The sequence below is a fragment of the Cavia porcellus genome, unplaced genomic scaffold (genome assembly GCF_034190915.1).
Source record: "Cavia porcellus strain 051 isolate PalLab524CR breed Dunkin Hartley unplaced genomic scaffold, mCavPor4.1 scaffold_11, whole genome shotgun sequence".
NCBI lineage: Eukaryota > Metazoa > Chordata > Mammalia > Rodentia > Caviidae > Cavia > Cavia porcellus.
In genome coordinates this window covers 1,773,755-1,845,342 of record NW_026947494.1, presented here as the reverse complement: position 1 = coordinate 1,845,342, position 71,588 = coordinate 1,773,755, and the positions used below count along the sequence as shown (strand labels likewise).

Sequence of the window (71,588 nt, the reverse complement as noted above, 5' to 3'; positions counted from 1 at the left end):
GTGGAGACGTCCAGTGAGCAAAATGAATTTTTAGTTTATCACCAGACTTTCTAAGGATCTGATTAATAAAAGGGATGAATGAGGAAGTGACCAGTGCAGAGTTTATTGGCCAGTTTCCAGACGGCAGCAGTCACCTGAGCACAGAGAGGTACTACATGCGAGTACCACCCTGGCAGGAGTCGGCACACACTGACGCCCCTGGTGTCTGTAGGGAAGAGTGGGGCGCCCACCAGACAGGAAGGAGGCAGGAGGACAAGGAGTCCACCTCTCAGCTGTGAGGTCAGCTCAGTCGGCCGATGCTGGGGTCACAGCTGGCCCGTCCATCCTGGAGGAGCAGGGGGAGGACGCCCTACTGCTCTTCACTGGCTCGAAGAGAAAGGAAGACCAGAGAGGCCTCGTGGCCAGGGCAGCCCAGCAGAGGAGAAGCCTGTGGCATGAAGAGGACACAGGGGAGCAGGGAGGCTCCAGGGACCCCAGGTTTGAGCATAACTTTGTCACTGGAATCAGTGGTTCCATCAAAACATGTCTGGGCTCATCCAGTGAATTTTCTCTTTGTTCTTCTTTGACACAGGGTCTCCATAGGCTTCCCTGCTGCCCTAGGATTCCTGGGCTCAAGTCTTCCCGACTCAGCCTCCCAAACAACTAGGAGTAGAAACTGGAGCCCTGCACCAGGGCCTCACCTAGTGCTGACTGCAGAGGGCTGTGGGTGGCGCCAGGGAGGCTCGGAGAGAAAGCCACACAGGTTCAGATCCTGGACCCTCGGGGTCAATATCCTGTCGCAGCCACGCAGGAATCTACTCGTGTCAGCCACCAGCACCCACCCGGAGCTGCCGCGCTGACATCCACGTGAAATCACGCACTCCCTAAAGCTCAGTGGAAAGGGTTTCCAGGGCTCCTGCTGGGGTTCGCACAGCTGAGTCCTGCCCTGGCCCACATCCCTGTGCTGGTGACTCCATCTCACCTTCCGTCTGCTCAGCCTTGGCCTGGGGAGTCCCCACCTCCTCCCCAGCACCGTCCAGAGCTGGACCCTGCAACCCCCTCGAGGAACCCAAGCACTCTTGATTTTAGACTTCGGTCAAGGCTTCACCTGGACCTACAGCTCGAGGACCCTGGGATGTGGACAGTGTCTGAATTTGGAGTGGAGATGAATGGGGGCAGCTGGGGAGGTAACTGTGGACGGTGATAGCAGAAGTGCTAGGACTGGCCCCCAGACTTCTGCCCACCTAGGGCACACACATTCATGTTGGTCCCAGATTGTCCACGTAGGGGCCGGGGTCCCTGGACGAGTGTGTATGCTTGGGGTGGGCACCTGGTCAGGCCTCATCTGGCCTCATGAGCCTTTTCAGAACCTCATTCCCTCTGCAGGGCAGAAGAAGAAGCTGCTGAGGGCCTCAGGGAAGGATGTTTGCCCTTGTTGGGTTTGAGGGGAGACTTGGGGACACCCAGCTGCTCTAGCAGTGTCTGTGGGACATGCCGACCTCAGCCTGCAGCCATGGGGTGCCAGAGTGGGTGAGGAGCATCTCCCAGCTGACTTCTCATGTCACCTGCCTGTGACGCTGCACTGAGGACTCAGACCGCAGCGTCCCTCCCTCCACTGCTCCGGCTGAGCGGGCAGTGCCTTGCAGAGCATCCCAAGAAAACAAGCAGGAAGCTCACGTCTGTTACTCAGCCTCAGCAGCAACCACCAAAGCCACGCAGAACTCCTTATAAAGATATGTGTGGTTTGTTACTGACATTGTCACACTGTGCATGGTGATAACAAAGTTTATTCAGCTCGATTACCTTTTAAAATTCCCTGCAGATGCTGTGCTTTACCGCCTGACTCCATGGCCCATTTGTGGGGAACCCCAGGCATGCAACCAGGGTTCAAGCCCCTGTTCAGGCACCTGTTATATCAGGGACCTGGCCTAGATCCCCAATCTCCCAAATGACTGTATGGCGAAGACTTAAACAAATGAGGCAAGAGGTGTGATTTTAGGGCTCCAGGAGGATCAAAACCCTCCAGCAGAGTTTGAGACTGGGGCTGAGACAAGGAATGTGACTGGGGGCCCGGATTTATTTAAAATTCAAAAGTGAGGGAGGGGTTAAAGTGGAAAATGGAGGAAATTGAGCAGGACCTTGGGAGTGGCTCAAGGACTTCCCCAAGTAATAAGAGAAGAATTTTATGTTAATTCAGGAGAACTGCCCGAGGAGAAAGTCTGCAGGCTGACTTTCACTGCAGGAGTGAGACGCCTGCCGCTATCTTGTTCACTGGGGTTGCAGCCAGGTTCCTCAGCTGCGGCCGTGTCTTGCCTTTTGAGCATCTCTTTGCTCTTGGGTTGGCCATGCCCTGGCCATGCCACAGTCCTGCACGTGTGTTCAGTTTCCAGCTTCAATGGCTCCCAACATCAAGGCCCAGACAAGAGCTGTCCTCTGAGTCCTGCACATCCCTGCAGCATAACCAAAGCATCTGACTGGAGCCCTGACGTGGCTTCTTTTGAGGCAACGGCTGGATGGAGCATGTGGACTCAGCTCCAGTCTGAGAGAGCCCATTTACTCCTGCCCTGGCTACTGTGTGCCCCTTGGTCTAGGGGACCCAAAACCCCAAACAAGGAAGCACTTTCCACCTCCCCACTCTATCTGACCCTTAGATTTCCGCTCCTTGTGTGTGCAGAAGTTCGACCCTTCTCTGATCACTACTGCCCCCGCAGCACAGAGTAGGTCCAGGCATCCCCAGCTCTAAGGACTCCACCTGTCATTCCAACAGTGGCCCCGGAATAGCCAAGTCTCACAATAAATACCAAGGGAGAAGGCCTCAGCAACAAGTAAGACTAGACGGACACTCCAGATGGTAGAGTTGATGCCCCCAGCTCTCAAAGGAAAGGACTCAGGATGTACAGCATGTCTCTTAAGAGTCCAGGGATTCTTGGTCTCCAGCGGTCAGGTGGAGGCTGCTGCCAGCATGGTCCACTGTCGTGCTCTGGGGCAGAGACGCTGTGCCCAGCCTGCTTGTATGTCCGAGCCATGATCTGCTTTTTCCCAACCTGACTTCCACAAACTCTACGTGATAAAGAACTCCTGGCCTCAGGTCCCACTGTGTCACTGTGTTGTGACCAGGAGCACAGACAGAAGATTGTCTCCTGGTTCATGTGTTTATGCCCAACCTGTCACTGAAAAGCAAAAGCTAAGGATCAACATCAACTGGAAAGAAACCCAGTGCTGTGCGTGAGCCCTGTCAGGCCGGGCCTGGGTGGCTCCTTCTCCCAGAGCACCCCTGCTGGGTACAGAGCCAGACACTCATCAGCAGAAGCAGCCATATCTCAGAGGCACAGGGGGTCTACCTAGTGGACAGTCCTACATTTGTCACACTCAGCAAACTTGTTCCTCTGCAGCCCATGTCATCCACAGACAATCATGCTCTGGTTTTAGAGCTGCAATAAAACCCAAAGGACACACAGGTGTGGGGAGGAGGTCACTGAGCCCCGAGCACTGTGATGGAAGGGGTGGGTACAAGCTGGAGGGACACCAACAACAGAAGCCTAAGGACCCGCTCCCCTTCCCTGGCCTGTGAAGCCAGGCTGACATACAGCTGCCCAGCAGGGCAGAGTCTTGGGCGGATGCCCGCAGCACTGCTGAGGTCCTGGCAGGAGAGCAGACCTTCTCATCACAGGAGCCTCAGGCTCCAGTAATCAGCCAGGGACTAGGGGACCAGGACTTCCCATCAGAGATGGGCAGGGTGCTTAGGACCCTGCTTACGTGGGCCCTGGGATGTGTGTCTGCGTGTGGATGGAGCAGGACTCATGGTGGCTTCAAGAGTTTCCCAGTTGTGCCTCACAGAACATCAGAAAGCCTAAAAGACTCATTAAAATTAATTCTATATAAAATAACCGTGTATGTGTGTATATGCATATGAACATGTATAAGTGTATGTGTATACATGTGTGTGGCTCTTTTCTACCCAACCGGTCTGATTCCTACATGAAGAGAGTAGACACGGTCACCTGAAACAAATCTTTGTAGAACAGGAACGGGCTTCCCCAATTCTTCTGGAGCCTGCATTGGATGTGGTTGTTCAGGTTTGGACCTGGAATCTCCACAAGTAGCTCCTGGGGTGAAAGCTTGGCCCGGGGCAGCAGTGCTCAGGGCCTTTAGAAACCGGGCTTTTGGGGAGCGACTCAGGCAAGAGGGTCTGAGCTCACTGGTACACTGGCCAGGGCTGGATTCTTTTAGTGGGCATTGAGAGCTGGTGGCACTCTGGGAGGGGGCAGGATAGAGGAAGCAGCTCAGTGGGGTATCCTGGGGGGGTAAGGGGTCCTCAAAGGACCCCTCTTACCCCAGTCCCTTCCCTCCCACCACCGCTCTTTGAAATCATACCTACTCCCACCGCAGTGTGATGCCACTCACCATCTTTACCAGGGACTGAACCCATGTGGCCACCCAGTCTTGAGTGCTGAACAACCAAAACTATGGGCTAAATGCTGTCTTCTTCCAAAGCGTGTGTCCCAGACCCTCACAGTAATGAAAAGGGGACTGAAACACAACGGGGAACTCCCTGGAGGCTGCCCGTCCTCACCCAGGTAGGGAAGACCAGACCATGAGCAACTTTAGGGTCATTTTTCTGTGCTGCTCACACACAGGCCCAGTGGACACCATCTCAGGAAGAGGATGGACACTCAGATGTGAGCACCCAGCCCCGCTGTGTACCAGTCAGCAGAGGTGGTTAGGGATGCCCATGCATTAGCCCTTGACAGATAGCCAAGGGGACAGAGTCCTAAGCTTGTAATTTGAGAAAGTGTCCACATATATTGGGTCACATGGGCTACCTGGAATTGAACGTCCAAATGGCACTTGTTAGGTTAATCTGGTCCTCCTGATGTCTAGTGGGCCCAGAGGTGAACATGCCTGTTATCATAATGGCCATCACACGCCCACAAGAAGCAAGCAGGCAGGACAGGGTAGTCAGGGGCCCAGCCTAACCACAGCCCTGGGGCTGTCTGCATGTTTGGGCACCAGTACAGAGGTCTGGGCTCATCCCCTGAATTCACAGGTGGAAAGAGCCAGGATGAGCAGGTTAGCAAGGGCAGCCCCACTGCCCCCACATAGGGGTACCGCGCTCTCACTGCTTCTACATCCTACAAGGCCCATGGAAACCAAAGAACCTAGAGGGAAGGTGCGACCCAGAGCACTCAGGGCCCATCTGAGGTGGGGTCTCTGTCCAGTGTGGCCGGACCTCTAGCATTTCCTTTGGAGTGTTTCTCTAGGCGCTTTCCCTGTGGGTTAAGTGTGAACCTTCACCTGCAGCCGTGGGTGGCAGGGCTGAGGTGGCTGTCACTCCCTGGGAAGAGGGGGTCCTCCCAGGTCCTGCCCTGAGCAGAGAAGGAAGTTTCTGTTCTGTATGCAGAGCACTGGCCGGTGGAGGGCCTCGTGGACGGGGATGCAGGTTCGGTGTCCATCTGTCAGTCCGTGACTTTTACTGGCCTGGGGAGACATCGGGACTAAATCAAGGCAGAGGAGTGTGCAGCTGTCTGCAGGCCCCGGCGAGTGGCTCATCGTTTTAGGAGCCTGTCAGGAACCGCTGTGGCCCCAGGCCCAGGGCGACTTCTCATTCCGCAGCCTGGTATTGATTTTGGTATGAAGAAGATAATTTGCTATTGTTGCTGACGGTGTTGCAGGAAGAAAGGACCCTCACCAAGTTTCGTGTGTGAGCGCATCTCGGGCCACATCCACCTGGTGACCACGGGAGGGGCCTGCCCGGCGCGGGAGCCCGCCCTGATGAGACACGGCACGCTAATCGAAAACACACGTAAACTGAAAATTAAATTTAAAGCTGATAATTTAGTATCTTCCTCGCCAGGAATGATGGCTTTCATTTGCGCACGGGATCCGAGCTGTTTGGGGTCAGCGTGGCACAGCCCACTCCGGGCCTCTCCCGGCGCCGGTGGAGTTGATTAATTTCTTGGGACCGAGCTTTGTCTTCCCCAGCTCAGTGAGCAACTTCATTTCGGCTGATGAGTTCAAACAGGGGTCAGAACAATCCTCATTTCTGACAATCCCACGAAATGGGAATTAATTTTATGAGTTAGTGCCGCTGTGCGCAGAACGAGGTGGAAATAGGGAAGTTAACGCAGGCAGCCGGGAGGGCTGTGCGCAAACGCTGGGCCTGATCCAGGCAGGGCCAGGAGCAGCTGGGTCTCGGGCCAGAGGACCAGAGGCTGCAGGGCCGCTGCCCGCGATCAACACGGACGGACGCATTTTATCCGATTTTTATTCTTAGGGTTTGACAAGGAAAAAATGCTGCAAGCAGGAGGATAATAAGGGTGATGTGGAAGGATTTAAGGACTGCAAATACTGCACAGTAAAAAAATGTTAAAAAAGCAAGGGCAAACAAATCCCATCCGAAACTGGTCAGATACCATGGGCGCTGGCTGTGTCTTCCATGGACTCATCCGAGCACTGGCACTGGGCACTGTGTGGAAGCCAGGGGCACGTGGTCTGGGCACAGGGGCCCGGGCCTGGGCTGAGCTGAGGCCTGTAAACCACGTGTTGGTGTGCGACCCCTGTCCCCGATTCCCACAGGCCTTGGAAACGGGGCCTTTGGGGGGTCCCTGAGTTAAAACGAGGCCATTGAAGTGCGCCCCAATGCAGTCTGACCGCATCCAACAAAAAGAAATCAGGCCACGGCTTGGCTGGCACAAGGAGGGCTGTGAGGATGCAGGGGAAAGCGGTGACCACGTGACTTGGGCAGGGGTGCCCTGCTGCAAGGAAAGCCCTCCCTGCTGCGGGGAGAGCCGGCTTCCGGCCTGCACACACCTCAGGATACAGCAGGCCGCGCTGACCCTCTCTGCTCCCTTGTTTACGAAGCCATCATAAACTCCTCATCCCGACACTCGTCCCTGGGTGAACCCGAGGTACATTCTGGGAACACCGGGGCTCTTGTTTTGCCTGGGATCCCGCTGTGTGGTGCTGGCTAAGACCCCAGCACCCTAAAGGACGGCACAGAGAGCTCAGGCCCTGGAGAGTTTTGAGTGGAGCAGCTCTGCTCGCGTGCTCCCCAACCCAGACCTCCGCCTAGTGCCAGCTTGGGTCCGTGTAAGCTTAGGACCCGGCCCTTCATCTCTGGCACCCACCACAAGCCCTGGCCTGGCTGCCAAGAGAGGTCACGGAGGTCCTGAGCTGACCTTGCCCTGGAGATGGAACCAGAGGCTATAGTGGGCTAGGGAAAGCTGGACCCTTCCTGGGTCCTTCACCTTCATCGGCGAGGAAGGGAGCTGCCCTTCCCCCCTGCTCTCTGGCTTGAGGAAGGCATGGGTGGGAGCCCAGCCCTGAGGAGGTGGACTCCAGGTTGGGCTCTAGTGTGCATACCTCTTCCCTCTCCCCTCCCCGAGGCAATGCCATGCAGGGGAGGGCTCCCTTTTCCAAGGCCCAGATGTGACATCTGGGATGAGACGGAGCCAGCACTTTCCTTGTCCAGAGGACGGCAGGCCCTGGGCGCTCCAGCGCGCTTAATGGCATTCAAGTGTAGCCCCGCCTCATCTGCAGCACCCGCAGAGTCCTGCAGCCAGGCCTCTGTGAAGCAGCCCAATGGCCTCTCTGGGCCAGAAGTGCTTGAGCTTGGGACCTTGGAAGGCGGCTTCCCCAGAGCACACAGCTGTGCTGCCCTCCATGTAACTCAGGGAGAGGTGATACATGGCTCTAAGGCTCTCCAAACTAAAAAAAGGGAGTAATAGAAAGGTGAGGTGACTGTCTGTCAATGGGAAACTGAGGAATTAGTCGGCATCCATGCACTCAAGCTCAAGACACACTCTGGGTGTGGAGGGAATGGTGTTGAGGGACGGAGGAAGGGTTGTGACCGTGATGATGCTTCTCAGGGGCCCTCACCACCCTCAGCCCCCACGTGATGAGACACAGCCCCCGGCATTCAGTCAGTCAGAGCCTTCACCTCGGCCCCTCAGGACCCAGGAGCCAGGGAGCACAGGGGAGCACTCGCTGCTCCTACGGGGTTGCCTTCTCGTGGGCCCTGCTTAGCCGGTTGTCCCTGGCACGTGCCATGGTCGAAGGGAAGAGAATAACACCAACCTCAGACACTGGGCAGGACACAGTGCTCTGAGTTCCAAGCACATCCTTTGCAGAAGGGAAACTGAGCCCCAGTGACTCAGAACTGCGAGGACTGGGGTCTCGCTCCCCACTTTGGAGCACAGGTCCTCCACCGCTACACCATGGTCTCTTCCCCCAAGCAGCACTGAGTGTCCTCAGTGGAAATGGTCACCAGTATACTGCGATACCCTCCCTTCGAGCCTTCTGGTTTCAAGTCTGACCTGAGCACTAGCCTGGCATTTGTATTCTTCAATATCCCTGCAGTGTGAGGCCAGGACATTTCAGGACACACACACATCTGGTACCAGGAGGTACAGAGCCACACGGATGCTTTCCACAAGGTTTAGACACGGGTCATCCCCCCAGGACCCAGCCCGCTGCCCAACTCCTCCTGGAAGGAAGACCCAGCACCATCGAAGTGGAGCTTTTGGACCACAGCCCAGCTGGGTTTGGCCTGTGCAAGCGCCCACATGGTGCTGACCCCTTTAGTGTGGGGGTCAACCAGGGCTACGCCTTCATGATTCTTCATCACCCTCACCAGCCGAGGGGAGCTCTGTGGGGCTCAGGAAGCAAGATCAGTTTCCTCCCTTCTGTATGCTCAGAAATCAGAAGCATCTGGACACAGCTTTCCTAATCAGTGACTGTCACTCTCCAGCTTCTCCCTCCAGGTGTTAATTAGGGGTCTTCTCTACCCATTCAGGGGCAGAAGACACAGGAGAGGCTGGCACTTCCTTCTCTGTGGCTGCATCCCCACTCTGCAGGGCAGAGGGTAAGGCCCGTACTCCCCCGATTCCAGGTCTCTGGTGTCCTCCACCCACCTGTGGACCCAGGGCGCCAGCCACAAAGCACCCCGCCCAGGCCTGAGAGGAAACTATTTCTCTCTTCTGCCTCAGGCTTGCCCATCATCTTCAGGCAGGAAATGTCCCGAAAGCAGGGGCCCAGGGCTTGCACATCCTCTACCCCAGGGTCCAGGGGAGCATGGGAGGAGTGGCCACATGGGGGTAGAAGTGGTGGAAACTCCAGCTATGTCCCTGACATAGCCAAGGACTCCAGGCAGCCAAGGCTTAGGTACAAGCTGGCTCCATCTTTAGCCCCTGATCACTGGTCTGCCTCCTGGGGACAGTGCTGTAGGGGACCCCAAGAATCCATCTACCCAGTACACTGCGGCCCTGAGGCCTCAGAAGGGCTGGGAATAGCCTGCAGGGAGCTCAGGAGCAGGGATGGCCGTGCCCGCCTGTGTCCAGGAGAAGGCTTGGTGGGCAGGGCCATGTGGTGGGAGGACCTCTGGGGGGATGAGAGGTGTCCTTCCAGCCGAGGCAAGCAGCAAGATCACCTGAATCCAGGAAGGACCTCAGCTTGGAGACCCTCTTACTCTAGTGCTAAAGGCTCAGGGATTTGATTGCTTCTAGGCAGAGCACTGGGTTCCACTGATCCCCCGAGCATAGACTGTGGACCATTTCTCCTGCTGTGTCCAACCTAGGGGGATACTAGGAGAAACCTCGTCTTTCTGCACACTGGAGATAGCACAGATAACCTTGAACACTATGTGAGACCTTAGCAAGGCAGGCACAGGGGACCCTACCCTGAACAGCTGCTCTGGGAACACAACAGTCACCACACCAGCACCCAGACCTTAGCCAACTACTCCACCTATTGCTGCCTCAGTTTCCTCATCTGTAAGCCAGGGACAATGACAGCCCTGCCCCTGGGAGGGCTGTGCACACACTAGAGTGCACTCAGAAAGGCACAGGGCCGTGGGAAGACTGAGAAGCCCCCGCTCCTGGTGTCTCCACTCCCAGGCGTGGCTGGGTAGAACACACTATGTCTGGAGTTTGCAGCTTACCCCAGGCAGGACCAGCTGCATGCCTGGGTACCTCCTGTCTCTGGACCTATCTGGGGTTCCAGGGGACCCCTGGGTCCTGGGTTCACCTGTGCTTCCAGACATCAGGAGGGGGAGAGTCTGTTCCCTGGACTGGAGTTTATGTCTGTGGCTGACCTCGCTGTCCTAACCTCAAGGTGATGGTATCAAGAGCAGGGGCCATGAGAACTACGACATAAAGGCGACACCCTTGGTGACACTGGGGCTACAAAAGAAGTGCAGAGTTCGGAGAGTTCTTTGCGCCTCCTAACTTGCAGAGACAGAGCAAGCAGGTGCTTCTGTCAGTCAGGAGCCAGCCATCGCCAGACACAGAGCTCACCAGCACTGTGACCCTGGGCTTCAGCCTCCAGGGCTAGGAACAGTAAGCTGCACTCGCACCCAGTTGATGGAATTCTGTTAGACCAGCCTGGAAGACCGAGTCAAGCCCTGCATCCTTGCAGGTGTGAGGGGTTTGGTGACCTAGAGTGCCTCCCTCTGCACCAGTCCATGCTGGGTAGGACCAACTCTCACCCTTGAAACCTCAGGTCTTTGTAAGAAGATAATCTGAGGCGCCTCTGCTTCCTGGGGTACACGTGTGGCTCTATTTCATCACTGGGACAAAATCACCCCACAATTTAGAGGAGGAGAGGTTCATTTTGGTCATGGTCTCAGGCTGTGGTTGCTGGACTAAAGGCAAAAATGCCATGTCAGAAGGGCATGGGGGAAGAAAAGCCACTCATGTCAGGGTGGGAAGAAGAAGGGAGTAGGTGGAGAGGGACACAGACCATTCCAGGCCCAGCTCCAGGGACAGCCTCTGACCAGGCCCCACCTCGTAACAGCAAGCCCAGCTGTGACTGGATTGTGCAGTGGCCCCATGGTCTACTCCCTCCCACATGCCTGTGAATTTGGAGGTATATTTCCGATCCAAAACCTAGCATTTTGCTCCTAGCCTCCAAAAATTCATGTCCACTTCTGTACAAAATGCATTTAGTCCATCTCTAAAAGTTACCAAAGTCTTAATGGTTCCAACATTGCTGAAAACTACAAAATCTGAGATTCAAATTTTTATTTGTACCTATAAAAGTTAAAAAGAAAATCAACTATTTCCAATATACAATCCCACACACTACATATTCCTATTCCAAAGCGGGGAAATTAGGGAATAGAAAGACGTCAGACAAAAGTAAGACCAAAGCAGACCAAAGCAAGACAAAACCCAGCAGGGCAAACATTGCATCCTTGCAGTTTCATGCCCAGCGTTTGGGGCAGGCTGTGGGTAGCCGTGAGCTCCAAAAGGCCCGGGCAGTCCTACTCCTACACAGCTGCAAGCCCTCACTGCCTTCCTCTGGGCTGCTTCCACCCACTGCCTGCAGCTTTCCACAGCAGAGGTGCCATATTCTGGATCACCAGATTCCTGTGGTCTCCACTGTACTTCTGGCTTCACTCTCGAGCTTCACACACTGCCCTCTCCAGGGCACACTGCCTGGCCTCTTCTGTTTCCCTTTGAAATTAGGGAGGAAGCCTTTCAGACCCCATAACCCTTGCATTCTGCATATTTGTAAAGTCAGCACCACGTGGATAACGCCCAGGCGGCCTCCAGATCCAGCAGCAGCCAGGTGCAGTAGCAGTAGCTCAGCTGGCTGTAGTGCCTCTGAGCACCTGGAGGGCTGAACTCAGGGCAGTGCATCTTTGCGTGTGTGAAGGTCAGGTCTTGCTGATTCTTGAGAAGCTTTCAAGCCATTTTCCTATTGTCCTGATGCAAATTATTTGGTTTCTTTTTAATGCTTGTCTTTCAGCAGCCATGTTCTACTTTGCTCCAACATGGTAGGTGCTTTCTGCAAACTTCCAAATTATTTTGTTCTTCTATTTGTACCTAATTCTCACGATAAATCTGGTTGAAGACAACCAGAAGTACCCATGCCAAAGCCTAAAAGTTGAAATTTCCTCCCCCTGGATACATTAGTTGGCTGACCTTAATGTCAGACTCCTGCAAAGCTCAGGACATGAGGAAAATGTAGATAAATTTTCTGTCAAAGCATAGTCGAGTCCAGCTGTCAGTGAAATCCTTGTTTCCGGCTAGAACCTTGGAGCCTGGCCTTTACTGTCTGTATTTCTACCAGCGTTCTGGTCTTGTGAGCTTTGAAGCTCTCATCCAGCTTGGTTTGCAGTACTGCAGGGCCTTATTGTCTGGCATGTCTAAACCTTCCCAAATTGCTTTGGTGAACAGTTCTGAAGGCTTCTGAGTCACATGGTCAGGTACAGTCACAGCAGTGACCTCATCCCTGGTACTGAAATTTGTCGTGTCATACTTCTGTCACTGGAACAAAACACAGGACACACAACATAAAGGAGCAGAGACTAGTTTGATCATGGTCTCAGCCCATGGTTAGCTAGCTCCGTGGCAGAAATGACACAGCAAAGGTTTGTGACAGATGAAAAGCTGCTCGTGTCAAGGCAGACAGGACACAGACAGACAGACAGAGAGAGATGGCAGCAACCAGGGAGGCAGATCCGCCCTACTGGCTCCTGCTTTCCGGAAGCCAGCTTTGACTAGGCCCCAGTTCCCAACAGGAAGTCAGCCACACCACTGCTGTGATTTAATCACTTTCCCTAACACAGGGGGACTTCAGGGACATTCCAGATCCAGCCGTAAGGGCCCTGTGTGCCTGTGGACCCACCAGCCAACTCCAGGGCTGGAGTGTGGTGCCCCAGTCGGATGACTCACTGATAGTCCGAGCTGAGAGGCACTGTCAGGGACTCTGACCTGACATAGCAGTTATAGACAGAGAGCAGCAGAGGGCAGCTGGGCAGGTGCTGTGACACCACAGAAGAAAAGGGAGATGTCAGAGTCAGGAAGCGTCTCTGCAGACCCCAGGGCCTTGGGGATGGTAGGAGAGACCCAGAGGCAACTTGAGGGCCAGTAACCCTTGTATTTTTTTGAAAAGGGAGTTGAAAAGCAAAACCAGGCAGACAGTGGTGCAGCTCAGCGTAGAGTACTTGCCTAGCATGTGCAACACCCAAGGTCCATTCTCAGTGCCGCAAAAGAAAAGTGAACAGATAAAGCAAAACTAGTTGGCTTTTAGAGGGCCTAAAGCCCTGGAAGGATGACATCTACAGGGAAAGCCCTGGAGAGATGATAATGCACTGGGGCTGCCTGTGTGGAAAGCAATGCTCCCTTAAACCCTCCGCCCCTTTACCTCCTTAGAAAGCAGAGACCCATTTAAGAAGCTGGGAAAGCCCATAGGTCACCTATCTAGTAGATTACAATTGTCCACAGGCCACCTAATCAGAGCAGGCTCAATGCCACATTGTGCCACGCAGTTTCACAGCTTTAGGAGGTCAGAGCTGGGGGTGGGGAGATCTGGTCATGGTGAGTACTGACTACAGGTGCCTGGTGCCCAGGTGAGCTCTCTGCTGGAGAGATAGCCAGGAGGAGCCAAAGGTCTGGATAGAGCACAGGAGCAGCCAGGGTGGTGGTCAGGCAGGACTCACTCTGCACCCACAGCAGGCCAGGGCCATGCACAGGCAGAAAGAGGGACAGAGGGCTGCCTCACTGTCAGGGAGATAGGCAGAGCCTCCAGAAAGGGGTGCTCACAAATTTCCCAGAAAGCTGAGCGCTGTCAAAGACCAACTCCTTACAGTGTTCAGAGCCGGTCAGTGGGTTCTTTCTTCCTTAAAGCTGTCCATTGCAAAGCTTCCAATAATGTCTGCTTCATGAAGAGATGCCGTCCGCATTTGGACATCCAGCTCATCCTAGGTAATGTTGTATATGGGGAAAGCCAAAGGTTTCCCCTCATGGAGCCTGTCATCTCAGGTCCCTTGAGAGCTAAAGCAAGAAGTCCAGAGTGCCAAGCCGGGGTCTGTGGTGTCGGCTGGACCTTGGTGTCCTGCTGAAGGGCCTGCTGGGAGCACAGAGAGGAGAAGGGGGAAGAATTGAGGAAGTGCTTCTTTCTAGAACAGTCCTCAGCTTCTCCTTGCTCATCAGCACACAGAGAAGACCCACCTTCAATGTTGCATAATCGGGAGCAAAATAAATTAAAACCCTGCTCCCCTCCCCAGCCCCACTGAATCCAGCCCGCAGAGAGTAGTTATGCACCTGAGCCCCAGGCCATTCCCATCAGTGGGTGACAGTCAAATTATTCTAGCCCAGGGCACATTTTATTTACATAATTGCTCTTTGGGCAAATTCTTCCACTTTTCTGCAGAAACCCTAGCTTTTTATTGACATCATTCTCAAACTCCCACTTTCCCCTCCACGGTTCATATCCCTGAAAAATAATTATCAGCTTTGATATATAAGAAATCGTTACCCACTGATTTAGATAATGAAATAATATAAACTACAGCAAGACGTTCTATGATTCTTACATACTTCCTGCTGTCTCTAACATCATTTAATGATTTTTTGATTTTCATTGTAAAGCTAAAAAAATACTTCAGATTTGAAACACAGCAGAGACATCAATGATCAGAACCAAAGCAGGCATTTTATCTTATTTTCAGTATGTCAGCTAGGCAGATTTTGAAAGCAAAAATCTTCAAAGGCCGCCCGCACTCACTGCTGATTCTAATGAGACAGGGGCGGCGCGGTCAGAACGCGCATTCTGTCTGCCGAATGGTCTACCACCTCCGCTTCGTGGAGCCAATCGGATCGTCTTTGGAGAGACCCATCTCATTCATCAACTCAGCTTTTCATCACCCTTCTGTCATCAGCATATATGTAAATAATAATTGGGAATGAGCCACCAGGAAGAGAAAAAAGGAACTATTAAATACCCAGGTGTAAGGAGGTATTGTGTATCTGACGGAGAGCATTACTTACGTCTTTAACACGTTTTCTTCTAACGATAAAAACAATGGAGGTTTACTGTAAAACTCACAAGTACACAATGTACAGAAAGCAAAAGATACCTGTTAAGCTGCCAGACAGAGAAAACTTTCCCCTCTTGGTTTCAGTGACTGGACTATGGATTTAACTGACTAAAAACAGGTTAATAGGAGACAATGAAAATGATTTTTTAAAAATATTTTGCAAGCAAAAGAGTTCACAGAAGGCAAAGAAGCAATCAGAGTCCAAGGCTTATCTACCATTTTAACAAAATGTCATGGGATCCTCGTGAGGAGTGCCCCAGAGATGCTCATGGAGTTCACACGTGCACACTCATCTCCGTGGGCACCCGTCTCCAGGGAGGAGTCCATCTCCCAGAGGCCTGGGAGAGGAGGGTACTTCCACAAAGGGAGATTCAGCCCCAGCTCTCAGCTGACAGGGTCAGTGGAGCATCTGCAGATTGTCAGTATTCAGCAGTTCAAAAGGACCCTCTTGCCAGCGCTCCCTATTCAGTGGCTTCGAATCCTGTTCGATGCTATTCCAAGTCCAACAGACAAGGACTTCCATAGTCTGTGCCCAAAAGAAAAGGAACAAGCAGCATAACTGCAGAGACGGCCTCCAGGGATCCAAGAACACACTTCTTGTTGTTTATGTTTCTATCTGGATGTTTCCAAGGCCTCAGGTGTTCGTAGGTGGAGCTTTGGGGAAGTCATTGCGATACAGGGGAAGGAAACTCCCCACCAACCGAGTGACCAGTACGCTCCTGTTCTCTAAAATCGAAGAATGAATTTTACGAACAACAGAGGTTAGGAGCAGAATATATTTATGGAGAGAGAGAAACCTTCCGTCCGAGAGACAGAAGGGGTCCAGAGTGGGTTGCCAAGGACCTGCCTTTTCTAAAAATTTTATAGAGCAAATTCACAAGGTGAGTTGAGTCCAAGGGGGGGGGAGGGAATGGGAACTCACCAGGTGAGCATGAAGTGGGACAGAACTATGTATAACTGCCCAGATAAAACTGATTAAACCGGGGACAAATGGGGACGTGAGTCTATAAGCAAGCAAGCATGGGTACAGCGAGCAGGCCTTGGCGGCAGGGTCTGGGTGAGTGACTCCTGGCTTTCGCAGCGAGACAGAGGCCTGTTCATAGTATCAATTGTTAGGATGTGGGTGTATGTGTTTGATCTTTTGTCTTGAGGTCTGGCCCACAATGGAAAGGGTCTGTCCCCCTGCAGTTACAGGGTATCTGGCCTGCGCTGGTTTGCTGGTTTCTTTGAGGACCCAACCCTGTCTGGATGCCTATAATATTTCTATCTCACTCAGCTGCCTGTAACAATTGGATCATGGAGGTATGAAACTGGATTCATCCAATAATGAGTTTACAGCTAAATGTGACCTTGGCAGTGAAGCCTTGTGGAGGAGGTGGCCACTGGGTGCCTGGCCTGGAGGGATCCATCTCCCTCCCTGCTCTCTTGAGTTGTCACTGCTTCACACCAGCACCCCATGAGCTCTTCCTGTCCTTGGTGCCCCTCTGTCACGTGCCCTGCCTTGGAGCTAGCCAGCTATGGGCTGAAACCTCTACAAACTGTAAGCCAAAGGAAACTCTTCTTTAACCTTGTCCCTGGCTGAGAAAGTAACTGAGACAATGCTCATCCTTGTTCTTGATCAGTAGTGTAAGTTACTTGTTACTGTGCAGCAAATGGCCATAAAAAGTTAGTGGCCAAGAGCAGACAGACAACTCCAGCAAGGTGTTGTTTCTCTTTGGATCACTCGGGCAGTCTTTCTTCTGCTTGCCTGGCTGGTCTCACTGGCCAGTAGGCTGCCTGGTCGGCCACCAAGGATGATCTAAAATGACCCAACTTGTCCATATGGCTGGTCCTGTGTGCCAAGGCTGCAGCCCCCTGCTCTGTTCCACCCACCTAACTCCTCCAATGGACTGTCCTGGGCTTCCTAGCTTCAGGCCTTCGGGCTCAAGGAAACTGAGGGAGCTTGAAGACGCCTTCAGGTCCACCTGGTCACTGCGGGAGGGTGTGTCCTGAGCCGAGGGATCAGAGAGCAGAAATCATGGAGGCCTCCATACAACAATGTGCTGCCGCACAGCGCTTGCCTCCCACATGTCAGGGTCCTGGCTGTATCCCTATGCAAACAACAGAGCAACCAGTCTGCCTTGACCCCCATTTGCATTTTCCTCAAACTGAGCAGTCAAACTGAGCAGCGATAGCTTCCGGGTCACATTTCTCAGTGAGGTTATCTTCCCTTTGCAATCCCTCTCTGAGGTCTCGCACCTCCCTCACCCCCACTTCCATGTCCTGCTGCTAGGGAATAATGTCTTCTAAATCTACACCCTGTGCATGGATCCCTACTCTGCAGGCTCCAGCTTTGGGGTCCTCTTCTTCTAGTGCCCCACATCCTCGTTCCTATGTGAGTTATGACCTCGATTATTCTGCAATGTGTCTCTGTTCTTGCGTTCTGGATCCCATCCATCCTGGTGACTTACTTTCTATCCCTATTAACTGGTGACTTCACTTCTGTCATCCCACCTCCATCCTCATCTTCTGGCATTCTCCTTCCAGAGCAAGGAGCGTCTGCAGTGCCTTCCTGCCCGTGCCGTCTCCTTCCTCTGCTGGCCCTGAAAGCCCTCTTGCTGGCTTTGGACCCTGCATGGTCTCTTCCAGGCTCCTCATCTTCCTACAGTTTTGGGGCCCCTTCCTCCTTGTTCCCTGGTGTGCATCTGGCGTTTTCCACCCCACCACTCCTGCCTTCAAAACCTCTCAGGTGTTTTACCTTAGAAACAGCGACACCAAAATCAAACGTATTTCCTTCAGCTTCAACTCTCTTAGAGCCAATGTTCTTAAAATAGCCTCCTCTTGTCTTCATTCTCTCTCTTTTTGTTTTTGTCTTTTTTATTACATATGTTTGCTGTACATGATGCTCCCGGTCATCCGAGCGAGGAGGCCCTTTCTCTTCACACAGCCCTTCCCTCCTGCCCCATCTCTGGGTCTCCTTCCTGATCTCATGAAGTTCTCTGTGACATGCAATAGCTGTGTTCACGGTGGGCCGCTGTACAAGTACACAGCACATCTGAAACCTTTGTATGTCCCCTTCTGCAGCTGGGCTCTGGGTTGACTTTTCATTTGCATAAGATCTATTTCCTTGTTTCTTTATCAGTCTCATTTCACTGCTTTATTTATACTTTGGATTAGTCAAATCAGTGAAACCATAGAGTAGGTAAGCTTGTGTGTCTGATTTATTTCACTCGACATTATGTTTCCATGGTGCACTAATTTTCCCACAAATGTCTAAAACGTATCATCCTTAATACCTAAGCAGTACCCATTTTGTAGAGATACCACATTTTCTTTATCCATTCCTCTGCTGATCGACATGCGGGCTGCTTCCAAGAATTAGCTGGTAGGAATTGTGTTGCTATGAATATTGGTATGCACGTGTTGCTATAATCTGGTATGTTTAACTCTTTAGGAAGACACAAAGAGGGGGAATATGTCAAGCAGAATTTTTATTGCTAGTTTTTTGAGAAAAATCTATACTGATCTCCTTCATCACTGTGCTCTGGAGTTTCCCTTCCCATCGCCAGTGCTGGAATGTTCCTTTCTTGCTGGAGCTGTGAAAGGATTTGTTATCACTTGACTTCTTGATGACTGACATTCTTTCTAAACTATCATGAGGTGGTGTTGATTTGCATTTCTCTAGTAGCCAGTTAAATTGAACATTTTTCGTGTATTTATTGGCCATTTATATTACTACTTCTGAGAAGTGTCTATTCATTTCAGTTGCCCATTTTTTGATTGGGATTTTTACTTTGAGCATCTAATTCTTTTTAATTCTTTTGTATTCTAGATAGTAGTCCTCTATCTGAGGTTTAGCTGTCAAAAATTTTTCATTCTGTTGGCTTTGTCTTTTGGTGTAAAAAAGCTTTTAAATTTGATATATTATTTGTGGATCGTTGCTGTTATTTCTTATACAATTAGATTCTGTTCAGAAAGGCCTTGCCTGTGCCTATAAGTTTATAAAAGTTTTACCTGTTTCATCCTCTAGCAGATTAAGTGTTTCTATTTTAATGCATTTTGATTTTAGCTTGGTACTTGGTAAGAAATACTAGTACACCTTCAGTCTTTGGCATTTTTTCTAGCACCATTTGCTAAAAGGCTGTCTTCTTCCAGCACATAACTTTGGCACCTACATCAAACAGTTGAATGTGTCTGGGGTTATTTCTGCATCCTTTCTTTGGTTCCACTGGTCCATGTCTGCCTTCGTGCCAATACCATGCTGTTTTTATCATTGTAGCTTTGCATTATGACTTGAAGTCAAGTGCTGTGATTCCTCCAGCTTTGCCATTGTTCCCCGGGATTGCTTTTCTAGTCTGAGTTCTCCTGGCTCCACATGAACTTTAGGGTTATTTTCTCTAGTTCTGTGAAGAATGATGCAGGTATTCTGGGACTGCATTAATCTATATCTCAATTTTGGCAGCACGATCATTTTGACAATATTGGTTCTGTCTCTCCAGAGATAGGGAATCTTTCCATTTTCTGATGTCCACCTGATTCTCCTTTTTCAGAGTGCTATAGTTTTTGCTGCAGAGGTTTTTCACTTCCTTGGTTAGTTAACACATTCATGATGGGGTCGTGATTCACATGTCTTGCTGCTGGGTGGCTCAGATTTGGATTCCACTGTCCCGCTGGCTTGACCCACCAGCAGAACCTGTGCAACCATCAAAAACGGCTGCGCCTTGGCTGCACAAACAGCCTCATGCTTTATGACATTTTGTACACTCCACACAAATAAGCCACTTTCCTGTTTATAGTGTTTTAAGTAAATTCATAAATATAAATGAATTTTTAATGTGATGAAATTAATAAATTTTTTTATTATTGTAATGATTTTATAATGTATATTAATAGTATTTATAATTGGGCAGTAATTATTCAAATTACAGCAACTACATTGATTCCACCTATAGAATTTTTGTTAACTTCAGAAAGACTAATAATAGTGAGATCTGCTTATACCACCAGTGGTAAAAGTCACCCAAGGGACAGTCGCATATGTGCCACATGAGACTGGTGGCTCAGGTCTCCTGATGGGGCAGGCAGGTACGCGGCACCAGCGGTAAAGCCAGAAGGAAGGTGTTAATTCCTAAGTATCTGATTTATCTTCATGCTATTATTGGTATTGTTTCCCTAATTTTTTTCTTAACAAATTCATTATTGATGTATAGGAAAGGTATTGATTTTGGTGTAATGACACTATATCCTTCCACATAGTTGAATTTGGTTGTTAATTCTAGAAGCCCTTTGGTAAAACTTTTTGGATCTTCTCTGTAGAGGACTGCGTCATCTCCAACTAATGATAATTTGACTGCTTCATTTCTCATTGATGTGAGTAGGAAGGAAGCCACCCTGTGCTTCTGTTTGGTTCTAAAGTTACTTTCTGATTCTAAAGTAGTCTGTGCTAATCACAGGACCTGTGGGCCTGTGTGGTAACCGTGGGGTGGGACAGCCACATGGCCTGCGTGCCAAAAAACTTACCTTGTGAACCACTTCAAGAAAAATTCATTTTCTAAAAAATGTGTTTTTTACGACCACAGCATCAGCACGTTGCATCAAACTCTCCACGGCGTAGAAGATGAGGCCGCCAGCTGCTCTAGGCCGTTTCCTGCTCATGCTGGAGCTCTGCCCTGCGTACTGCCCTTCACAGAGCTGCAGCTGTCAGTGACCATCCCTTGCCTGTGCAGAATGCCCAGCCCGGCTCCCTGGCTGCCCTGAGTCGCAGCACTCATTCTGCAGGCCCGGACTACTGCGGGTTCCAGCACTCAGTCTGCAGACCGCTGTGAGCTCCAGGCCCACGGCGTGTTAACCGCCGGCACTACCTCCCACCTCAGCCTAGGCCATGGTGAGCTCTACTTTGCCTTGCTGTGAATGTGATAAATGCTCAAGAACCCGCTGATAAATGCTCAAGAACCAGCATAATCTGAGAGATGGTTCAAGTCTTGGGGGAGGTCCTCAGCTCTGGGGAGTCTGGCAGACGCTCTAACTCCCTTGGCTTCCCTGAGCTCCAGGCTGGTCAGACTCAGGGGGCCCTTTGGCCTCGAGTAACCTCCATGTCTGCTCGTGACACTCATGCATGTCCCTTTTATTTCCTTCTTCTGTCTGATTGCTTTGGCCAATGTTTTAAGTATTGAGTTGAACAGGAATAGTTATGGTGCACATCCTTGCTTTAGTCCTGATTTGAGAGAGGAAAATCTCAGTTCAGCCAATCAACTAAAAAATCAAAGAAATATCAGTGCTGACCCACTCCTTTGAACAAATGATGGATATCTACAGAATGTTCTACTCCACGTCAAGTGAGCGCATATTTTTCTCAGCTACACATGGAACTTTCTCCAAAACAGGCCATGTACTTCACATGCTGTTTACGTTTTGAACACTTCATTATCTCTTCATATCCACGATGGTCAGCATGATGGATCCATGAACTTTTGCGTCCTATCCTCTTTAACCTGCCAACTTTCATTACCTCATCTTTAATCAATTCATAACCCTGTGCTATTTGGTATCTGCTTTCCTCTCCATCATGCCCCCTGGATCTGCCTTAGGAGTGCTGGGAGACTTTGTCTTCGCACATGCGTTTGTGTGTGTGTGTGTGTGTGTGTGTGTGTGTGTGTGTGTGTTGGTGCTGGGGCCTGAGGCTAAGCAATGTGAGGAGAGATTGCAGTAGATAAGAAGATCCTTTTAGGTATATTCTGCCTTCCAGTGATGTGTTCATGGCTTTATTTGTCAGGAGATAGCATTCACCCCTACGGCTATTTAAGTGGTTCCGACCCTGTCATTGTGCTGTGCGGAGGGAATTCTCACTGGTTACAACAGCATCAGTAGACCTGAGCATCACTCCCCTATGCCTTAAACCTTACATTTTCAATTGCATCCTTCTACTGTTTACAACATGAACTACATTGTTATTAGCATTTAGTCTGTGATGTAGAAAAAGAAAAGAAGAAAAGAGATAGAGGGATGGTAGGTCAGCAGAGGGGGAGGAATACAAAAAACTAATAAGTAAAAAATTAGATAGGGCTCAGACTTTGTTGGGGATCACTTTTACTCAAAGTAAAGGTTCCTTTTGAGAGTTTTAAGGACATATTTGTGAGGTAGAAACAGGACGTAGGAGGAGGGAAGTGGAACTAAAGACTGGGAAAGGCTGTCAGGTTATCAGAGCCTGTTGCTAAATTTGTGTACCAGTAAAGCTGAGAAAAATCAGGGAAAGGCAAGAGGCCAGGTACAGTAAGGGAGAGCAAAACCCAACAGAGAGGACAGAAATTTAAATCAAGAGATAACAGGAAACAGAAAGAGCTGAATAGATGAAAAAAAAACTTGAAAAGTTTAAACAGTGGAGATATTCATAAAAAGTAAGAATATACTGAAGTTACAACTGAGGAAGATGAAACGAAAGTAGGCAAAGGAGAGAAAAATAACACCTTCATAAAATCAAAAAGAAAAAAGAAAACACACAGAGAGAAGATGGCTGGCCCCCAGGCCAGCGCTCTGTTGGGTGATGACGGAGTGGCTGAAGGAAGAGGTTGACCACTGTCCACAGGATGGGTCTTCCTAGCCACTTGATTGGTAAAGTCCTCTTCTGCTGAGGTCACCTTCTGGCAAACGTTTACATGGGATACAACTATGTTTGTGCCCTTGTCCACATGGAGAGGTCTATTCACGTACTTCCTTCCCAGATTTCCTGTTACGTTCCTTTCCAAGTGGTCAGTTTCCTCCAAAACCCAGTAGCAGGCTAACCACAGTTTTTCAAAGGAAGAATAGCTTTCTGGAGATGCTGGCAGAGCCTTGCTCCAACTCCAAGCATATTCTTCCTTTCCTCCACTGTGGAGTAGCAGTTCAGTTTGCCTTTACGATCTGGGTCAGTCATGCCTGAAAACAACCGCCTCCGCCATAGACATCAGCTCCTGGCTGCCACTGGAGTCAACACTTGACTTGGCTTACGGCAATCTACGTCATTCTCAGGACCTGTCCATCTTCTGCACAGGCCAAGGGGAGATTTATATGGAGACGTGGCGGGGGCCACACCCCTGCACCTTCAAACCCTGATGATGGCAGGAATCTCTGCAATCTGTCCAGGAATGCCAACATTGCAGAGTGGGGACCGGGATGCCTCTACCACTGCAAGTGGGGAAATCTCTTCTTCTGCCAACATAATGTCACCAGCATCTAGAAATTCCACCTCCGCGTCTTTGTCAGGGTCCTCCCACAGGTCTCCATCCCCATCCTGGTTTACAGGACTCCACTCTTTTCTAATCAGTGCCTTCTCCTTGGCCCAGATGCCCTTCAGGGCCCAGCACTAAACTTACATTGCAGTTCAACCAATCAGATCCCCAGGGCTTGTGTTGGGCTTTCGGCAGTCTTAGCCCTGTAAGCAAGAGAGAGATTTCTTTCAGGACACACTTAGAATAAGTTTCTTATGTGCATCTGGAGTTGGAAATTTGAATCTCCGAATCCTCATTTTCTTTATTAGTTTGTCCTAAGGCTTAGCCGTCCTATGGAGGATCTGCGCTCACTTTTTGCTTCACTAGATTGTTCAGAGAGTCTAAGACTGATCAGCCAGCAGCACCCTCCACCCACTCTGCCAAAAATACCCAAAACTTTCCTGTATGGAGTCACTAATGTTCCTATATCTCACAAGTGGCCACTTAAGAGTCATCAAATGGATCTTTAGGCCTCATCAAATCAGAGAGCCACTTCTAGGAAGCCCTAAAGCCATTAAAGAATGTCACCTTTACAATTGTTTCTCTGGAGCCACTTCCTTTACCAAAATCTTCATCAGTCAGTGTCTACTAGAGAGATAAGACACAAGATACAACAGCACAAATATGTAAAAGCTTAGAAGACCAGCTACAGTGGCCACCTGCCGAGCAGATGGGGCAGCGAGCGGAGGGTCTGTGTGCACACTGGACACCAAAGCCTTCATTCGCAGGTGTGGCGCTCCCTGCAGTGTCCAGTGTGAGTCTGCATCGGGAGGCGATGGGGCTGCGGTGGGAGGCTGAAGTCCACTACACTGAAGACTAAGAGCCTGTATCAAAAGCCAGGGATGACGCCAAGCCGAAGGCAAAGACGAGTCTCTCCAAACAAACAGAAGCAGGCCCATCGTCCATTTCCCCTTTGTCCCATCCAGGCGACAAGACAGCGTAGGATAAATCTTCACCTAAGCTGCTGAAGCAGCTCAGCTGGGGTTCTCTTACTCAAATTGACAATCGATCAACCATCACTTCCCCTTTTCAATGATCCAGAAATTTGGCCTGATCTACAGGAATCATCTTGTAGATTAATTCCATGATGTCTCAGGGTCTAAATATTGCCCCTGTTCCAGCATACCAGTATCTCCAGCGAGTCACTCTGAGTCCATCTCTGAGGTGGCTCCTCCTCTAATTGGCCATGTCAGGCCTTCTTTTTCACTTCTGAATCTGAAGCACAACACGGATACACACTAACGTCAGTCATGCTGAGCCGTGTGCGCCCTGAGTACACGGTGGATTTCCATCTGTGTCTCACCCTACAACCACATCCAGGTCCAGAGGAGAGAACACAGGTTCCTGACCCGAAGGCGCCCACTGCTTGGATTTTTACCCCCACAGACTCTCCTGTCATCAGCTCCATGCAGACACACAGAGCCTGTGCTTTGCTGGATCTGTGTTTCACTGCTCAGCATAAGACTGTGAGTGTGACTCACGAAGTTCTCCAAGGACACTTTCCTACTTCTGTTGTGTGCCGTTAAGTGATGTGACAGTTTCATCCACTTTCCTTCTTCCCTCCGTCCCCTCCTTCCTGTGTGTGCGTGCATGTGCACTGGGACTGACCCGTGGCCTCTGCACTGAGCTGTCTGCCTCGCCCCTTTTGACTTTTTTGGGAAAGGGGCTAAGTCGTTAAATTCCCATGCTGAGCACTCCTCCATCCTCTGCCACTCAGTGTCAGGATCACAGGCGTGTGCCAACACACCCAACTCAAGACTGAAGTTTTAGGAACATTTTGTGTTTTTCACAGACATGAACAGTATGTTGGTGCCCTTGGGAATTGAAGCCCTTGCTTTGAGGTTGCATCTAGGGTAGAAATATTTCACCTAGGATGGGTCCTGCCAAAGCTCAAAATGGTTTCATAAACCATTTTAAACACCCTAAAATTAGTACAGAATTCTGTTTTCTGTTTATCCAGGAGAGGACCTGGACTTACCTTTCTCATGTTATTTATCAAGATGTGCTGACAGTGCTAGCTTACGCTGATTTCAACTCACAGATCCTTAGTGATTAATGATGCTGGATACATTTTCATACAACTTGGGGACTTCTGATGCCCCCCTTTTATAACAGAACCTATTGATGTGAACTATTAGGTTTTTTAGACTTGATGTGTACTTCTTACTGAATTGTAGGCATCCTCACTCTGTCCTGGGTGACTTGTTGGGCATCTCTACTACAAATAACTCCTTCCCTCCACGGGTCAGGGCCCCCACTTTTCAACGGTATCGATTGATAAATGGAAGTCCTCGAGGTTTTTTCACAGATAGCAAATTCTAAAAGCGTAATTATTCAAAAAGATTTTCCTGTTGAATCTTCAGTTGTTTGTATTTTCTCTCAATTACATGTTTTAGTTTTCAGTGTGGAATATATGTAATTTCTCATGTTAATTCCTAGATATTTAATATTTGACAAGTTAAGACCCACAGGCCAAAGTGAGCCAGAAGCTTGTATGGACAGTGAGTTAAGGGTCACTTTTACATTTTTAAAACTTTGGTAAAAAAGAAAATGAAGGCCACATAGCAAACACTATATATGACCTACAAAGTATAGACCATATACTCCAGATCTTTATAAAAATAAAAAGTTAACACCTTCTGATATTTTACAAAGACTATTTTATTACTCCTCACATACAGAATGATTGTTTTTATACTAACTTTTAACCACGACTATTAAATTCGCTCATTAATTATAGCAGTTTGCATATTAATTTGGATTTCCTACAAACAGGAAGGTGTGAATAAAACCAGCACTCCTCTTTGCACTTTTTATGACTTCTTTTCTTTTCCTTGCCTTGTTCGATCTGCTCTGTCTCTGGGGCATGCTAACAGCACAGATGATGCCAGCTTCTCAGCTGAGTCTGCGCTGGGAAGAGCAGGACACCTTGCCTCGCCAGGTGACCTACAGAACGCTTTTCAATCCTTTTCAGAGCAAAAGAGTTTGGGTTTCTCTTATGGGCGAATAACAAATTCCATCACATGCTTGCTTTATATGCAAATAACAACCATGGATTTTCTCCTTCTTATTATGATGGTAAAACTCCCTGGCCACTTTCTCAGATACGTGGTGACCACCATCCTGGCGATGGTGGGCAGTGTCCACTTTGTGTACTACTGATCATGAGTACTAGCATTTTGCTCAGGTATGTGCTCTTTGTTTTTAAAAGTGCTAGTTGATAATTTTTTGCCTTTAATGTCCTTATTTTTATTTGTTTTTATTAGCCTCATAAAATGCAAATTATTTCTATCTTCTCAATTTTTGGAAGCCAGTGTTTTTAGTGGGCATGTTCTTAATTATGTATTCAGTATTCTAAACAAAGGATTTATCAGAATTTTCTTAGATTCAAGTTTCAGTTATATGTATTTTATGACTTTTATCAATTTTAGTGAATATAAATTTCAAATGTATTGCCATAAAATTTTATATACCTTTATCTTAATATTTTAGCATCTGTAATGTTGCCATGACATTGAATACATACATCTCATAGCTTACAGCTGTACCTTATATTTTAATTCAATATGAAAATCTTTTCAGTGCAAATCAATTTATTTACAATTGGCCTAACTGCCTATATAGTTAGATCTGGGTATTTGTTAGTGGCTTGCTATGAGCTCTTTAATTCATCTGCCCGCCATGGATTGTGTCTGGATGCCCACCCCGAGCCTCATGCGGTCATCGGTGGGGATTTCTGAGGGGGCTGGATCTGGAATGTGTGATGCTGGGCTTAAGGGCGTGGGACTGCCTGGTGCACTGACTGGTTCGGCATAGATCTGGGAAGATCCAGGCTGGGGGTGTGACAGCCACCTGACCTAAAGGTGCACAGCTTGGACAGAATGCGAGGGACAGAAAGGGGCCGCTATGTCCCGTGCTACCTCACTGCTTTGCTGCCTTCTGCCTGCCATGGGCTGTTTCTCCTCTGCGATGCCCCGCTGCCATGCCACCCCGGCCTGGAGCCCGACGACTGAACCCTCGACAAACTCTGTGCCAGAATAAACCTTCCCTCCTTTCCCTCTGGCTGTCAAGTACTTTGTCTCAGCAAATAGAAAAGTAAAACTAAAACGCTGCCTATTTTTATTGGTTTTATATAGTTAATGCTTTCCTTGGTTTTGAACACTGTTTACCACAGTTTAAATGACTACGATCACCAGGATGTTCTGAGCGTCATCTCAGAATGCTGTCAGTGCCCACCCCTCCTGCTTCTGTGCTGCGTGGGTGGGAATCTGCCCCGGCTTTGTACACGGATGTCGCTGTGTTTACCCTCACACTTGCTCCGTCCAGCAGCTGAGGGACTTCCTGCTACAAGTGTCCCACTTCCTTTCCTCAACTCTTAATCTAAGTCATCTTCCGTCCTGCATAATTTCTGTTCCAATGTCAAGTTAAGTCTACTTTTTCTCCTTTGTAGACAATGTTCCCATTTTCTTTAGAAGTCTTCAGGGCTCAGCTCCTGTTTTAGCAACCTATGGTGTATGTGGGGTATCTTGTGCCTGCTGCTCTGAGTTTCCTAGGCTCCTAGTATCAGTGGGTTATTAATAAGATATTAATCTTATTTTATGTGTTTGGGAAGTCGCGTGCTCATTATCTCTTCCAATACTGCTTCTGGTCACTCCCTCCTCCTCTCTGGACACCAGTGTACTCTGTGAGGTTACTGGGCCATAATCTGTTTCTGTATTTTGGATTTCTTTTCTCCTCTCCCTTTTCCTCTCTCTCTCCTCCTTCCCTCTCAATCTGGACACTCTCTACTGACTAGTTTTTGAATTTACTAACAAATTTATTTTACACTCAATCTTCTTTGGGTGCTTATTGGAAGAAAAAGAATTGTCTTACTCCTGAAGTAATTTTGGTGAGCATTCTAGCATAAAATGAAGTATTTCCAGACACAGAGAGAGGTTTGTATGTTGCGAGACAAAACATATGACACATGTGAACTGCACACTTACCATGGTGTGTTCTCTTAAACCATGTTTATCAAGTCCTTGAGTTTTTAAATTTGTTCTAGTTTTTTTCACCTTGATTCATGTCTTTAATTTCTATAAATATGTTTTTCCCAAATCATTCTCTCATCACTTGTATAATTATGCGGTCTTCCCTTTGAACATTTATACTTATTATTTGAGTTCATTTTGGGGCAGCTGATGTCTGTGTTTTCTTTTGAGATTGTGGTGAAGAAACTATTCTGACTCCACTTTCTTGTGAACATTATTCATTTTGGCTTATGTTAATGTTTTTCTTCATTTCCTCTATTTTTTTCTTTTTGGAACAGGGTTTCACTGTGCAGTTCAGGCTGGCCTTGAACTCATTATGTAGCTCATATCGGTCTCGAACTCATAAGAGATCCTCCTGCCTCAGACTCTCAGGTGCTGGAATTACAGGTGTACCCCACCAGATCCAGCATCATTTCCTCCATCTTTGAGTTCTGTTCTGTTTCTTTTGTGATTATTGTTCGTTTTATCATGAGGGTAAGGAGAGGGTAAAGAGGCAAGGGGATGATATACGGAAGAACATTCGGCTTCTACTGGGATGTAAGGTTTACACAAATCTGGACAAATCTGACAACAACTACTTGATGTGAAGAACATTTCCAGAAGTTCCCTGTGGGACCCCTGAGTTGCAAGCCCTCCACATTGTCCTCATCTGGCCTCTAGCTAGCACCACGCCCCACGTGCCAACACCTTTGGGAAGAACCTGCCGTAGAGGACGCACAGAGCCCTGTGGCCGGTTCCTGTCTCTCTGCTTGCTCTCTCATGCATCGCTTGTTGATGGGCTGGCTCTGTTCTTCTTGGCCCAGTGACAACCCTAGATCTCACCACACTTAAGACACACCTTTGGCTGTGGTTTTCAGATGTATGTGATTTTTGAACATGTAACATCTTCTCATGGGATTTGATATATTTTCTTCCTGGCCTATAGGTCATTGTAGAAATAGCTCTATTTCATTGAAGATGACATTTCTCTTTTTACATTTTCCCCCTTGTTTCTCTTCTTATGAATTTTGATGGAGAAAGAAGTGTTAGCAAGAAGCTGGCACTTTCATTTTTGCTTCCATACTCTTGAAGACACTGCTTTCAATACCATTTCTTATCCCTCGATAGTAAGTAGCCTTGCAAACTTCACAGCATACGCTGCTCAGTTCTGCCTGTTCTCTGAGATACACAAAACCACCAGTGTGACCATCACACCTTCATGGTGGAAATGTTAGTACACGGCCACCATAGGAAAGATACTTGTCACGGGCTAAAAGGGGCTGTGAGCTGCTCTCTCTTCTCTGCAGGACTGGGCTCCTGCGTGCTCACACCTTCAACACCCCCACTCACGAGCTCCATGAAGGTGTGCATTGTAGTCAGGGGATTGCAAGGAAGATAAGACAGTACAGGGCCCATAATTCACAGTATTATTTATAATGGTCACCTAAGGAGTGAAATAGAAAGAAAGTGCAGGAAATCTGTCCACACACTGAAGACCCAGAGAATCCAACCAAGGGCCTGGATTCCACCGCAGAGCCGTGCACCAGTCCAGCTGAAGACCTAGAGTCCATGACAATGCCCCCAATGAGTCCAGCTGGAGGTCCAGAGCCCACAACAATGACTCATGCAAGTCTGTTTCATGAAGCTGCACTGGGACAGCCCAAAGGTCAGTGGTGGAAGCTAGAAAGTCTATGCCAGCTGGGTGAACGTGCTGTGCCAGCAGGCTGAGGGATTTGCACTGGAGCCAGGAAGCAGTGCTCAAATTAAGAATCAGGGCTCCCCCAAAAGTACCACAGCCATCCTCAGTGACAACAAGGTCCCAAGTTCCTCCTCCGATGAGAACAGCCAGGTTCATATCAGGAAGCCAATGTGACAAGCTTCTCCTGGAGACTGAACAGCACACATCTTCCCTCTGGAGCCAGGAAGTGATGCTCAAAGTAAGGATCAGAGCTCCCCCAAAGTAAACTGGAGCCACTTTTAATGACATGGTCCCAAGCTCCTCTGATAACAGCAGAGTTACTATCAGGGAAGCCAGCACAACAAGCTCCTTAAGGAGAACCACCAGCTCCAAACACCACCACACCTAGAAGACCCCACAGTGCTGCTCTTCCTCTGCAGGTTCCCTTCTACGCTGGCAGGTTTCCTCAGGTGGGCATCCACACCCACTCAGCTGATTACTAGTGTTTACTCCACCACAGCATGTCTACTGAACAGGTTCTCAAAACTTGTCCCCTTCCTTATGCAATCCTACCCCACCATGTTTGGCCTGGTTTCATGTACGTTTTTCTTGTCTCTGTGTGTGGGCCACTGCTGGCTAGCTGTACCTGCATTTACAGCCTCATACGACTATTAACTGTAATAATCAGTACCACTAACACCAGCCCTCCCTCCGCTTCTCTTCGCTGCACCACGGTCAGAGATGCGGACCCAGAGAGGCAAGGGGGGCTCTCCCCGCACAGAATCACCCACTCCCTGATTGCTGCTGCAGGGACACAGGGTTTCCTGTGGCTGCCCCTTGCATACTGCTTTCTCATCTATCCTCCAGCTTTTGTATTTGCAGCTTGGACTTCCCCCTCACTCCACCCTCGGAGGAGCTCGATGACCCTGAAACATACTGCACATCACTCCCAAAACTAAAGGAGAGGTCAGAGGGATTTCCTGAAGTCCTGTCACAGGGAGGAAAAGTCCCCAGGGCAAGGGGACAGGTGGCCACCAGCACCACCAGCACTGTAGTCGAATACACTGGGAAGTATCTAATTAGTTGTTTAAAAGAAAACTTCTTGGAGGAGGAGAACATGGCGGACAGACAACAGCAACTACCGAAGGCTCTCTGGAAGACTCGGCTCAGAGGCCAGGAATGATGCGGACTAAAGAGTCACGAACCAGTAGAGATATGCTCTGCTGACTCAGGAACGAACTGGGCTGAGAGAAACCAACTTAAAATATAGTCCTGGCGCTAAAATAGGAACAGAAAAGGCTCAGTGTGGAGGCTCGACTACGTGCCATTGGAAACCGCGATTTGGGTATCCCGCCGCGATTTGGGTTTCCCGCCGCCCGGCGGCTGGCTGCCTCCACAAGCGGCTCGGCAAGGAGAGACGCGCAGAAGCTCGGGAACGGGAGTCTGCGAACGGAGTCGAAAACAGGACGGACAAGAAGGCGTACACGAAAACTGACTGGTGGCGAGGTGAGCGAGAAAACTGAGCCCCTACCACAGTTTGACTCCAGCGGAGGTCTTTTTGGGCTCGGGCAGTCCTGTAGGAGCAGGGCGCCGTGGCAACTCCAGCCACATATTCCCCTCTCGGACGGGATTGGTGAAAAGTCCCTGGCCTGAGTGACGCTGCTGGCGGACTCCCTAGGCTGGCCTAACCCAGATCCCAGAGCCTGACGGTGGCCCGGAGGAGCGACTGACTCCCGTGTAGGCTGCCTCCTCCACGACTCCCTGGTGCGCAGCGGTGGGCGGGAACAACTAGTCAGCGCAATTTGACCAGGCTGTGGCTGACAGGCAGGGAAGCCGGGCCTCCCATGTAAGCTTGCATTTTATAAGGAAGAGAAAATATGGGGAAGGGAAGCAACAAAAAAGGCTCCTCGGCCCCCAATCCTGAGAAACAGGCAATAGTGGACACCGCACCAATATACATTAAGCGCCATATAGAGAGCCTCATAGACCAATTCAGGAATGAAGTTGTCAACGACCTGAAGCTAGAAGTATGCAGAATAGTTAGAGAAATGCTAAGCACCACCCAGGAAAAAACAGATGGTGGAATGGAAGAACAGAAAAAGAGGGGAGAATTGCTTGATGGAGAAAACAGAGAAAACATTGAGTATGTGAAGCAGGTTCAAAGGGACTATCAAGAAATTAAGAAGTCTATCGAAGACTGGCATAACAGCTTGAAAGAAACTAAGGACAGACTATCTGAACTGGAGGGCAGACTTGTAATATGGGAGAATGAAATGAAAAACTTCTTAAAAATGACAAAGAAACAAACAGCAATAATACAAAGACAAGAAGATGATAAGAGGAGCCATAACTTAAGGATTAAGAACATAAAAGAAGAAGTAGGGACACAAACAAGTGAACTACAAAAGCTACTCACAGAAATAATCCAGGAGAATTTTCCTAATTTAGCAAAAGGTAAAGATACTCAGATGTATGAGGCATACAGGACCCCAGCTACCTACAACCCTAACAGAGAAACACCCAGGCATATAATAATAAAAATTCCAGAAATTCAATACAAGAACAGAATATTAAAAGCTGTAAGAGACAAGAAACAGACTACTTACAAGGGAACACCCATCAGAATTACAGCAGATTTCTCTTCACAAACCATCAAATCACGAACAGCATGGGGGGAAATAATTCAAGCTTTGAAAGATAATAATCTCCAGCCAAGATTGAGATATCCTGCACAACTGTCCCTGGAAATTGATGGAAAAATGAGGTGCTTCCAGGATAAAGAGGAACTGGGGGAATTTGCAACCACCAATTCAACCCTACAGAAAGTATTGCAGGATATTCTAAAAAAAGAAAAATACAAAGAACCCAGAAATAGTGGCGGGGAGGCTACAACGAATGGAGCAGAGAACAAAATGAAGAAGACAAACTGACAGCTACTGACAGAAACAGAGCTCAACAGAAATGAGACAGAGACGATTGGATGATAGGAACAGCTATTTTGGAGAAAATGACATCTTAATAGGTAATACTGATTTAGTACCATCTTGTTTTGAAGTCTCATCTAGCTTTTGTTCTTCTGTCTCCAATGGTCTAAACAGGTTGTATCTTATTGGATTTTATTATGTACGATAGTATAAGCAAAAACCTTGTAAAGACAAGGAGACTATACAGAAACCATTGTTCATTTTCTGTTAGTCGATTCTAAATACTCTATAATGCTGTCATTCTCTTAAATGGTTTTACATTGTTTTGATATACTTAATGCTACAGTATACGAAGTTGTACTCAAGGACTTCAAGGAAAGAGTCAATATGGTAACTACTTTTGGGTCGGAAATATCTGGTGGTGAAACACTATTCTGCTTAAATGGTTATGTTTTGATCTGCCCTGTTTCGCTGTTATGCCCTCTTTTTTTTCTCAATCTCCACTCCATTATTTACTTTTTTATTTTTATCCATTTAATTAAAGGGAAAAAATAGCAGGATATAATATAGTAACCCACTATGACTTTCTATTATCTCGATTTGAAGCCCTGTATTACTCTCACCATCTTGTTTTTGACTCAGGTTCCTCTATTCTGTTTTGCTGGATAGTATCAGGTTCGAAAGTTTAGGCATCAGCTGAGAAGATAATGAGATTCATTATAACGCCCATTCTCGTTGACGTTTATCTACTTTTGAAGACCTACAATATCTCCAATGTTTTGGTTTTGTCGGTTTTATTCTATACTGTTTTGTTCAATTGTATTACAACTAATGATATAGGCAATTCTATTAGAAATAGCGGGAGGCATTATGGTAACCATTGTTGATCACCTTGTATTATGTTTTTATGTTATCTATTATATCCACCCTTTTGACTTGACCGATTCGGTTCTGTTATGTCACATTTGGTTTTACTCTCTTCCAAAAAAGCAATAAGAACTGTGGGAGCAATGAAACCCAAAATGTGTAATAGTCACAGTACAAAAGAGAGGAAAAGAAAGTGCTCTAAACTATATAACTGCATGTATATTTAAATGTATGAGATAGAAAATGATATCACAGAGTTTTATTGGATCAGTGAACAGAACTGTTTGCAGTATCATTGTTGGAATGTCCACTCTACAAGCTTTAATTTTGTGACTTGAACAATTATTTCTAAGATGGCAATATGTAATCCATTAACTAGTGACCTCCTACTGCACATTTTTTTCTTCTGTAAATCTGTATAACTTGTACCCCTTCACTGTTTTTTTTTCTTTTCTTTTCTCCTTAAATAAAAAAACAAACAAACAAAAAAACAAAAAACAAAAAACTTCTTACTGCCCCTTTCTAATGGTTTTCTAAGAAAATTAAAAATGTATATCCCCACAAATAAAAAAGGAGCTACTATTCTGGCAGATTAAAGTTCATATGCTCAATAATAATTGGAGCTCCATCAATTATGATTCTTGAGAACTGCGAGAGCCTCAGCGCCATCCCGGTGAAGAGAATTCTGGGCTGGTGCTGCCAGACACTGCACAGCTTCTCTCCCTGATGAGTCTATGGCCCACCACAGGCCCTTCTCAGAGCGCGTGCCCCTCCCCACCGTGGTGCCATGCTGTCCCAGTCTTTGTGTTCCTGACTTATGGACTCCCCGGATTTGGAAATGGTAACGTCCTCTGCCCCAGGCAGTCCACATTCAGCTAAAAGGCTGACTAGGACCCCACTGCTTCTGTAGGCTAGGAGACATGGACATCACTAGGTACGAGGCTCTCCTGACAAAGAGCACAGGAAGTCTGCCACTGACTGCCATGCATCTCCACGCTCTGCATTAGAGCTTTACGGCTCATCCATGAGGTTTTGTGTGGTTGGTAAAATTAATTCCAGATATTTTGGAGGCTTTGTAGCTATTTCCAAGTTGTAGTTTCTGCACAATCACTGCCTATTCAAAAGGGTCCTACTGAGTTCTGTATCTCACAACTTTTCTGGTCTCCAACTGGCTCTAATTCTCTTACATTTCTAAGCCGATGATTAAGTCATGTGCAGACAAAGGCCATCCTAGCTTTTCTCTGGTCCCACCCACATCAGAGCTCAGGCAGTCATGGGCAAATGCGACACTGCCCCCTGGCATCACCAGAGTGAGAGCAGCCTCCTTCCTCCACCTGGCCCCACCTCAGCAGTGCTGGGGTCCTGAAGTGTTACCTTCCACAGGGATGCAGCAGGCAGGACGATCTGTGGCTTGAACACACGGGGCATGTCCAGCTCTTTCCAAGTACAAGAAAGCAACCACCTGACTGCATCCTCTCTGGGCCCTTCCTCCCTCTACCCTGGGGCTGTAATCCCTTAGTCCTCCCGTCACCAGGGTCCAGAGGCTCTGAGACCTCCCTTTTTTGATGCCACAGAACATGACATCCCTCCATGCACATTCCAATCCAACAGTGGGCCTCTTGGGATAGAATCTTTGACCTCCACACAGCACAGGCCTGTGACCTGGTGGCTCAAAATCCTGAATATAGACCTGAGAAGTAGGGTTCATTCCCCTTATTCTGTGCCAGGCAGCACTGAGAAACCTGCAGGGCCACCATGGATGAGGGGTGGGGATTCTCACTGGCACACTGCAGACTCAGAAAGAAAGACAGGCAACTCCAGAGTGGGCAGGACATTCAGATGCATAGGGGACCACTTCTGATCCTCTGGCCTTCCAGCCTCTTCCTATGATCACCCCAATTCTCTGGGATCAGCCTTCTGGCACCAATCACAAGCAGACCCGCCTATATACACACGTGGTCCCTAAAAGCTGTTGAGAAGAGATAGGCAAGAAAACACATGCAGGTTAGGCGCCCTGTGCCACACTGGGGTCTGGCCTGGGCATCCACTTCTCTTGCTGTGCCAGCTCTGTGCCTCGGCACTGATGGGACCTGGAACATGCTGTAGGCCCTTCTCAGCTTCCAACAAAATAGGACTACTGCTTTATTCCATGACATATGCAGAGAGGTACGTTAGCTGTCTTTCCTTCACTGTAACAAAATACTTGAGCAAATCAGTGGAGGAAAGCCTTACTGGGACTCACAGTTCCAGAGGCCTCGGTCCACGGTCACCATGTCCTGCTGTTGGGGGCCTGTGATGGTCCAGCACACTGCAGCAGGAGTGCGGGGTAGGAGAAAACGCCTCACCTCCTGAAGGCTGGGCAGCAAGAGAGCACGGGGTCTCCGTCTCCTTTTCAAGGACACGACTCCACAAGCTAACTTCCTCCTCCAGGACCTCTCCTCAAGGTTCCACCTCTCCCATTAGCAGTTTGGGCTGGTGGAGCAACCCTTTAACATAGGCCTCTGGGAGACACTGAGAATCCAACAAATGACAGAAGGCCATCACATGTATTGATCTACACTCCCTCTCATTTCCTCGCTCCAATTAGGTGTTCATGGGGGACCGCTGCAATTGCTTCTTGTAGGCTGGGCAGGAGAGCTCATTTCCATGGGCAGCATGGCTCAGGGCTTCTGTGCATTTACGCCTGGTGACTTAGAAGTCTGTACTTCATGCTCCCATTGTGTACACAAATAAAGCCTGGGTGCTCCGCGATCTGAACAGGCATGTCGCAGAGGGCATTTCTGGGTCACAGCCTTTGCTCTCTCCAAACTCCCACACAGGATCCCTAGACACAGCCTTCCGGATCCTTCGTGGTTTTCTTTGTTCTTTTTCCTTAAACATTGTTCGTGATGTGTACCCGTCACTAAAACTTCTACACACCAACATTCTGCATTCGGAAGCCCCAGTGTCTGCAGCACAGAGCAGGGTAAAACCCTCCTTTCTTCTGTGGTGCATCAGGTTGCTTTTCTGAGCGTGAAGGACCCACAGTGATGGCTGCAGTCCCAGTCTACAGCTGCGGGACTGCTCAACTCCAGGGCTTCCTGAGCCCGATGCGCCCACCAGGTCTGGTCAGCTGTGTCTGTTATATTCTGCTGATGACAATAGTGGCAGTAACCCTCTTCACCCTGCTGAAGGACCCCGAGTTCTCCAGGAAGACCACTTCCTCCCAGGGGAATACAGAGGCCACGCTCATGCCACTTCCCCGCTTAAATGTCAAGTGGGCTGCTGCTGTTCACTTGAAGAAAAGGAGTCCTTGGAGAATCTGCCCGTCAGAAACCACGACGGCAGGAGCGTCGGAGACTTTCCAGAGCGCCGTGGGTCCTTTCTGTTTTCCAGCTTCTGCCATCACCCTCCCTGCCTCCGACTCCATAGCAAAACAATTCACTTTACAGGCTGAACAAAACTCTGCAAATTGGCGTCTGAGGCTCCACCGTCCTTGGGCTGTCTAGACTGAGACGGTGAAGAACTGCCTGGCGGGTGTTGACTGAGAAGAGCAGGCTCTGATCTGTTCCCACAACTCCCAATATTTGAACTCTGTTTCCCTGGGCCCTGCAGAAAAGCCTTTTGCTCGCACAGCTCCCGAAACAGAAAGCAGCGCCCTTATGAATTTTAACACCGCAGCCCACTCTCCCCGAGCCGCAGGCCAGTCACGTCCAACGCGGCCGCCCACACTGGAAGCTCAAAGCGGCGCTGCCTCTGCTTGTAAACATGCGGGTGATGTGGGGACATCCCGAGACTTCTCTGTGCACGCTGTGTCCCTCAGGCAGCCACACAGAAGGCCTGGCAGTGCTCCTCTGGGAATGCCTTACTCATGGTCACTCTGTTACAAAGAACCTGACATGTTGGACAACCGTCCACTCTGTACCATCAAACTGGAATGCAGCTGCGGACGGGCACATCTCACGGGAGCTATGCAGCTGCATGCTGCCCTGCCCTGGTCTGGCCTGGCTCGGCCCACACCCACCGTGCAGCCAAGTAATGGGAGGAGCCGGACATGAGGTGAACTCGGAGGCCAGGGAAGGTCCTGGGCACCTTGGGCTGACAAATTGGTCCTTTCCCTCCCATGGAAGCCCTGGAGGGAGGCTCTGCGGAGGGTGTGGTCTACAGCAAAGGGGGCAGTGGCTGCCTGCCGATGGGGCCGTGTCCCTCACATGGCTCACTGCCCCTTCTCCGTTCAGGAGAGGATGCTACTGTTGGGTATCAGACAGGTGCAGCCCGCTCCTGGGATCTGTTCCCGGCGTCCAGCATGATGATGGCTTTCTGGCTGATAGGATCACCAGCACTCAATCCCTGTCATGGGGAATGTTGTCTTTCTGCCATGAGATTTACCTCCTCCTCTCTTCACCTACACAGAGCAGGTGTAAGCAGGTGGCTGGACCTGCAATTGGGCCCAAGGGTCAGTCTGCAGGTCTCTGTTCGGAGCTGTGCAGGATCCCCTTCTGACCCAGCCCTCCTCCTCCTGTATGCTTCTCACTCTGCTCTAGTTCATGTTTCTTCGTGACGGAGGTCATCATGGCACCCTCCTCTGCGAGTTGCTGCTGGCATTAAATGAGGTTGTCTACACACATCTCTGAGGACAGCGTCGGGCTCAGTATGAGCGCTCACCAACTCCAGATGTGATACGACCCCAGGCCTGTGCTCACACCAAGCCAGCACTCTGGGGAAAGCTGTGTACCTCCCAGCCGCGACGCGCCTCTCAGCAGAGCTGCACACAGTACGCTGCCTGTTAATTACACATGAAGCCAAGGGACCCGAGCAGAGGGGAAGGCTACCGGGCATTCCTGCTGCACAAGGCCCCAAGTTAGACAGGGATGACAGGGCTCTCCCACGGTGCTGTCTGGAACTCACTGCAGGCTGTTGGTGGACAGACAGCTGGGCCACACCCGAGATCCCTTCCCTTGCCGGCAGCCTCGCTCCCAAGCCATGGGGATCCCAGCACTGCCCAGGCACCCAGAGGCACAGTTTGGTGAAAACCTGTCAGCTGGCCTGACAGCACTGCTCACAGCTGAGTGCCACTCACACCTGTTATGCATTCACAGAGCACCAGGACCACCACCTCTGCAATAAAGAGGTAGCACACCAAGTGTCCCCAGCTGTGGCTGCCATGGTCTCTTGGTCCCTACACCTTCCTTACCACTTGGTTTCACTGAGCCATGTTTTCCCCTAAAATGGTTCTCCCTGAATTGATGGCAGCTGTGCTCAACAACCTGCCACAATAAAAGAGGCCACATGACCTCTGCTGGGTTCAGCTGGATGTATCCATCCAGGACTGCCAGTCCCTATCAGCATGGATTGCTGGAGCAGGTCCACTGCCCAGGCTCACAGGACTTGGCCCCTGTCTCCCGCTACCAGGATCTCTTCATAGTGATGACCTGCTTCAGTGACTCTGTGTCCAGCTGGGCTGGACTTCCAGCCCTGCCTCTCATGAGGCAGTGTTTCATCCTCATGGAGCTGGGTTTCTCTTTTCCCTTTCTGTTGCCAGCTGAGCAGTGACGTCATCTGGGTCCTGCACACTCAGGAGGCTGAAAGCTCTTCTTAAAGTGATTGTGTCAGATTAAGCTAAGTTCTAGGTAGGTGACACACAGGAGTTGACGGACACAAAGGGCCTGCCAAGAGGTGGACGTTAAGACTGCCCTTTCTCACTAGCTGGACTCATCTCCACCTGACCCCTTCCCCATGAGGGCCAGGAGAGGAGTGGCCACAGACTCTGCAGAGGGTCTAGGCCTGCATTGTGGTGGAGGTGCACCACAGAGTGGTTCACTCCACCCAGGCCTTGTGGTGCTGTGACACTAAGGACTAGGTGCTTCTTTCTGTGATCAAGGCTGAAAGACCAACTGGTCTCTGACATATCCCTTCCCCTCCAACTCATGAGAAAAAGTCCATCTCAACTTCCAGTTAAAGAATGGTCCTCGTCCTCAAGTAGCTTCCATTAAGCCTGTGACCCAGACCAAGACTTGGCTGTTGACAGAGGGGTAAAAGTAGTACATTCAGATCTAGCCCCGCTGTTCAGAGACATCCATCCCTTTCACTAGGGGACCAAACCCAAACAGGCCAACCTTCCCATGAGGGTAGAGGTGAGCAACACAACTCTGCCCTCCTGGACTCCAGGTGGCCTCCGCAGTCCGTGGGGCCTGGCTGAGCTGAGAGCCTTGGCTCTGTGCAGGGATCATGAGGCCTCCACAATGTGATTGTGAAAAGAGAAAATGCACACTAGGGACCCAACCCCACCCACGACCCAAGAACTAACACCTGCATGCTCTCCATTGGGACTTGACAGCCGAAGCCAAGTCCCAACTCTGACTCCAGGCAGGACACTAGGGCCTTTGCTTCCTCAACTGCAAACTGAGGAACAGTACGGTCCTGTGCTCCTCAAGCCTCTGGAGGATGAGGCGCTGGTGGAGAAACACTGGGCTCTGGGCCTGGTATGTCCTTGTCCATCTGTTGAGTGTCCAGGACAATTGCCCTCCCCTGGTGCAGAGACATGATAGCTCACAGGGTAGAGTCCTGACCTCCATTTCTGGAGGTTCACCTGCCCACCAGATCTCTGCTGAGGCATCTTGTGCAGGAGAGGAGGAGGTTGGAGGAGGAAGGAATGGGATGGAAATGCCCTTTCGGGGACAGAGGGTCTGATCTGACTTCTAAAGGCAACCCCATGGAGAAGAAGGAAGTTGCCAAGAGCTGCGCTGGTGACCACTAAAATGGCCATTTCTGCCAAGCTTACCTGAGGTCCAAAGACATCATTTATACCACATGCAATCCCACGACTCAGGGTGTCAGATACCACGTGAGTGAATGAGAAGTCCTTACAAACTGCCTCCCAAAAGTGATCTCACTTCAAGTAAAAGGATCGTCCCTCACTTCCTCTGAGGAGCTAACATCCCAGGCAGCATCCTAAGTTTTGTGCACTACGAAGTCTCCCACTGACACGTGCACAATGGCTGACATGGCCCCTCACAGACCGTCACTGACGTTCCACCTCCATGGGTGCAGGCTGCTGGTCTGGACATCTATCCACACCCCAGAGCCCTTACTGATGCCTGCATTCTAGGAAACATTAATTCATGATTTTCTTAATATCTTATTGATTTTCCCCTTTCCAAAGGCCAGGGGTTAAAAAACTCCATAAAAATGTCCCGGCAATTTATTGCCATCTCTTTAGAACATTACAGTAACCTTACAGCTATTTCTTTCCCCATTGTCTTTCTTCTTAAGGTTGCAGCTCGAAATGACAAATTTACCTTTTCTATGAACTTCATGTGAACTTGTTTTAAAATATAAAAAATAGAGAAATACCCAACACTCTTCTTGAATGGTTATAGATTCACAGACTGGACCAAACCATGGGTCATATGGGTAACTGACCATGCACACTCAAGGTACTCAAGGTGACAACAATGCAAACTAAAGAATTATTTACAAGTTATTATATAGGCTTTTATACACATACACAATATATTTACATACAATATACAGTAACTTAATCTTAACAATACACTGAAAAATGAGATAACAAACCATCAATTATAAGGCCACTCTTTATTTTATGCCTTTTTAGGAACTCCGAAATGAAACCAGCAGGCTGAAAACCGTCAGCTAGCTCACTGACCTTCTGACAGCACCGCCTATTAATTCTGTCCTGTATTTACAGTAAGTGGGACAACTACTCCCCATTAGGAAGCATGCTCCTGAAAGGAGCTGATCAGAGAGTTGGAAGCAGAAAATCATGAACGAGGAGTTTAAAAATGGAAACCATTTTGTAATTTCAGAGAAAACACGTTACTGTAAATGCTATTATGAATAGGTGGAAAACAGTCTTTTTAATTACATTATTTAGCTTCAATAGGGTCAGGCTTGAGAATTGTAATTAACTTGACTGGGAAAGCAAACACCCTGAAATTGCAGCTCCTCACCAGTCCCCAGCGCCCTCACAGCCTCGTCCTGATAGAGCCATGGACAACAGAGGGGCCAGCCGGCCAGAGGAAGGAGTCGGGATTCCCCTCCTCCTCCTCCTCCTCCTCCTCCTCCAGGCTTCAGCTGGGGCCTTCATTGAGAGAACCTTCGGGAACTCTGTGTCTCTGCGGCTGCCGTGAATCAGCGTCTCTCCCCACCCTCCTTCAAGCTTTGCCCTCTCCCTCAGAAACGCTGTGTTTTAAGAGGGTCCTCTATTCAGCAAAACAAGCGAGCACACCTTTTCTCCCGTAGCAGGCGGGTCACGTTTGTAAACTGTACCTGTGCGCCTCAGCAAGCACCAGCGGGCTCCGCCTGGCTCCGCGCTGACGAATGCGCATGCGCTGACTCCCGGGTGTGGATTGCGCATGCCTGACATGCGCCTGTGCTGATTTGCGCATGCTCTGATGCGCACATGCAGACACGATAGTGCTGGCCAGGAGCGTTCACTGACGTGGGTGTGGCTGCCCCTGGACTTTGCTGGGCTTATGTGGACTTTGTGACTTGGATGCTTTCTGCTTCTGGTTCTGTTGAAATGAGATTCGCCTTTTAAAAGGCCTGATGGTGGAGAATGCTACGCACGACCTAGAGGGGCGAGAGGTCAGTAAGCAACCCAGGATCCCTCGTGGAAGCCACTGGAACCTGAGCCCCACAGGTGCTGTGTGTTGACACCGCGATGGAGAGAGCACTTCATTGTAAACCCAACAGAGTAAGTAACATTTGACTTTTGTATGTTAACCACGTGGGTTGACTAGATCTGCTTGTGTGTGTGTGTGTTATTCACTTATTTATTTTCTTGCAGGGCAGTAGTGATTGAACCCAGAGCCTTCATTCTGAGCTATTTCCCTAGTCATTTTTCACTTTGACACAGGACCTCTCTGAATTGCTAATGACCCAGGCTGGACTCGGACTTGCCATCTTCCTGGGGCACATATGTACCTCAGGACACTAATCAGGGCCTTCTTTTGGTTGGTAAAAGGATCTCAAGCCTGGTGCCACGTGGCCCTCAGGGTCTGTGCTCAGCGTGACCATTCTTCTGGGAGAGTGGCTGACCTCGAGCTCTCGGAAGCGCTGTAGAATCCTGGAGGCCCTGAGATGTCCAGACAGGCAGAGGACCCGCCTCTCACCATGGACTGCAGAGTGCAGGCCTCCTCTGTGGAAACCTGGCATAGAAGGGTTGGAAGCAGCCCCCTCAGAGGTGTGTGTTTCTGAAAGGTCACCCACATGAAGGGGCAGGGCTGAGCAGCCCTTCCCTGAGTAGGTACAGGACCCACGTGGCCCTGTGCGCCCAGTGTCGGTGCCTGGTTACCATTGCCATGCTCCTCACACAGGGTCCCAGGGCCCCACCCAGCGATGGACAGTCACAGAAGAGGAGTCTGCTGCACTGGCTACTGAGAAGAACCCCTGACAAGGAGCCTGCAGGCTGGGGAAACTGCACACTCAGAAGAGCGCCCGGTATCTACCGCTTTCTGCTTTGAAGTAGCACTGGCGTGACTGCAGGAGAATGAGTTTATTACTTGCCTTTACGGAAAAGGAGTGTATTAGTCACTGTCCCATGGCTGGGTCAGAATGCCCGACACCCGCAACTCAGAGGAGAGGTTGTGCTGGCTTGTGATTTCAGGAGTTTCAGTCCATGGTCATCAGTCTCCGAAGCAGAAGTGGCATGGTGGAATGCCATGGTGGAGGAAGCTGCTCACCCCATGGCAGCCAAGAAGCAGAGAAAGAAGGGAGAGGCCAGGAACAAGAATGTACCCTTGCAGATCACGTCCCAGTGACCTGTCTCTTCCAATGAGGCCCCACCTCCAAATACATGAATGAATCTCCTGGGGGGTGTTTTAGATCTAAACCGTAACAGGTGACTAATCAGTGAGCTCATGGGGCACCAGCATTATCAGGGCAACAGACAAAAGTCAAAAGCCGTGGCCTTGTTCTTAATCTCACAAATCTTCTGACACAGCACCTACAAAGGTCACTTCTAATTGGAATGGACACAGATTACATTCAGGGTGACAGTCACATCATTTTGGAGGACCATTTTGAGAAAGGCCTGAGATCTCTGGACTTTGAAAATATTTAGTAGGAAAGAATAATAGTAATGGTAATAATATGTAGCAGAAATCAAAGAAGCAATATCTTTACTAAGAATTTGCTAATTGTTGTTATGTAATAAAAGCATAAAGAAGAAAAATGTAAAAAAAATAAAACATTATATACCATCCAAAACTGGTTATAGTGTCTCAATTCCAAAATGGATTAGCTTTTGAGACTCATAATAAACCTTTTTGTTGATTCATAACTTTGGAAATATTTAGAATCACTTGTTAATAGCTATCCAAAAAGTTAAGTATTTTTCCTCAGTTTTAGAGTGACTCGGGGTGAATAAAGCATTATGTAAAATGAAGGCTCCGTTGTTGTCCTTTTCCCTTTGGTCCTTTCTCCCTTCATTTACCCTCGCTGTGTCTACCTTCTGCTTCTTGCCCCCCTGAAGTTTTTTCACAACACCTCAGAATGTGACCTTGTGTGGAAATAAGGTCTTTGCAGATTCAATGAAGTCAAGACAAGGTCATCCTGGACTTGGGGTAAGCCTTGGACCCTGTGGCGACATCCTTACTAGGAGAAGAAAGTCACACAGGGGAAGACCAGGTGACCATGCAGGCAGAATGACGAGTCCAACCCACAGACGCCTGCAGCCTCGGAAGCTGGGGAGACCAGGAGCGCTTCTCTCGCAGAGCCTCCAAAGCTGGCTTTGGCGCCTCAATCCTGGAGCTTGTCCTTCGGCTATGTGACAGTGAAGTTCTCTGGCTTTGAGCCACGCATTTGTGACAATTCATGATGGCAGACCCCAGGGAGAGCCTCCCTCCTAAATGTCCAGGCTTGCAGACGGGAGCCTCTGCAGTTCTGACTTGGAAACTTACTTTCATCCGTGCGTTGCATCATGTATACACGTGCTTATTTATTTTTATGTTTTAGTTACTTTTGCTGGGAGAGGAGTCACTGGCTCTGCCCAAGGAGTCCCCTGCAGAGCTCCCTTCCGTTCCCCCAAATTGGGGAACTAGCACACTGAAACATGGTGGGTCTTGATTTTTTTTTTTTTTTCTGAAAACATGAAATTAAAATTTCAGTTCTAGGGCTGAGGATTTAGCTCTGCAGCGCAAGTGCCTGCCTGGCAAGCACCAGGTTGTGAGTTTGATCCCCCCACACCAAAAAAATACAAAAAAAATTTTTAAAAATACAATTTCAATTCTACCTCATCCGAGGAATTTTATTATGAAAAATTTAAATACACATTTTTTTTGCTGAAAAATCTATGGCTACAATTGATGGTTTTACAACACAAAGCATGACAAGATCCATACATACATGGTGTACGCATTATGCATGTACATGTCAATGTTAACTCTGAATTACTTAAAAAGCATTTAATTTCCTAGTCACAGTTTTCTTAGTACTTACAATATCATCTATAAGTCCAAGCTTTTTGAGACATGTCTGCAAACAATACAGCATTCATGGAAATCTAACTACTTTTATTTCTTTATAAGTACAAATTAAAATTTTGCAAGTAACCCTAAGTAATTCTAATGTTCTTGCTTTTGTTCTTAGCTCCCCAGGGCCTTGTGCCTGCAGGCAGGTGGTCTGTCACTGAGCTACCTCCTCAGTCCAAACTTCAGTTACTTAGCCTATCAGTGCTTAGACTCAGCTCTTAATTTTCCTTGAAAGAGGTACTGCATTGACCAGTTGTATATGTGACAAATTCTCGCTTTTGTTTTCACCATGCCTTCTGGAGTCTTCCTGTGCATGAGCGTGTGGAAGTCTTGTGGGTTCTGAGTGACATGGGCGTGTTGTTCGGCGTGTCTGGAGCTCATTTGGAGAACTGGATTGGAGCTCTTCAAAGTTCTTATTACTTTGCATCCTATTCTTTGTAAGCGCATCACTGATGTCAGCATTGCCAGTGCAGATTTGATTTTCTAGAGCAAGGTTGTCCCTAGGGCCTTGTCCTGCAGGTTAATGCTGGATGCTCCAAAGTGCCCCGAGGCTGTGGATATGCATTTTTAGGCCCACGCAGGATGTAGCCCATCTCAGAGAACTCAGCCCATGGAGCTGCAAGGGACTGACTGGTGGGGGGCTTTCTCCCCAGGTTGAATCACAGACTCAGTCTGGGCTCTGGTCCCTTCCCAGGTGGGAGCTTTCCCGAGGCCCTCAGCTTCCCTGAGTGCCTGGCTGGACACCAGAGCTGTCCACCCACTCACTGTTGCCTGCCATTCTGTGGCTGTCTTGGCAGGAAACAAAGGGAAAGAGCCCTGAGCCATAGTGGGCCCCGCTCCTTACCTGCGTGCCAGCCCAGGAGTGCTCCGGCGGGCCAGGTGGCCTGGCTCATTGATGTCCCACAGGAGTGGATGCAGAGAAGAGGCGGAGCCAAAGCTCTTGTGATCAGCCCTTCTCACTGCGAGAGAGACTCGATTTCTCTCCCTTTGACAGCTAGTGAATAGATAGGTAAAGTGTTTTCTAATTACTGTAAATACTAAATGTGAGATAATACCAATTAACTCGTGTATATGCATAATTAAACCTGTGAATGCTATTGAAAGTCTTGCCGCAGACATTCTTCTCAGCTGAGCAGAAAGGTTCCAACAGTGAGCAGCAGTTTCGGTCAGGTACACTTGGTTCACACCGGCTGCTAACCAGAGGCCAAGAGGTGGTTACGTTTCATTCCATTTGACATTTGGAAGGCCAGGAGTAAGCTGTTAGTGATAGTAAAAACCACAGTCTCTCCTAAACCTTGAATCACAGCCATGGAGCTGCTTCATAGAGAAGGGAGCTGGGGAAATGCCAGAGATCTGAACCCCAACCTGGGCCACATGTGTCATGAAAATGGCCAGGGAGATACACTGTGCAAAAACAAATTCTGGAGGTTATTGAACAAAAAACGGGGAATCAGCAGAACACCCTCCCCACCAAAAAAAGGAAAAAAAAAAAAAAAAAAAAAAAAACATTCTTAGAGGAGCCAATCTGGTAAAAAAAACCAGAGTGAAAACTCATGATCCCAAATATAGATAAATTTCTAAAAGAGTGACAGTGATTTTAGAAATGCTCCAAAGAGAGAGTAAAAATACAGGCTATGAGGCAGAACAGAGAAAAAATCACTTGGAAAAAAGGGCCCATCAGGTGCCAGCTGTCTTCTGGAATGCAGGGCCAGCAAGGGTCAGCGCCCTCCCTGGGCAGCACCAGCCTAAAGTCCGAGCCCTGGGGCCGTGCTCATAGAGGCAGCAGCTCAGATGCCAAAGCCTCTGTCACATGATGAGAAGTGGCCAGGAGCTGCCAGACGCAGCACGAACAGTGACCCAAGGGGAGGACTCCACGCCCGTGTCCCAGATATGGACTCATGGTGAATCTCATCTGAGGGTTGGGGCTCCCTCGTGACGTTGGTGTTCGCAGAGTCCTAGTGAGGCTGTGGGAAGGGTGGCCCAGAACCCAGTGGAAGCCAGCAGCTCCAGACTACATGCAAGAGAGCAGACACAGTGCAAGAGAATCCTCACTCCCCCAAATAGGGGAGCTGCCAGCAAAGGAAACACTAGGTCAGGGTGGGAAATATGTCACACCTCAGCCACTCGCCAAGCATGCTTGGACACAAAAATTGTCAGGTATAGTCAGCAGCACAGCTTACCAGAAAAAGACAAAACTAAGCAAGAACTCAGAAGAAAAAGTGAACATTGGCGCATCATAAAGAACAAAGAAATCGTAAAACTAACCTTAAACATACATGTCTTTGAGTCAGAGTCAGAGCTGATGGAAACGTAATTATGTGAGTCCAGATGGTTTCAGCATGGGTGCTTTCTATGAGAAATGAGAGGATGTATTTTATCTAAGAGGAAATCTACCGAATGTAGGTATCCGAAGAGAAAGTGCGCTCCAGCAGCACAATCTAAGATGTGTTTGCCTAAGTTAATTGAATATTTTAGGACTTCAAGAGAACTGTGAACATAAAATAGGGTGAGGAAAAGAAGCCTAAAAATAGTCAAGAACAAAGCTGAGTAAGCTGGCTAAACTTAACTTAGCCTCACTGCGTTGAAGAATGCCAAAGGCAGATCGGCTCCCATCCACGCGGTGCCGAGGAGGAGGTGAGCTGCTTCCGACTCTGGAACTCGGTGGCTCAAACAAACGCTCTTCCCGCCTGCCTCAGAGTTCTTGGCATCAGGAAGCCAGGCAAGGCTGAGTGTGCGTTGTGTGTGTGCCTTGGGTGTGTAATTATAAATTACCCTAAGGGTGTGCAGGTAAAGCTACTTCCCAGTACAAGGCATGCCAGCAAAATTCTTCAAACTGCACTTAAAGGGAAGCTCAAAACTTGGAGATGTAAAACAAAAACCTGTTAACTTATATTAAAGCAATGCCGCCTCCGTGCTCTGCACATGTCCCTGTATACGTACGTGTTGAGCTGCATGAGGAAGGGTTGGGAGCCTGGGGAAGATACGTCAGAGGCAGCAGTGTGAGCCTGCTCTCTACCTTTGACGGACACATTTTTATCAAGTTATTATGAACAGGAACCAGAAGTTTAAACTAGATGCACATATACAGATCCATGCAGGTAGAGAGAGAAGAGTTTTTGTTGTTTTGCTTTTTGAACCCAGGTGCCTCCCATACATGTAACAATATTGAAAAAGTGTCTTTCCAATCTATACAACATCTACGACACAGGAAGAGGACTTACAAAGTGTTGGGAAGAAAGCAAACCTAATTCAGAATACCCAAGAGAACCCCTTACGGTTACAGAAACTAAGTGCAAATACACAAAGAATTAGCAAAGTGAAAGTGAAAATGAGACACTTTTGGGGTCACCGTGTTAGGGAAACGTTTTTATTAATTGACAGAAGTATAAACTGTTACTGGTTTTATTTTGAAGTACATCTTAGCAACAGATTTGCACTGTGCGCAGGTGTTCCCTCACTGTTACTTGCAGGGGAATGTTTGAGTTGTTGCTCCTATCGGGAAGAAGAAAAGGCCTTGGTGTATTTGTCTGGGAGGCGCCACACAGGCCTGTCGTAGGCACTGACATGAAATGCTGCGTGGTCAGATTACAATGAAACAGCGAGTGCTTGCCAACACGGCTGGCTGTAAACGCTGTGAGATTCTGCTTGTGTGTACACAGTGTTTGGGAAAGATGTCGCCTCACAGAGGGCCTCTTTGGCAAGACTGAGATTCTGCTCAAAATGTTTATCTCAAACACAGTACAGTGGCACACTAGGAACTTTGGGACAGTTCTGAACAGAGGGTCAGACGAGCAGGAAGACAAGCGGCCAGCGGTGTGGTCCGTCTCGCCGCCTGCTCTTTGGAGCCACCTCACCGCCATCCTCCTAGCTCTGGCACTTCTCCTTCAGGTCCGTGGGACCCAGGAGGGGACCGAGGGTGCGTCTGCTCTGCTGGGAAACTGTGGTTTCCTCCCCACCACACACGCGCCACAGACAGAATACACAGTCGTATTTCCTGAACACCTGATCACTGGGACAGCAGGCCTGAGTCTGGGACAGCGTGTGCTACAGCACAGGTCAAGGACAGTGGCCATAGGATGCCGGCGGGCCGCAGAGCGTCTCCAGCCTGGGTCTGCAGGGCTGAGGACGGAGCCTTGGACGGGTGCTGCCGCTGCAGCTCATAATTGATGGGCATTGCAGTGCCTGCCGGTGGCTTGGAGTCCTGGAGACGCAGCAGCATCCAGCTCACTGCCATCTCACACCCTTGTCCTGGGGGAGTGCTCACCTGTGCCCCAAGCCCCTTCTCCAAGACCCTGGATGCTCACAAGAGCTCCGCTGTTGTCGGGAAATTCTGGGTGGTTTGCCGTTCGCCCTGCCTCTCTTTCGTTGGTTAACAGCAAACCCTTTGGTTTGTTCGGTGGAGTATTAGTGACCACATTTTGGCCCTCAAACAATGACTAAACAACTGGAAACACACAGGCACAGACAATTAGAGGTCAGACTTCTTGGACAAAATAGCAGTGCTACTAAATTCCAGGTCCCAGAAGTATCTGTATAGGAAAATTGATGAGAGAAAGTCTGCCTAAAAAGAAGCCTTCCCTCAGTCCAGTATAGATTTAATTTGCTAGCAAAGAAATTCTATGTAGAAACCTATTTAGATTTTCATTGAATTTATTCTCCCTTGAAAATAAACTCTCAGGGATGGGGACTTAACTCAGTGGCACAGTGCCTGCTTGGTTCTAAGTTCGATCCCAGGTATCAAAAATAAATAAATAAATCGCTCACTCTCACATGTGGTTAAATTAGTTACCAGATTTCATTTCCTTTCTATTTGTTTCTAGTCTCAGAAAGCGTTAGCTACTCATTTGAAACACAATTAAAAAATAGAAATTATCCATTATGTTGGCTTATGCATGTGTATTCCAAAAGGTTCCAATAAGAGGATACATTATAATATAAAAACTTTGGTCTCTCAGTGCCAGTTTCTCAGTGTTTTCAGGTGGGTAAAGAAGAATTTAAATGACAGAAGGTTACTCCAGCAGTCCAAGGTCCCAGGACGGGGAGACTGCAGAGGAACCCGCTAGCCTGGCCAGGTTGGGTGCCAGATACAGGGTGTTTGCCTGGTGCTATGATCAGGACAGGAGGCCAGGCGATCTCAGGGCTCTTGTGATGCCTTGAGAGCCCGTGAGGTGAGCAGGGCTGTCTGTCGCCTGCCAGCCCTTTCCATCTTGAAGATTGTTCCTCAAAGCTGTGGACCCTGGACGGGGCCACCAAGGAGCCTCCCACACCTGAGTGAGGCCAGGTCTTCCCGGAAGAACAAGGGTTTCCAGCAGTGCTAATGACATCCAGGTGAAGACATTGCTTAGGCCAAACTAAGAAAGACACTTGGCTGGGTCTTTCACAGTTCCTCCCTGAACTTCATCCCTCGAGGCTCAGATCCTTCCAGACATCTGGACGTCCTGCCAGAAATGTTCTTCTACTGGGTCACCCTCGCCAGGAGCATGGGATGGGACTTCCTGGCCCTCTGACCTGAGACACTCAGTGACCTCTCAGGCCAGAAGTGTCCCACCTGGGTATGAGTGGCCTGGAGCTGGAAGGAGGGAGCAGAGGCCTGGGGAGACTTTCCCGCTCCTGAGCTCCTGTTGACAGGGCAAGGGTAAGGCGCTCAGCATCGAGATGGCCATTTGGAGGCACCTGCCCCCCCCCCGCCTCCTCTCAGGCCCTGTGCTCTCCTCTGGTGTCCCTCGCTGTCCCTGGGACCTGCTTGTGTGCTGATGCATGGACTCCTCCTTCCAGTGATCTTGCTTTTATCTGCTGAAGTGTGTGTCCCCAAAGTGTGGCACGCTGAGGTGCCAGCCCTGCAGCTTGTTTGGAAAGTGGACCTCTGCAGGCATAACCCGGTGAGCTGAGGTGGCTAGGGTGTGCCAGCGTCCTCCTAAGAAGACAGACACGAGAGGCGCCACATGGCCAACGCAGGTGACAGGCGCTGCTCCAAGTCCACAGACCCTAGGGTTGTTGGGATTGTTGGCCGAGAACAGAAGCCAGGTGAGGCCGGAGACAGCCCATGTGGGTCTGCAGGGAGGCAAGGCCGTTTTTCATCGCCATCTCAGACTCTAGCCTCCAAAATGCAAGAGACTAAGTATCTGTTGCTTATATCACCTCGTGTATGGAGCATCGTAGCAGTAGCCCTAGCTGCTTGGCTCTGTGTGTGTGTGTGTGTGTGTGTGTGTGTGTGTGTGTGTGTGTATTGTGTGATTGTTAGATAGTTTAAAAACTACCTAAGGAAAGCTTTACCTAACTTGAATTATATCAGATTTTTCTGAAGATGAAACAGTTATGTCCTCCTGCAATTCCTGGTGCTGGCAGAACTGGAAGGAAGGGGACCAGAAAAGCGCGTGCACAGCAGTGATTCCCCTCGCCTGCTAGGGCTGCCCACATGCGAGGGGAGGGAGGCCTGCAGCCCTCTTTCCTGTCTGAGCTCAGGCCACCTGGAGCAAGCTCCTGTGCTTTCTGGTGACCAGCCAGCCCAGGGTAAGGACGAAGGTGGACAGAGTGGGCACCCTGCGGGCCTCTCGAGGCACAGCTCAAGGTGAATGCCCCGTGCAGGGGTCATGGCTCTGCCACCTTTTACTATCTGCATATTTATTTCTCCTCTTACATGAAATCCAATTTGAAGCTATTAATATTAATGCGCTGAGATAATTCCAGTGATGAATTAATAAAACACTTTGGCCTCTCCATGTGCTGTTTGCTCAGACATTTAATGATGCTCTTTACTGGAAGAGGAAGAGGCAGAGCAGGCTCCACCTGGAGCCTGGAAATTAGAAACCACTTCATTGTTTTGAGCTTGCTGCATTAATGACAATCAATAGGATTGATCAGAGAACAGTATTTACTCCACCTCCACCACGCACGGCAGTCACCGCTCAGACTGCTCAGGCATTGTGTGACTGAGGCAGTTTGGCCAGGTCCTGTATTGGCTAATGAACCGCATGCTAAGTGAACTGTTCACCTCCCCCATGGTTTTGATCCCGTAAAGTAACGTTTTCCCCTAATAGTGATATAGAAGAGATTGTCGCAGGCAGTGAAGGATGGCATCATTAAGAAATCTAAGGTGGTGGCACCATGAATTGACTCCCAAACAGACTTCTGCTTGGCCCAGGCACCTGCCAAAATAATTCTAGCCCGATTGTCTTTTGTCGCCCAAATGAAGATAATTTACCATTCATAGTCTGCTGGATTAGTCATTGGAAAGACAATTTAAGTCCAATTAACTTAACTAGATTTAGTATTAAACTTAAACTGACTGCATTTTCACTGCAGCAGTCATTCAGCAAATGTCTGTTAGAGTTCTCTAATTAGACCACTTTGTCAGTTGATTAAAAACAACATCAACAACATTATTCCTTGAGACCCCCAAAGATACTCACTGCAGTCTGGCGTGCGACCCGGAATCCGAGCCATGGGGAGGAGCCCGCTGCTCCAGCCTCAGCGATGCAGACAGATCTGCCACGGCAGCCCGTGACACAAAGACACTAAAAGAAGCAGGCCAGGTTGGGTGGCCAGGCATTGTAGGAAAAAGTCGCTGCTACATTGATGAAGTGACAGTGACCGCAAAAACACCAGGAACTCTCTTATTCAGCTTGAAAGTGAGGCGTTTGCAGAGGCCAGCTAAAATTTTAGGGCCAGTAGGGCAACGCAGATTCGGTGTGGGCCTGGGCTCCCTGACCACTGCACACACACAACTCCCAGTGAGCACTTTTTCTTCCCTTATGTAGGAACCCGCAGCTCCAGGGGCTGCCGCTTCCCACCAGGCCCAGCCCCTTCCCAGCACTCAAGGGAGGCACAGTTCTGACCCAAGACTGTTCTGCCCACCAGAATGCTTTCCCGTGATCAAACCTGGCATCATGGGAAGTGCATTTTTGAGAATTCTGTGCATTGCAGTAAATGCATTGGCAATTACCTGGCTTGGGAAAGGGGACACATACTCACATGTATACACACAAGCACAGCCCCATGTGTACACATCCTTAGGTGAGTGTACACACGCTTTACAGCCATATATATTTCTCACATGTATTTTTGAAGTCAGAAAATCTAATGACAACACCATAAGGTTTGTTTAAGCACCATACAGCATGCTCTTTAAGACACTTTACTTTGCAGATGTAGCCATATTACAAGCTCACAAACTCACCTATGACATGAAACTCTAATAAATTTATTCATTCGTCCTTAGCATACATCTTGGACATATCAGACAAGGTCTTTACTGCTAAGTTGCTCACAGGAAAAGCAAGGTGTGAGCCACCGCCACGCCGGTCACAGCCCGGTGCACATGTGTGAGCCAGCAGACCCAGGCTCTCACCCGAACCCAGCCAGGACTGGCAACACATGGATCTTGCATTGCCAACTCTAACCCTTTCCACCTCAAGTGAAGTAACCATTAATACAGTAATGGGAACGCATTTTAGGTTGGCCTTGTTTTAAACCAATGAGCAGCGGCGTGGTCAGCGATAGAACAGAGACGGGACACAGAGACCCTGCTACACCAGGCTTGCACAGCAGGGGCTGAGAGGGACACACCCCCCACCGCGCCCCACACAGCCCAGCCAGGGAGAGAGTCGGGGGAGCCTGGGATGCTGTGCACAGCCGCCTCGGACCAAGCACGCATTCTGTACGATCCCTCCCCTGCACCCAGAGCCACCTGGCTGTGCTCCCGGCCAGGCACCTGTCACCATGAGTGACCGCTGGCCTCTGCTCACACGGCTCTATTTTCCATCAGGTCTTTTCAGAAAAGATGTGGTATAAATATGTGAATAAATAAAGTGAAATGAAGTGAAGTAAAAGAAAAGTATTCCTGGCCTTCCGTCCCCTTTCCCTGTGGCTCCGTGGACCAGATTTATGCTGTGGGTAGGGAGATACCAAGTGAAAAATGAAAAACAATTTTATATTTTAAATTTATGGGCCTGGAGGGTAATACATCACTGTTCCCCCGCCACTCGGCGCAGTAAATTGTCTGCGGCATATCTGGTGTGTTTCCGCATTCCGTGCACCGGCTCCCTGGCTGCCTTTCAGTGAGCATCCTGCGCTCAGCCGCAGCGCCTGCTTCAGAAGCACCATCACGCTGTGTGAGGAGCGGCCGGGCCGGGGTGGCCCTGCGTTTTGGAGCTGCACGGGCAGTGTGGAAGGAAGAGGAAGGCCAGGTCCTCGAGCCGCACGCGCCCCCTTGGGCGGGGGGAGAAGGCTTCCCCTGCTGAAGGTGTTGAAAAGGACAGAGGATTGTGTCTGCATCAGCTCGGCTTGATGTGATGCCAAAGCCTTTGGCTAAACATAGATTGACTTAATTCCTTCAATAATGCCTTTGGTCTGGAGCACTTCTCCACCACAAGAGGGAGAAACCCAGCAGAACAGAGAGAGCCTCCTCATTCGGGTAATCTCGACTCTGCTGCGGGCAAAACCTAGAAATATTTTTTTAATCGAGATTCTCCACAGCAGCCCTCTCCAAATGCCAGCATCCATCACCACTGACTGGATCAATAGCTGTGTTTTGGCCTGAGTCTCCTGCGAGAGATGGCATGCCATCAGTGATAGACAAATATCACAGTTAAGCAAAGTATCCAGCCAGACCTAGTAACATTTTTATTGATTTTTGTTGTGCAAATAATGTCTTTTTGGGCTGAATAAATGGCTTTGAGCCAAACAGTCATTGTTTATGATTCCAAAATGCAATAAAGGGACAGGAAATATATTATAGCCAATGTCTCAAGGCACACAACATAATCATCCTTTGGTAGTAAAAAACTACCCATCTGAAACCAAGAGTGCATATTTATCCATGCTTAAAGGTGCCTGTAGGACTTGCAAATCTTACACAAAATGTCCTGTTAGGAAACAGATGGTGTTGCCCTTTAACCTATTGAATAACTACTAGAAAACCAAGCAAAAAAATAAGCACTATATTTCTTCAATCAATACAAAGAAAACAGTTTATTATGCTTCCTTCAAATGAAATATCAAAGTTGCCAAGGCAGCATCCATTCAATTTGAAAGAAAAGACATCAAAAAACTCCCTGACTTTATCAAATGTTATAAAACCAGAAAATATTTTAGTAAGGTTCTTTAAACCATACTCATTCAACATAGTCGTGAGCTGGTTTTACCAGGTAGCTCTGCACAAAGTTGGCCATAAAAGCTTTGCCCCAGAACTAAACTAAATCCTCTGTGTTTGCTGATTTTGGTGTGTCTTTCCTTCAGGTTTCTCTGATCTTCAAAGGGATCACAGAGCAGGGATCTACGTGGATCCCTTTATAGAATGCACAGTTCCTGTGTCTGCCTGCAGACACCCACAGAAGCAACTGCAGTGCCAGCTACGGCTCGTGGACGAGACCCAGCAGCCCGTGCGGCTGTGAAGCATCCCGAGGAGGGCCTCCTGGGGGGTGTCAAGTTTACACGCAGCCTGCAGGGAGAGCTGTGCCTTAGCTATAGTTAGGGGAACCCTAACACCTGCCAAAGCAGGTCAGTATGGAACTGTCCTGTTCTTGTGCCCCGCGGTGCACAGACAGACGGACAGTCACAAACTCAGCTTCTCCCATGTCTGTCTTACCAGCCCTGCCTCTGGGCCTGAGATGTGCATGATTTATTCTTGCACGTAGTGCCATAGTATGACCAACGTTACATGAATCATTGAAAGAATAAATAATTTAATTATTTATATACTATTACACTTGCTACTACTGAATTACTCTCTCATTAACTAAAGGATTCTGTTTTTTTTAAAAAGCACTTGTTAATATCCTCAGAGAATGCTCAATGCAAAAAAACCATAGTAACTAAGAATATTTTACTGAACTAACATGCAGTTAACTACAAAACATTACAAACCTGCTTCTTTTTGTGTATTTTCCTTAAATATGTGTGCATACTACTTACGTATAATGCAATGTCTTTTTATGCATGTATGACACACACCAATATGTGTTTCATGCATGTGTCATATGCGTGACACTCTGTGATTTGCACATGTGCCCCCTGGAGAAGTGACACTGATAGATGGCCCTCCCAGCAGGCTCTGCCACACCCTGATCCCAACAGGTTTCCAGCACCGAGCATGTGTGTTTTTTTAAATTTTCATCAATTTGAGAGAAATAGTTTGGCCCAAAGATTTTAAGACTGTCTTTTATTTCCAGTGACTCAGAATATTTTGAAGACTTCCCTGTTTCTTCGTCTTTCACACAACGCTCCTAATGTCATTTCCTATGATTTATTAGTGTTTTCCCACTCTACGACTTTTCAGGATGAAAGCACAGCGTAACAATCCTTTGCCCGCTGTAGGGTCTCCAGGTTGTCCCTGATTTTCTGTCTGACCTTTAAGTCAGTTGGTGCCGTTATCATTCCTGATCAACAGCTTCACGTTTCACCATGGCTGTGCCCAGCACCCAGATGACACCCGATCTTGGGTGGCCATGAGGGTCTCTGGAGAGGACCAGCAGTGACCAGGAGGACAGCACGCTGCAATGTGGTGGGTGGGAGCCCAGACAGAGAAAGCAGAGGAGGAGGGACCCCCGGCTGCCCTGCCCGGTGGCGGAGCCGTCTTCTCCTTGGCTCTCAAGGTCCCCTTGCTCTATTTGGAGGCCCTTGTGAGAGCACTCCAGCAGCCCCCAAATCCAGAAGTGGTGTACCACGGAAAGGACCTGTGGGATGCACTGGGCTATTTCTACAAGTTACCAAATACTAGTTTCGCATTAGCATTCACTGTGAAAATGCACATTTTCGGCAGGCGAGAACGAATATACTCCAGATGTACACAGCTGGTGCCGGTGATGTGCACACATTGCTTTTCAACTGTCTGGTCCAAACCATTCGGTGTTCAAGAACACAGAAAGGTACTTTCGAGTTGGCCCCGCTGTGACGTACCAGAGGACCTGGCCGACCCCTCCTCTCCCCACCCTGGGATTGCACACATGGACCCCGAGGCTTGATGTCTTTCCCCACCATGATTTTGGGATGCTGAGCATGCACAGCTTTTCCACTTGGCCCTTAGTTCTGGCTCAGGAGCCCTTGGGTCCAGCACTTCCCTCCCCGCACGTGGGCTCATTATATCTCTGTGACCCACACGGGCAATGTGACAATCTCAATCCCAGTCGGACGCATGCACGGGGTCACCCCCACCCAGCAGCTGTCTGACCCTACCGCTTTACTAGGTAGTGGGCCTTACTTTATTCTCGCTCACAGTAGGTGCGTTCGTCACCTGTGTCCTTAAAAGGTTCCTGCTCTCCTGAAGTCCTGAAAAGGAAGGAAAACAAGTGATTGACAGCTACTGGGACCTGGACAGAGCCTCCAGGTAGGGCAGGATGGAGGAAGTGCACAGTGCCTGGAGCCAGCCAGGCATCTGGAGACCCAAGTCCCTGTGTCCCAAGGAACAAGTCCTGCCCTCAGCTCAGTGGAGTCTATGGGTGCCATGTGACACTCGGGGTGCGGGGCTCACTGTGATGACAGAGGAACTGCTTAGATCTGGGACACAGAGGCACTCGGTAAGCACAGAGTGTTAAACCTCCGGCTGCCTCCCGTGGTAGGAAGCGTGGGAAGCACTGACCTGGTGGTTACCCAAGCGCTTCACCCGGGAAGGAAGCAGGCTCTGAACACTGATGCTCTGTCACTGACACTGCCTGCACATCTGCCTGTTAGTGACGGCAGACGGGGTTAATGATGTCAACAGCGTGAGTCCCCTTCATGGAGTGGCACCTCAGCTTCCCCAGACCTCCCGTACTTCACATACACACACACATACACACACACACACACACACACACACGTGTGTGAGCCTTGATGGTGGATACCAAAATCGGATAAGAAAATGCAAGAGACTTTGCGTTCTGCTGCCTTTGTGTGACTGGAAATCTCTGACGGATGCAGACTTTAGTAAAAGCCGAAGCGTAAGTTGGTGCTCACTCACGCAGGCCATGCACGGGGCATCCTGGTGCTTGTCCATATCTGTCACCGATGCTGTGTCTCCATGTCCATCGTGACAGAAAGGGGTCTCAGGGCCGCCCTGGAAGGGCGGGCTCCATCTGAGGACCTCAGCCTGCAGCCCTAGGAAGGGGCTGTACAGAGGACAGTGCAGGCCAAAGTCAGTGCTCTGGTGTCCCAGGCTAAGGCAGAGGTGACCATTCCTGAGCAACTGGCAGCCATCCAATGCCAGCAGCAGACCAGGGGGCAGCAGCCGCCTGCCTGGGGTGGACAGCGCTGATCGCAGATTCTGAACCACACTTTCCGAGGAAAGGTCAACTCATGCCAGTGGGGTCACAGGACGTGGGGTGCAAGTGAGGGGCCCCGGGTCAGCCCTAAGGACAAGCCCTGAAGATGGGCACCAGAAAGGCGAGTTGATGCCCCACAGGGGACAGAGGCAGCCGCAGGACGCTGGCTGCGAGGCTGCCCTCGGTCTCATCTCACTAGTGTTGGCTGTGATCTTTGACAAGTTCCTTAATCATCTTTAGCTTGAGGTTGTCCATTTTTTAAGTCACAGTAACAGGATCAATCCCGAAGGATCGTTATGATAAAGTAGGAATGGGAGGATGCATAGAGCGCCGGGGGCAAGAGAGGGTGCGGGACATTCGTTTCCCTCTGAGTTTTAAGGTGCAGATTAAGAGGCCTCGAGCTCCCCAGCACCCCTGGATATAAAATTCAGAAGGATCAACTCTCACCAGCGGGAAGGTTTCGGGACCTAGAATTTTAAAGACACCCCGACTTGCCTTGCACTGAGTACTCCACGAGGATCTAGAAGCAAGCCTGCTGATGGGAGCCAGGATGGGGTCCCCTGGGGAGGGTCCCACGCCCAGGGGACAGGGAGACAGACGCCCCTGGGGGAAGAAGGCCCTCGTGGTGGGAGACTTCCCTTGTCCTGCAGCCTGTGTTTCCTGAGAGGAGGAGGCGTCGAGGGGGCAGGGGGCTAAGTGACCCCACTGCGTGTGGGTCGGCCACCAGCGAGCAGCAGATCCACACCAGGCCAGACGACCGAGCCACCTACACTGCGAGCAGCTCAGCAGGACCTAAGGCCACCAGTTCCACTGTTTTATTTTTTCTTTTCACAGCAGGGTGGAGCCAGACATCCTGTGCACACCTAGAATCCTGTACCTTGCTTGGAGGGCCGAGGCAGGAGGGTGGTTATGAGTTCAGTGCTGGCCTGGGATACAAAATGAGTTCAAAGTCAGCCTGGGTATCCATGAGAACTGTTTCAAAATTTCAACCAAAACTATTCTGGAGCTTTTGCATAGTGTTAATCTGTTTTCCTCTGTGTGTGAGGCTCAGAGGTTTCATTTGCGGAGGTCACAAAGGGTCTATCAAACAGGCAGTTTTCACTGCCCATTCCCTCAATCGTGATGGAAGAGGGGGTGCGGCAAGGGAGGGAGTGGTTTCCAGCACAGTTAGCCAAGCCCCTGGTGGCCCGCCTGGGGGAAAGCCGGCCACAGAGTGGGCCTGGGGCCCGGCTCCTCCGAGTCCATAGCCATGCTTGTCCTGCAGAGTGAGAGGGACTTGCAGGATTCCGTGAGCTAGCAGGGTGATGTCGTGGCTGGAAGAGCGGGTCTCCTCCAGGGCCGGGCCAGGCCACCCCACACGCCCTGCACCCACGGGGGGTGTCAGGCTGCAGATCTGCCCCCGAGATTGGAGAGGCTCGCCCCACCTGTTGGGACTTTCCTGGGGCCTGGCCCTCACTGGTGTCGGGCCAGCAGGCCACCCAGGGCAGTACCCCAAGGGGACACAACAGGGCAGGTGAAACATCTATCCGCATCCCTCGCTCTGGGTGGCCAGGAGCAAGGCTGTGATGTCAGGACAAGGAGAGGTCAGTTTATACTGCTACACGGTACACGAGGCCCTCGTTACAGTCAGTTTCGGAACTGTGGGATCACCTCCAAAGGAGCCCCGAATCCTTGAGCTGCAGCTGTCCTGCCCCTCGAACCCCAGGCCACCCCAGCCTCCCTGCTGTCTCTCTAGATTTGCTCATTCAGAAGCAAATGCAGGGAGCACGCAGGGCACCCTAGCTGGCCGCCTTCCGCTAGACACAGCGGGATCAAGGTCCAGCCAGGCCGTGGTAATCCAGCAGGCCATGGCTTTGCTGGCCGAGGAGCATCCCGGGGTACAAACTCCCACATTTTGTTTTCCCATTGTTAGGGTTGGTACACTGTGCCAACCTCAGAAGCTTAAAGTTTAATTAAGAGACTCAGCAGGGGCCTGGATCCTCACTTTGTAAACAACCTGAACCTGAGCAAGAGCAGGGCAGGGAGATGGGGTGAGTGCCTGGCACACCCTGGGAGGGGGTGGCCTGCACGCCATACAGGGCAAGGAAAGAGTTTTGCTCCCTACCCTTTTGCTCTGGCTGATTGTGCAGTCTCCTGCTGCCTTGAAGTGTTGCCCTGCGCCACGCTGCCCTGCCTGGGAGCCAGCTGGTCACAGACTGCAACCTCCACAAACTGTGAGCACAGTAACCTTTCCCTCCTTCACTTGGAGCCTTGGGTCTTCTGTGTCAGCAACGGAAGGAAAGTAACTAAGACCCGGTCATCCGTTGACGGGCATTGGTGGTGCCCCCTCCTTTCCACTGTGTTTTTAACGCCGCTCTAACCCTGTGTGCAACTATTTGTGTGGATAAAGCTTTCATCTTCCTTCCATATGTAGTGAGCAGTGGAATCTCAGGGTCACAGAAGGAGTGTGCGTGTGGTCACTGGAGGTCACTGGAGGACACCTCGAGCTGTCCTATGGGAGCTGCTCTGCCTCCCACCCCTTGGCAGGCAGTGTGCATGCGAGGGCTCTGCGTCCCCTGCACTCTGCCAGTGGATGAGCCCCGGGCTTGCGGATTCCAGCCGCCATCTCAGTGTGAGGAGGCCGCTCTCCTGCAGGTAAACCTGACCAGTGATGCCACACCTCTTCCAGCGCATGTCCCCACTGCTTTTCTGTCTCCTTGAAGAAATGTGTATTTAAAGGCTTTGCCCTTTTCTGCATTGAGTATTTTGCCTTCTTAAGTGCAAGCACTCCCTGTGTATGCCACCTGCAAGTCTCTTGTCTAATATGGTGGCTCTCAGTGTCCCTTCTCATTTTGCAGGTGGGCTTTCTCGGTGTGTGTTTTATGGGTTCATGTCTGCAGCATATGATCACAGTCCACAAGTGTCCATGTTCCAGACACATCTTCATCCTCTTCGCCCCTGCCAATCTACCTACCGGTCCTCTTCCCTTCCACGAAAGACCCACCCTTCCCATTATCTGCGTCAGTAGCATCCTTTGAAGCGCAGGAGTTTTGAGTTTTGATGAAATCCAATATATTTTCTCCTGTTGCCTATGTTTTTAGTGTCATATAACAATTCACTGCCCTTTCAAAAACACAAACATTTTTCTATTTTTCCTCTGCTTTTTAAATTTATTTTTTATACATAGGTCATCAATCAGATTTGAGATCATTTTTTAGATGTGAGCTGTAAATGGTTAGCGTTTTGTTTTGGTTTTTACTTGTGGCTGTCTGATTTCCTCGACCCTGTGAATTGTCCTTCTTTGCTCTTCTGGTCCAAAGCTGTTTTGCCTGTCCTGGGACCCTTATGAGATCCGTATGACAGTCTCTGCAGAGAGGTAGCCCGGGTAACTTGGGAGGAAGGGACAGCTTTCAGTCCTGCAGTCCCTGAACCTGGACCGTGTTTCCCTTTGGTTAGATCCTCTTTAATGTCCTTCACAATGGCTCTGTGGTTTTTAGAGTACTCGTGTTGATGTTATTTGTTGAACTCACTTCCAAGTACTTTATTCCTCCTGATAGTACTTTAAATAAAAATTAGCTTTACTTTGAAACTGGTTGAAGCTCACATGTGTAGACACAGGCGGGATTTTGTAGGCTGAGCCCGGATGCTGCTGCAGTCTCAGTGAATTCATTTGCCATGTCTAACAGTTCACGTTTCTCTAGTGGACTCCAAGATGCCCTGCGTGTAAGAAGGGTACCTGATGGAGCTGAACTCTCTCCTTTCTGTCTGATCGGAGCGCCTTGCCTTGGGCTCGGCCTGGGCTGCTTGCCGTGAGGAGCCGTCGGTGTGAAGGGGCAGGGAGAGCAGACGCTTTGTCTTGGCCCTCTGTCTCAGGAGACACAGCTCATGCCACCCGCTGTGACATCTGACTTCTTGGAAAGCCCCTGCCGCATTCCCTGGCATCGTCACTGTGTCCGAAGGGGCAGCGGCAGAGCAGAAGCCAGCAGTGTTAAACAGAGTGCTCTCTCGGGTGAGCAGGCCACGGCCACCCGTGCTGAGGCCGCTTCTGCTGTGGACAGGGCAGCGCACAGTGGGAACCCGGCCATGCAACCTTCCCGATTCCAACTTGCGTTGGATCTCGGTGTCCCACGCGGTGTCCCCCTCAGTGGGGTCGGTGGGGAAGGTGCCTTCTCGCAGGAGCAGGAGTGGCGGGGCAGGGACAGCACAGGGGTCCCGAGGAGGCCCTGCGTCCCGCCCGTCACGCTCTCAGCAGCCACAGCGGCTCAACGCCCTGAGACAGTCACAGCTCACGGGGTCTCCATCTTCAGACCCCGTCTGCTGATCAGAAGGAAACCCAGTGACGAGAGGGAATGTCCAGACGGAAGCCAGACAGAAGATGGCACCAGCCTTCCCGTCGAGTCCTAATGCCACTCCTGCCAGCCCAAGGTCCCTGCGCGGCCCCGCCTGGGTTATCTGGCTTTGAAAGGATCATGTTCAAACCCTGGAAGATGAAAGGCTGCCTCCCAGGCCGGGCGCAGCCGTAAACATTTCCAGATGACCACGTCCCCTCGGGGCTGACCTGCCAGGTCCCGGCCACAGATCTGAGGGCCTGCTCACCCCACCGCACCAGGGCTCCGAGCGCCACTTGACGACGGCTGTGGAGATGTCCTGTGAAAGTGGAGTGGACACATAGCAGCAGGCAGGCCCAGCTCTGCCGCAGCAGGGTTTAAGCTGGGAAGGGACAGAGCCAAGGTCAGTCTTGTGGAGCCACGTTCATCTCCGCCGGTGTCCCCGCCGCCTGTGGCTCCTTTGCCCGGTGCTGCTCATCACCACCTATACACCCACTGCTCAGCCTGACGTGGTGGCCGCTGGCCAGCAGCAGCAGAGCCTCTCCCCGCTGCCTGGGGTCTGAGGAGAATTTCTTAGTAAACGCACAGCTAAGCGGAGGAAGGGAATCTTGGTTTTATTTTCTACGTTTTCCACGAATTCATTTTAGTTATTTTTCCTGATCATTTATTCCACTTATTTTCAAACATACACTGAAATCCAGGAGTAGAATACATCGCACACTGTAAACTACTCTGTTCACTCCCCTCCTGCCTGCCTGTCGAGCATTTTGTACATAACTGATGAGTGGTTTCCTACTGATTGGGAAAGAGGATCCTTTGAAGGAGCAGGGAAGCTTTCACAAGGTACTTTTACCTTTTAGAAAAGAAGCAGAGGTTCTCCCGAGAATGCTGGAGCAGCTGAGTTTCCGTCTTCTCGGGTCCTCCTGGGTAAGACGTAGCAGGTCACGAGTCCTCCCACACAGGGCTTCTGAAGGGGCTGGGGAGAAACTCGGCGACTGGGCATGACACAGCCACTGCAGGCCCAGCCCCACGGCAAGGGACAGCTGTGGCCCAGGCAAAGCATGTGAAGCTGGGCTCAGGGTGGGCTGAGGGTGCCCAGGACGCACTCGGACCTGGAGTCCTCTGTGGAGCTGCCTCCAGGGATGAGCTGGCCCCGAGCAGAGGCCCAAGCGGGCGCAGGGCCCAAGACACCGCCTCCGTGCAGCCTGCAGTGCCCAGGCCAGCTCAGGCGCTCCCGAGGGCACCGGCTGCCTGGGGAGCAGGCTGAGCCTTGTCCTCTGCTCTGGGAACCCACACACTGCTGGCTTGCGCCCAGCCCTCCTTGCTGCCTGACCTGACCCGTGTAAGGCAGCGCTCAAGAACCAGTACCCCAGGGGAGCTAGGGAGGGGGCATGTCAGCCTCTGGTGTCCCTGAGGTCTCTGGGGGACCTGGCGGGCACAGAGCGGGAGTGGCTTTTTCACCTCCCATTGCTGAGCAGAGGTGAAGGGGACTGGGCTCACGACAGCAGCTGGCCCCAGGGACTCACAGCTGCCTCACCCTGTGCTGCTGCCCCCGGTACCCTGGGCAGGGGGCTGCTAAGCCGGTGACCACACAGATGCCGAGGGCCGAGGGTGGCGGCCACCAGCAGGTAAGGGGTCCAGGGCTCCCTCTAGCACTGTATGATCACCTCTAACCTACATGACCTGCAGGCCCTGTGGGGACAGCTGCCTGGGCTGAGTCTCCTTGCAGGACCCCAGCGAGCTTGCGCTTCTGAAGCTCGGTGTTCTGAAAGCACCATTTAAAAATAAATGGGTCTGAGGACGGCGTCCCGAAGAGCTCTGCACACAGGCTCACAACCTCAGCGGGGTGGACTGTCACCCACCACCCATCCCAGGAGTAGCAGCGGGGATCCCCGAGGCCCCGAGCGCCCCTCCATCATGGCCATGGGAAACAAAACGGATCCTGTCCTGGTTGTGTGGGTGGGTACTTAACTCATTTCACTGCTCGGTGACGTTTACCTGCACACTGTAAAGCCAGAGGAAGTAGCCTGGTTGGCTTTATCTCCACCTAAATTAAGATAGCAGTTTAAATGGAAAATGTAATTTAAATTCTTCCTGGCAGGGGGATCCGTCCCATGGCCCCTCGGAGCCCACAGGAAGAGGAAGAACAGGCCGGCTGCTGCAGGAGCCCCCAGCCCAGGAGAATTCGGTGCAGACAGAGACAAACCATCCCACGGCAGAGGTTAAAAGAAGCCTGTTACTATGACAACAGATAGGGTCAGATAACAAAACGAGCAGCCACTTTTGATCTTCAAAACATTTCTTTTGCTTTGCTCTCTCCCTGTTATCTGGACTACTCCATCAAACACCTAGCAGATAACACAGCTGAAAACCCAATCGACCTTCAAGAAAACCCAGACAGGCTGGGAGAAGGGTGGGAAGGTTGCCAGCCCAGAGAGGCACTATCCTCAGTGTGCGCCATAGACATGGGGCCCTTGTCCCCCATCTGCCACAGGTTAGGGTTCAAAGGCGCAGCGGGGTTCTCCATAACAGGAGAAAACTGTCCCTGTGAACGAAATACTGAGAGGTATTCAGAGTTCAAGATTCAGGAGTCAGGACTCACCACAGCTGTGCTTCGAATTCGTCAGTGTGGGGCAGCTGGCATGACTTGGCAATGGGCGAAATCATACCCGGGACAACCTGGGTCAGTGGTCCGGGAGTTCTTACTTACATTCATGGAGCAGCTGGGTAGCAAAATCACATGCAAATAAAAAACAGAAAGCTGCAAAGCTTGGTCAGATTCCTCATTCTGTTTAATCACAGATGAATTATGGCCCGGTTCACCACTCATGTCCTCCTGATACCCACCTCGGGCAATGTGCTGCTCTCAGGACCCCCATTCTTCTGCTGACACCAGCGACAATGTCAGCCTCCTAAAGTCCTCCAAAAGCCAGGGGAAAGTGCTCTCCGCCTTAGCTTGTGTGAGTTTGCTTTTATTATGAGCACCAACAAAGATGATTTGCCATCAAAGTCTTAGTCATTTGCTCAAAAATGAGACCAGTGCCCAGCAAAGCCCCCGAGCGTTGTCCTGCAGGGGGAAAGCGGCACCCAGTGTGTGTTCTGCAAGCGTTGGGGTGGGGACAGGGCGCCATCGAGGCCAGTGGGACCCCTCCGTCCACCAACCACCATACTGCCCTGCTCCGGTCTGAGCTTTCCACTGCACTCTTCTGGCTAGAGGTGACTCATTCATACTGGAGAAAACAAGAAAGAGCTGCAGCCGGGCCTTGATTCAGATGTTTTTGAAAATCACAGGCACACACACACACACACACACACACACACACACACACACACACATAGGGCCTCCCAGTAAATTACCGCCAGAGTCAAACAGATGCGGAGGCTCAGGCAGCAACCAAAGCGGGCATGAGCTGCCAGGAGGTCACGGTGCACCCGGTCAGGACCAGACCCGAGGGGCACAGTGGGGCCCTCTGCGGGCTCCTGCTTTAAAATTCAGCTAGAATCTGATAAGAGGCCAGAGTCACTTTGGAAGAGACCCACACCTCCAGTGCCTGTGAGGATGGGAAATCATGGCTCCTTGGTGCAGACGCCGGGAGAAAACGCCGCAGACCTCTTTCCTTCCTGCCTCCTCCTCGGGATCAGCGTGTAAAACTCCGGCTCTGAGAACTAAGCACTCTCAGTTTTATTTGACAAATAATTTTCTGTATGTACAGGATCCAAGGTAACCTTTCAGTATGTGTATACTTTATAGAATATTAGGTGAGGCTAATTCCAAATCCCTCAAATATTTGTCATGTCCTTGTGGCTAGCATGTTTAAATTCCCTTTCATGCCCTCTAGGAGGCACAGTCCACCATCGCAAGCCGTGGCGCCCGGGACCTTTCTGTGCCTGGGGACGTCAAACCACAGGAGCAGCCCTGACCAGCACACCATTCTGTGCCCCAGCAGCCCGACTCCCTGACCCTCCACGGACCAGTGAGACGGCACAGTGCTGGTCACTCTGGCCGTCCGCCTGACCCCACCTCACCGTGGCCAGCTGGGCTCTCCCTGGCTCTGTAAGGCTGGGCTGCCCTCCATATAAGCACAGATCATGTTCAGCCCACTTAGCCTCGAGCGCTGGTGTCCAGCCCCGGTGCCAGCAAGGCCCACGGCAGCAGCGCTGGCTGCCACCGGACACCGTGTGTCCCTCCGCCCGGTGCGTGCATGGTGTCAGCAGCAAGTGCCAGACCGAGCAGGGTCCCGCCCTCCCCTCTGAGGCTTCCACGCTGCGCTGAGTTCCTGTCCACAGAGCAGTGCAGTGTGGGCAGAGCCATCGCCCGCTGGGGTTTTACATGGTTGATCATTTATATGCCCCTTGCACATCTGCGTGTCTCCACTGGAAAAATGAAGCCCAATTTTTAATTCATCTGTGCATTTCCTTGCTCCTGCTGATGTGAGTTTCTTATATACTTTGGAGCTAACTCCTTATCTGATGTATAATTTGCAAATATTTTCTCCCACACTGTGAATTGCTTTTTCATTCTGTTGTTGATGATGTGATTTGAAAAATCCTAAAGTTACACACACACATACACACATGTACACACTCTCACACACATGTAAACACCCACAAAACTCCCTAGAACTGGCAAAGCAATTCAGCAATGTTATAGTATGTTAATAGACAAAAATCAGTACAACACGTTTCTCTGTACTAACAGTGAACTCTGAAAAGAGTGAAACAATTCCATTTACAATGACTTCAAAAAAACACAGGTAAAGTCAAAACGAGGCTGAAAGATGTGTGTGGTAAGAACTGGAAACCACGGAGGAAAGCAACTGAAGGTGACAGAAATGACACTGGGAGATGCCACGCTCCCAGGCTGAGATTGATGCCTTTACAGTGTTCATCTTCAAAGCATCCACAGCACGTAGGACCCCTGTCAAAATCCATGTGCCGTTCTTCACAGTAATAGGAAAAGATGACTGTAAAATCTGTATGGAACCATGTAAGATCCTCAGTAGCCGAGCCCATCCTAGGCAAAAAAGGCAAGGCTGGACGCATTACAGTTCAAAACTTCAAAATATACTACAAAGCTACAGTAATGAAAACAGCATGGTACTGATGTAAATAAACACATTGGCAGTTGAGTCAGGAGAGCCCAGAAAAGCCTACATTTCTGGTCAGTTGTTCTCAGCAGAGCCACCAAGCCCTTGTGGTAAAGACAGAATCACCTCATCCATGAATGGGCTGAGAATGTGGATTTCCATGCAGAAGATGAAAGTGAGGCTGTTTCACCCCTGTATCTAGCAAATCAAAGTGGCTCAAAGACTTGAAGAGCTGACTCTGTGGAGCCACTCCAGAGGGCGTAGGGAAGCTCTGCCTGACGCCAGTCTGGGGTGCAGACTGCCAAAGTAGAGGTGGCCACTGGGACTGCATCAGACCAAACAGCTTCAGCACAGCCAGAGAAGCCAGAGCCTCGGCCAGCAGAGGAGCACTTCCGGAACATTCCTCCAGGCTGGCGGACCAGGTTCAGCTTGCAGAGTCCAGCGCCCATGTGAGCGGGCAGCTCCAAGGGGCTGTGTCCTGCAGAAAGGACGACAGCTGGAGGCTGATGAGGTGGCGGTGCAGGCGCCCGGAGCCAGGCTGCGCGTGTCTCCTCCCGCAGGACCTCGGGGCTCAGCGCAGGGAGCTTCGACCTTGTCTTATGTGAGAAAACCGTCTTCCAGGTGACGTTCAGGGCCACACAGGCCATCAGGGTGGTGCCAAGTCTGGGTCCATGACGAGGAGACTTGTGCCTTCCGGGGCTCCTGGTCCTCTCCTCCTTTGGGAGCAAAATGGTCCCTCTCAGGCTCTGTGCTAGACTCAGGGACTGCATCTCTTGCAAGCCTCTGCTCCTGCGGGCTCCCCTTACCCCACAGGCATGTGCATGGTTACCCGAATATGGTGACCCCAGTCTCAGGCCCCTGTGTCTTCATTGTGCCCTCCAGGGCCACCACATGCCTCTGAGTGGCTCCTGGTGCAGGACAGTGGACAAAGGACACGTGTCCCTGGAGGGACTCTACAGTAGGGGTCAGTCCACTGTGGGCGGTGTGAGGAGGCCTGTCTTGGTTACTTTATGCTCGTTGCTGAGACAAAATACCTGATGCCCAAGTTGGGAAAGGAAAGGTTTATTTCTTACAGTTTTTGGAGGTTTCAGTCCACACTCAGTCGGCTCCAAGACAGGCAGGCATGGCTGGGCTGCAGTTCATGGCAGCCGGCAGCAGCAAACTCCAACCAGCAAAGAGAAAAACACACCTTCTTCCTGCCATTACATCACATCCTGGCTCCACCCCTTTGTGGGTGGAGCACTGACACCATCAATCCAAGCACTAGACAATGACCGAATAACAAATGCACAATTCAAACTCATGAGGCCTGGGGGACGCAGACATAAACCATGACAATGCCTGGTTCCAGCTCTCCAGTTCCTAAGGAAACGTGGCTCCCAGCCTCCTCCTCGCGCCCTGCTGCTCTCACTTCTCTCTGCTGTCCACCATCCTGACACCAGAAGGCCACATTCTCTTTCCCTCACTGTCCCAGCCTTTCACTTTTGAGTGCCTGACAGCTGAGTGAAACACAAGAGGCATAGAAATAAAAAGGCGTAAGCAAGAAAATCGAGATCAAGCAGCACCCTCGCCCAGCTTACAATTCCGGACAGTAAATATCCTGAGGACCTAAGTAGGTGTCCGGTGACAGTCAGGTCTGAGCGTCAGGAACGCAGCAGGAGCGAAGCCCCAGGCTCCGCCACGCACCGCGAGCTCTCAGGACCCCGGGGTGCCGGCCCCTTCGCCATCCTGCTGGGTGTAGTCCCCTCGGCTTTCTACCCGATTCGCTTTTATTTCACTCTGCATTTTTAGACATATTTGGTTCAATTACTTTTTTCTCTGTTATTTCTTAAATCCCCGCAGTGTGGGTTGGTGTGAAGGTGGTACCCACAGCATCCTCTTACAAGGATCGAGAAGTCCCCTGCGAGGCGGATGCAGGAGGACTGCGTGTTCAAGCCCAGTGTAGGCAACATAGTGAGACCCTGTCTCAGAAAACAAGCAAATAAAGATGAAATAAAAGAGACAGCTGGGGATGCAGCTCATCAAGAAATTAACTAATGAATTAATGCCAATGGCCACTTCTATCTTGTCCCATTCAGTGGCCTTTCTCTCTTTCCTGCCCTGCCCCCGGCTCAGTCCACCTGGGCACACAGCTCCACCACTGTGGCTCCTCCTGACTGCCTTGGAAGGCCACATTGCTGCCACGCAGCCCTCAGCCCCAGGGTTCCCCAGCACCTCCTGCCTGCAGGAGGCTCCCAACACTGCTCCTCTCCCCAGCTCCTTGGGGTCCCCAAGTCACAGAGCAGCATACTGAAGCCACAAAGCCATGACACTCCCTTCACAGCTCGGCTGCTCCCACCAGCAGGTAGGCTCTGATGTTGCTGACTAGATGCATGGGAGGGGGATGGACAGAAGGATGGAAAGATGGATGGGAGTGTGAATGCATGGATGGATGGATGGGAGGATGGATGGATGGATGGATGGATGAATAGATGGATGGATGGATGGATGGATGGATGGATGGATGGATGGGAGGATGGATGGATGGATGGATGAATGGATGGATGGATGGGAGGATGGATGGATGGATGGATGGATGGATGGATGGATGGATGGATGGGTAAATGGATGGATGGATGGATGGATGGATGGATGGATGGATGGGAGGATGGATGGATGGATGGATGGGAGGATGGATGGATGGATGGGAGGATGGATGGATGGATGGATGGATGGGAGGATGGATGGATGGATGGGTGGATGGATGGATGGATGGATGGGAGGATGGATGGATGGATGGATGGATGGATGGATGGGAGGATGGATGGATGGATGGATGAATGGATGGATGGATGGGAGGATGGATGGATGGATGGATGGATGGATGGATGGATGGATGGGTAAATGGATGGATGGATGGGAGGATGGATGGATGGATGGATGGATGGATGGGTGGATGGATGGATGGATGGATGGATGGATGGATGGATGGATGGATGGGAGGATGGATGGATGGATGGATGGATGGATGGATGGATGGGTAAATGGATGGATGGATGGATGGATGGATGGATGGATGGATGGGAGGATGGATGGATGGATGGATGGATGGATGGATGGATGGGTGGATGGATGGATGGATGGATGGATGGGAGGATGGATGGATGGATGGATGGATGGATGGATGGGTAAATGGATGGATGGATGGATGGATGGATGGATGGATGGATGGGAGGATGGATGGATGGATGGATGGATGGATGGATGGATGGATGGGTGGATGGATGGATGGATGGATGGGAGGATGGATGGATGGATGGATGGATGGATGGGTAAATGGATGGATGGATGGATGGATTATGGCTGAATGAATAGAGGGATGGAGAAGGGAGGGAAGGAAGGAGGGAAGTCAGATGAATGAATGGGAATTTAAATTATTCCACATTAATTCTTCATTCTCCAGGGTAAAATTGTAATGCAATTTTCCCTGCTTTCCTGTGGGCAGTGATGTTTCGCACCACCTCTGCCTCTCAGACCTTGACCCCAGACTGGGCCTCCCCCAGCCCTCCCCCAGCCCTTCCCCAGCCCCCCAGCCCCTCTCCAGACCTCCTCCAGCCCCCCAGCCCCTCGCCCAGCCCTCCTCCAGCCCCCTCAGCCCCTTCCTCCAGGTAACCTTAGGGAAAGTCTTTTAAGTGGAGTTCCTGTGTCCACTCCCCTCCTGTCCACCTGGGGCTCAAAGGCCAAGAGCACCTTTCTCACCCAGGAGTGCGGTCCCTCAGAAGGGTCAGTCCCAGTGGGTGCCCACAGCCAGGGCAGAGCCGGTGGTCCTGGTCCTGAGTCCCTCAGTGTCCCCTTCCTCCCACAGCCACACCTGGACTAGCCTCCTGTCGTGCTGGCTTTGTCCTGCGGTCCCCGAAGTGCACTGCCAAGGGAAGAGCTGGAGGTGCCAGCCGCAGGGCTGGGCTGAGGGTGCCCTCTCCAGGTGCCCAGGTGCTGTGCCCCTATG

The 71,588-nt window shown here is 50.1% G+C and overlaps 2 long non-coding RNA genes across 3 annotated transcripts; both read right to left on the bottom strand.

The window, feature by feature from the left end:
- Positions 1-10,982: 10,982 nt before the first annotated feature.
- Positions 10,983-13,820, bottom strand: LOC134477975 (uncharacterized). The gene is made up of 2 exons (XR_010050313.1): positions 13,571-13,820; positions 10,983-12,248 (listed from the first exon to the last, which is right to left on the bottom strand). It is a non-coding gene; the product is annotated as an uncharacterized LOC134477975 (long non-coding RNA).
- Positions 13,821-44,709: 30,889 nt separating this feature from the next.
- On the bottom strand, positions 44,710-46,461 carry LOC134477974 (uncharacterized). Of its 2 annotated transcripts, XR_010050312.1 has the most exons (3): positions 46,060-46,461; positions 45,819-45,968; positions 44,710-45,525 (listed from the first exon to the last, which is right to left on the bottom strand). It is a non-coding gene; the product is annotated as an uncharacterized LOC134477974 (long non-coding RNA). The 2 variants fall into 2 exon arrangements; XR_010050311.1 differs by having other exon boundaries at positions 45,819-46,461.
- Positions 46,462-71,588: the final 25,127 nt, after the last annotated feature.